This window comes from Globicephala melas, chromosome 17 (genome assembly GCF_963455315.2).
Source record: "Globicephala melas chromosome 17, mGloMel1.2, whole genome shotgun sequence".
NCBI lineage: Eukaryota > Metazoa > Chordata > Mammalia > Artiodactyla > Delphinidae > Globicephala > Globicephala melas.
Window position 1 is genome coordinate 60,702,924 of NC_083330.1, and position 72,089 is coordinate 60,775,012.

General features: G+C 41.6%; 1 protein-coding gene across 1 annotated transcript; it reads left to right on the forward strand.

The window, feature by feature from the left end:
- Positions 1-9,673: 9,673 nt before the first annotated feature.
- Positions 9,674-39,341, forward strand: MAL2 (mal, T cell differentiation protein 2). Its single transcript, XM_030875665.2, has 4 exons — positions 9,674-9,900; positions 23,794-23,964; positions 31,983-32,138; positions 34,768-39,341. Exons 1-4 carry the CDS (start codon positions 9,769-9,771, stop codon positions 34,837-34,839), a joined length of 531 nt encoding a protein of 176 aa, XP_030731525.1. The 5' UTR covers positions 9,674-9,768; the 3' UTR covers positions 34,840-39,341.
- The last annotated feature ends 32,748 nt before the right edge of the window (positions 39,342-72,089 follow it).

Here is a 72,089-nt window from a genome sequence, read left to right on the forward strand (position 1 = left end):
CAGCTTATATATAGAATTTAGCTCCAAAACTTCATAGAAACTGATTTTTCAACTCTTTTCACTGGTGGATATCAAAATGCCACCTGCGTGCAATTGAAAACATTGAACCACGCACTTCTCTTGCCTCTTCCTGAATGGTGGGATAGAAGCAGTATTGTTCTGGAATCAGTGGTGTGCTGGGGCCAGCCTCTACCTGCTCATGAGAGCTGACTGCCAATTTTTTAAGAAACTTGCAGGCTGCTTATTACATATAGCCATAATTAAAATTTAACTTACATAAACTTACAGGTAGATAAATTATGCTAGAAATACAGGTAACAAATACTCAACAATTCCTAACTATTTTGCTATTTTTTATTATCTATGCTCTTGAGATTACCTCCACCTATCATACCTGTACAGGGAATATACAATGTGCTGCTGCACACCTCTTTATAACTCCACTTTCAGTGATTTCACATTGGTAATTTGAAGTTGACCCCGGCAGAAATATTTGCACCGTGGAAATCAGCATGGGCTACAAATCAGAGCTCCCCTCTGCCCTGGATGGTTGTTAAACACTTACCAGCACACTGGCTAGAGGCCATTCTGGGAACTAAGTCATGCTGAAAAAAGCCTGCGTTTGGAGCGTGGCACTCCGGTTGCTGTGTGGAGAGGAAGAAAGTGATAACAGGTGAGTCTGCAGAAGAAACCAGATGTGATCTAAATAGGCTGTCATTCTGCGGAAGCTAGGCAGAGAGAAATCGGAATCCTGGCTGGGAGCTGTTGAGATGAGAACTTAGAAAAGCAAAAAAAGCAAGAAGCTCTAAAGAACTGGGTGGGTGGTGAAACCACAGAGAAATGATTGAACTAAGTAGATTAGCAGGTTTTATAAGGTGGATCCTAGGCACAGACAGGGAAGAAGCATTAAAGGGCAGGGAACAGTGATCTCCACATTTACCCTACATCATTTGGAACAAAACCCTACTTTTCTGAAATTCTCTCTTCTTTCTCTATTCAAAGCTCTTAAACCTTTGGTGTTTGACCTCACATTAAAAAAGAAAGAAGCCGGATTAAAACAATTTACATGAAGGTGCAATTAACATTCTTTAATACTAGAGCAGATGTTACACACATACACTCATGCATACACACCTCTGTACTCACACACACCCCACATACAGGTCAGCTAGAAATCATTCACTGGGAAAAACTATTGGATATAGAATTAGTGGCCTATATGTAGGTTCTCAGTTGTTTATTCATTCCAACAAGCCCAGATATGACTCAGACGACCCTAAACCTTGAGCCGTGAACTTGTAAGCTGCATGAATAGCACTGGCTTTTATACATTTTTAACTTTTAAGCACTGATTCTTCCCTGGTATGTTTCCCCGCTGCAGTGGTGCAGAAACTTAGCTTCAACTGTATCCTGCCTGTTTAGTATTTATGGGGGGTGGGAAACAGTCTCTGCTCTGGGTGCTGGGGTCCAGACCTTACAGTTCCAGGTATATGATACACCAAACTAGCAGCAGGAGTTTCAACATCAGGTTTATGCCTGGGAAAACATCAGTCAGTCCTTCAACCAAAGATTGAAGCCCAAGCCTTGCATTTGACTAGGATTGCTCACCCTAAGAACCGAGGTGTCACCAGCTACTATGGAGTTTGCAGGGGGCCAGCTCCTTTCCTGGGAGGCTAGTCTGCAGAGTACTGTTCTTAGACTCATTTATCCTTATTTCTCGTTGCCATATAGCCTGGAATGTAAGAGATTCTGGGAATGTAAAAGATGAGTTCATCAACACATTAATGAGTCTCTATTATATGGAAATTCAAGGATTTTTTTTTTTTAAAGAAGAAAGGTCTTCTGCTGCCTATTACCTAGTCATTTTAGAATATCTCATCCTCCTACCAGAACGATTCTTAGCAAATTAATACCCTTTTATGAACACCTAGAACAAGAATAAAAGATTTTTTTCCCCAAGTGCCAACTTCTGATTTATCACTGATGTCTGTCATGGGTACCAGGTAGTAGGTAGTATAACACATGCCAAATATTTGTCATGTTACCTAACTTTTCTGTCAATTGTTTTTCCTCACTTCAAAAAAATGTATTTTTTAGGCATCTGTTTGTCTCCTTAAAAACCACAAGCTACAGATTTATACTATAATCTTTCAAAGGGCTATGCCTTCATACGTGCAATAATTAGAGGAAAATTAGCTTAATAGGCTATATCTATCCTTGGATAATTTTTTAGTAAGGTCAGATCTGATTATGTCTAAGATTTGAAGAACATTGATGGTACAAATTCCCTGGGGAAAGATTTCTTTCCCACTTCCGGTGTGCTGAGGTGCTCAATGCAAAACTGGCCGTTCAAAATGGTTTCATTGGGGTTTTTTTCTCTAAAATATTGGCAACCCTGCTCTCTCTTGTCTTTGTAAACATTAACCCATTTCTCTACTTTATGGACTGTAAAGTCATTTTCTATTGGAGAAATTTAAACAATTACCAAAATGAAGAACCAACATTTATATATATATATATATATATATATATATATTTCGGGAATAATTTCTATGATGCATATATTATTACTAACAATGTTTAGTACTTAATAGTGGCTTACTATATGTCCAGTACTACAATAAATGCTGTACGTATATCAGTCAATCTGCAGAATAATACTGCCTCCCTATAGAAGTGTAGTTAAAAACATAGAGACCAGGGACTAATGATAATAAATGACATTCTGTAAAATGTAAAATTAGAATATTTTCCCATAAGTTTAATAAATTTGTATACCCTCCACCATGCTTAGCAAAATAATTGAGCGCTCACTAAATATTTATTAGAACTTCATATTTGTAAGCATTCTACAGTTAGAAATCATATCTTCTATTTCATTTTACCTCACAATAACCTCAAAGGTAGATAAATACAGGAAAATCACCCACATTTTATGGATGAGGAATAAGCCTCAGGAAAGTTAATTGATTTGTCCAAGATAAGCAAGTCTTTTCACTCCAAAGTTTTCTAATTTTACTCCCTCACCCCACTGCTTGCCCATTTATTGTTGGATGGTTTCAACATTTGAGTGTCAATTTATTCTTCACTTAGAACCCTGAGTTACCTCTTTAAAGCTGTACTTCATAAGTTTAGTCCTGTGCTCTAACCTTGCACTGTCCTTATAGAGTTATTAGGATAAAGTTCATAGACTTAAGCACGGCCTAGAAGGGCCTGGAAAGAAACCAGACCTTTCCCTAACTCCCTGGCTTCATCTCAAAGTCCGTGGATTTCACTCAGTTTCTGAACCCCAACCCCTTCTTCAAGGAGGGTCTTCACATATGCTCTTCCCTTTGTTTCTAACAACATTTTTCTCCTCCACCCATAGGTCAAGCCAGCTTTTATTCAGCTTTCAGGTTTATGATTATGCCACTTACTCATCAAAGATTTCCCCAACTTCCCACATTAGAAGACTCTGTAATTTACTTGCATACACTCAATACATAAAGAAAACATTTGTCAAGGTCTTTTGGGCTGTGCTGTAGATGAACCAATTTCCCATTTGGTCAATTTCCTGAAGTATGAGTTATAGTGAGAGAGAGAGCCCACCTCCCACTATGGAACCCTCACGTTCTTAGATTTCCTTTCAGCTAGAGTGCAGATGAATGGACTAGGTTTAGCAAATTATATACACCTGCTTCCAGGTTCAAATGAGAAGCTAGTAACCCAAAGAAGCATAAACAAAAGAGGATTTATTCCAAAATGGTGAGAGTGGCTATGCTGACATCCAGTTTTGAGGGATCACAGAGGCATCAAGAGCATTGGTGCTGATGGTAGAATCCTTGATCCAGTTCTGCCAATGTAAGGCGTGCCAAGTCATGGATTCCAGCGATTAATGGATTCGCAAGTAGTGCCCTCACTGGACTAGGTCTGCAGCTTAATTCGGGGCATGTCTTTGGCTATGCACCCACCTTTATTCCAATCCACTTTCTGAGAGTGGTTACCCAAACTTCCTGCCAGATCTATAAACTATCACATCTTTTCGATAAATTCTATTTCTGTGTAAGTCAGCCAGGTTCGTTTTCTGTTGCTTGCAACTTAGGACCCTGAAAAAACATTCTTGTTCTTTATAGCCTTATGATTTAAAATAAATACTTATTTCAGTGATGTCTGCCTCCTCCACTGAACTCTAAGTTTGAAGAAGACTTGTATTCCATCTATTGTATGTGCCACTGTATCTCTAGTGCCTAGCATGGGTTGGTCACATAGTAAATAGAAAATAAATTTGCTGAATGAAAGAGTGAATTCACATGTGCAAAGCACTGTGCCTAAATGATAGAGAGGGTAGGAGACAGTAGGGCATACAAAGGAAAATCACAAACATGATCCTCAATAGGAAAGATTATATTTATAATGAATTAACGTGTGTGCATACACAGACATCTATCTATGAATGTGCGTGTGTGCATATGTATATGTATATGAACTAATGAATGATGATTACATAAGATAGAACATGAAAGATGTTGGAAAGATAGGTCAAAAGGAGAACTGAAGGCATTGTGAAAGAGCTGACTTTCAGGAAGAAGCTTGAAGCATAGATTCAAAGGTTGTAGGAGGGATTATTCAAGGGACTGGACAATCAGAGGTGTGAACAAAGGCACAGAGGTTGGAATATACAGAGTTATAAGCAATTTGCCATTTACCTAGAATTTGCATCACTTATTTTTAAAACTTTGTTATACGGTGCACAAATATTTAGGAGTTTTAAGTCCTCAAGATAAATTGACCCTTCTATCATTGTGAAATAACCCTCTTTAGTTCTGATAACTTTTTTGGCATTGAAACCTATTTAATCTGATATTAATATAGCCCCTCAGGTTTTCTTCTGATTACTCTTACTGTGGTGTGCTTATTATACAATATTATTGAAAAGCATTTTTACTGCAAATAGAATTTTAGGTTGACAGTGTTTTTTTTCCCTCTTTTTTTTTCTTTTAGTAGCTTACGGGTGGTGTTCTACTCTCTTCTTGCTTGCATTGCTTCCAATGAGAAGTCTGTTTCCATTCTTTGTTTCTCTGTATGTCATGTGTCTTTTATGCTGGTTACTTTGAAGACTTTCTCTTTTTTAAAAAAAATTTGTTTATTTTTATTTTATTTATTTTTGGCTGCGTTGGGTCTTCATTGTTGTGCTTGGGCTTTCTCTAGGTGCGGTGAACAGGGATACTGTTCTTTGCAGTGCGCAGGCTTCTCACTGCGGTGGCTTCTCTTGTTGCGGAGCATGGGCTGTAGGCACGCAAACTTCAGTAGTTGCGGCACGCGTGCTCAGTAGCTGTGGCTCTCGGGCTCTAGAGTGCAGGCTCAGTGGTTGTGGTGCATGGGCTTAGTTGTTCTGCGGCATGTGGGATCTTCCCGGACCAGGGCTCGAACCTGTGTCCCCTGCATTGGTAGGTGGATTCTTAACCACTGTGCCACTAGGGAAGCCCTGAAGATTTTCTCTTTATTATTGTTTTTAAGAAATTTGATTTTTTTTTGTAGATTTTTTCATGTTTCTAATTCCTGGGGTTCACTGAATTTATTAGATCTGAAACTAATTACAAATATATTAAAACATTTGAGAGTATCCCACTGCTCACTACGCTGTCCATTTTTTAGTCTTTTTTTACTCAGTGTGTTTCATTTTATGTTCTATTTCTATGTCTTCATATAAACTGATATTCCCTTCTGTGCCTAAACTGCTGCTAATCCTCTGCAAAGTATTTTTCATTGCAGACACTGTCGTTACCATATCTAGAAGTTCAGTTTGGGTCCTTTTTACATGACATGCTCAATCTCACTCTATTTTTTTAAATATGGAATACATTTATAATAACTGTCGTAATGTTCTTTCTACTAATATAATCATGTGTATCATTTCTTGGTCTGTTTATCATGGTTGATTCTTATCCTAGAATCTAGCTAAGGGGTATGAGACAAGTGAAAATATAATATCAATTTAGTGAAGCAAGTGTTCTACGTGGAGTGAGCACATCAGGTTAGGGAAACACGTTGGGTGGGAGGGAACCCTACATAATCTTCAGTAGCCAGAGAAATGCTGCCATAATGAGTTTGCCTTTAGGACCCAAAGGAATTATCCAGAAAATAGATATGGGGTAGGGTGGTAAGAAGAAAGCATGTTCCATTAGAGGGAAGACAATGTGTAACGGTCTGGAGGCAGGAGAGTTATTGGAACTGTAGGTGGATTAATAGGTCTGGTGGAGGTAAGAGAGTGCATCAGAAGCTATACCCCAGAAATACCTTGAATGCATTCCAGGGTGTTTGAAATAGATCCTGAGACAGTAGGGAATCCTAGAGGAGTTTTAAGTAGAGGTGTGACTGCAATCAACTTTGTGTTTAGAAATCATTCTGATAGCAGTGTAGAAAATACAAGAGAGGGAAACAAGACTGCTAAAGTATTCATCGTGAGAAGGAATAGCATCCTGAGATAGAGTGAGAACATGGGAATGGAGAGATCCCAATGGATATATCCTGGAGAATAAGATGGTAGGACTGCCAGACCTTATAACTGGTTAAATATGTGACTATCAAGGGAAACACCCAGATGTTTGTGTTAGATAACTGGATTGATGGTCCTGTTTTCAATGAAACAGGATCACTGTTAGATATCCTAAAACTCCTTGTAAAGTAAGTAGGGAAGGTTGGAATGGCTTAGATTTGCTTTCATACATTGAACTTCTTGTCTACTTGTGCCAAGCACAAAGACAGGCACAGTGAAAGAAGGTATGGGTTAATAAGTGAGAAAAAGAGTGGGGAGAGGTGGTGGAGGAAATTGATACCTCAGAATCCCTAAGTCAAGATTAGATAACATGAATTAATAATGGAAACAAAAGTCTTAATTATGACATATTTTCAGGCAGTGTGAGAGTAGAATCAAAGAGCAGATGCAGATGATGGATTGAATCCATGCTGCAGAACATGGGGCAGTGTGGATAAATTTATAGTAAAGTATAAAATGGGAGGCAATATCTGGGACTATTACAAGTATCTCTAAAATGCATTCTCATAAGCACGGGATGGATAGAAACCAGAAAAGCCAGAATGGGGCCAATGAGAGAATTAGGAGGGAATGAAAGGCTGGAGGCCAATGGACTGAGAAAGGAAGAAGAGTTAGATGGACAGAAGACGTCAGCATTCAAGGGAATAGTGCTGGTGAAGCTCCAGGCAATATGGTGGGTCCAGATGTGATTTCAGCTCATTGAAGGTAGCAAGTGGTTGTAAGGCAAAATTGTTGAAAGTGTCATGAATAGGAATGATGACATTCCAAAAAATGGGGTCCAAAGGAAGTCTGTGAGCAAGGTAAATGTCATGTTGAAAGTCAGTAAACCATGGAAACAGGATGGGGAAAGAGCAGAAAAGTGAAGCTGTGAAGAGCTCACAGTCGACTGTGTGGAGGAGGAGAGAGATATGGGATGAGTGCTTTTCTTTCTTTGATTCCAGAGCTGTTGCCCTCCATTAGAAGGAAATTGGTATCATCAAGAGTAAACAGGTTTTGGGGGCTTCCCTGGTGGCGCAGTGGTTGAGAATCTGCCTGCCAATGCAGGGGACACGGGTTCGAGCCCTGGTCTGGGAAGATCCCACATGCCACGGAGCCACTGGGCCCATGAGCCACAACTACTGAGCCTGAGCGTCTGGAGCTTGTGCTCCACAACAAGAGAGGCCGTGATAGTGAGAGGCCCATGCACCGCAATGAACAGTGGCCCCTGCTCGCCGCAACTAGAGAAAGCCCTCGCACAGAAATGAAGACCCAACACAGCTAAAAATAAGTTAAAAAAAAAAAAAAAAAGAGTAAACAGGTTTTGGTACTGGTCATGAGAGTGGAAAATCATTCTAGAGAGGAATGCATTTTTATTATTGTAACGTTTTAAAATAGTATGTTACAATAATAGGAGAGGCTTCAACGATATTTTTTTTATTCCACTGGTCATTGTGGAAGCAGGTAGAAAGCAGGTAGAGTCGGGGATGGTGGGGGATGCATGGTGCAGCAAGGAGGGTGCTGGAAGGGACACAGTGAAGTTTTCCCCTTGGTGGTAATTTTTAAGACAAGCACAGTTGAGGCTTTTCTGAGTCACTGAGCACTTCTGGGAACTTCAAAGTCATTGTAGGCTTATTCATTGAAATTCTGGGGGTCCATCACTATAGCTGCACATTTTCAGGGTAAAGAACTTGAAGATGTCTTCCTTTTGGATGTACTTTGTTTATTGAGAGCTGTTGGGCAGAAAATAAAATAAAACAATCACGAAAGATCATTCCCTGACAATCTGGATCTAAACACAGAGAGGGTTCATTGATCAACAAACGAAATTTCCTATTAAATAAATACCACACATTGAATGTCAAGACGTGATGATTTTTAGAGGTGGGGAAGACCAGAGATTTACACAAAACGTTTCACTCACACCCTGTTTTGTGGTATCTACCCTGATGCTACCACCACACCTACGAGTTTCGCTTATTAAAATAATAAAGAGGTGGAATGACTAAAATCTGATGACCAGCGCATACAGCTGAACACAGTTCCTCAAAGGCTAAACCTGACAGACAAGATTATTATTCAACTTGGAGAATGTCTGGTGATGTTGCCTAATCTTTTTTCCAACCTGCTCTACATGTGTATGCTGCTGTGTGTAGTTTTGCTTATTTTCAGCTGATCTTTGAGAAAATTAATCTCATCTCCTTTATTTCACTTATTAAATGTTGACGTTAAAACCAAATATAAAATGGGGATGAACTGGGGCAGGGAATGCAAACCATACACAGAATCCTTAAAAAAAAAAAAAATCTGCCTTTTAAGCGTTTAAAAGACAACAGCAATTCATAAGTTTCAGACAGGTGAAATCAATAAGTTTTATGTGGAAAATATAACCTATGCAACATCATGTGTACACAACAGTGTGATGTGTGCATGTGTAAAAATCAGGAAAATAGTAGTCATCATATCAGCTACCATTTGAGGAGCACTTACTATGAGTTTCCTCTTTTTATGTTATATCATGTAATTCGGGTATCCATACGGAGTAGATAACCTCAGCCCCATTTCATAGATGAGCACACCACTGGCGCGCACAGCGTTTGGTTACCTGCCCGGCATACACTGCCAATAGATGTTGGAGCTGACCCATCTGACTTCAGTAGGCGACACTGTTCTAGTGGTGTTTTTAAAATCCCACAAGAGTCCCATTTTAAGCTGATCCACTCCACTTTTTAGGTGTGACTGATGACCTTGATTTCACCTTCTGAGTCACAGCTCCAAGACCAGTCTTGCAGTTAAATTGAGGGAAGTGGGGTAGGGGAGCTGTGAGAGTTGGGGGGGAGGACAGGTGGAAGAGAATAGGTGGAAACCAGGGGAGGGAAAGAAGGAAAAAATAAAGAGCGGAGCGGTGAGCCGGGCGTCGAGACGCTCCAGGAGCGCTGGCCGCTGGCCGGCAAAGGGCACCAGAAGAACAGAGCAGGAAGGACCGGGCCAGGTGGCCGCCGCACCTGTGCACGTGACCCGCGCGGGCGCCGGGGCGGAGGCGCGCTCACCTGGGCCCACGTGACGGGGCGGGGCCCCGCCTGGCCGAAGACAGCGCTGCCACGCCCCCCTCCCGGGCGGCGCGCCCGGAGCCCGCGGACCCGAGCAGCGGCGGCGGCGGCGGCGGCGGCGGCGGGAGCCCGGGAGGCGGAGGCAGGCGGAGGCGGGCGGAGGGAGGTGGCGGCGGCGCGCGGAGACGCAGTAGCGACAGCGGCAGCATGTCGGCCGGCGGAGCGCCAGTCCCGCCGCCCGCGAACCCCGCCGTGTCCTTCCCGGCGCCACGGGTCACCCTGCCCGTCGGCCCCGACATCCTGCGGACCTACTCGGGCGCCTTCGTCTGCCTGGAGATTGTAAGTGGGGCAGCCTGGGCGAGGGTCGCGCCCCGGGTGGCGAGAACTGGCAGCTGCATCCTGCCCCCCGGGCTGCGTCCTTCTGCGCGGCCCCCAGCTCCCGTCCCCCCGGCGTGGGCTTCTCCTGCGCCCCTCCCGGGGTCCTCCCGATGCCCAGCGCAGCCCGCACCCGGGCGACGGCGCCACCGCCCTGGCCCTCTCGCCTGGCACCTGTTACGCTGGCACCTGCTCCTCCGCTGGCGAAAGAAATGGTCCCGGGAGAGCGAGCAGGAGGCCCCGCGGGCCGAGGATTGGGGACTCTGAGAGGAGAAGGCTCTTTGGAGTTGGGGTACTGTCAGAGACCCCCGGCGGTTTGGCCGGGGGCCACGCTGGGCTGGAGCGGGTGCCGGCGCTCTCGGCCTCGCCTGATGCTACCTGCCATTTTGTTGGGTGCTGCAAGGTGGAGCCAACGACCGGGTGACCAGGAGGCCGCTAGGATGTGGAAGGAGGGGCAGGAGGTACCAGGAAGCGGAGGAGGAGGGCTAGAAGACGTGGGCTTTTTTTTTTTTTTTCCTTTTACCATTATGAGCGCCCTTTGGATTGGGGAGAGCAGCGGGGCTCAGGAGGCAGGGCAGGGAAAAGGTGAAGCCCATACGGTGCCCTGGGCAGTGTCTAATCAAGTGGGCTGAGAATGGTAGGGTAAAAGTACAAACGTGGCTGTCAAGCTCCTAGCCGCCTGCGTTTGCGCCTTCTCCCTTCCGAGTCTACCTTTGCAACTCCAAACCCTCTCAGCGCACTTGGTTGGGCCTAGGTGACCGTCGGGTCACCCGGCCTGTCGTGCAGGCTTCTTGGGCTGCAGACGTGAACTTTTAAAAAGGCACTTTAATGGAGTTGGGAGGTTTTGAAGCTCGCTGGGGAAAATGTGCAAATATAAATTGGGCAACCTGAGGTTACATCATGTCCTGAGAATGGCAAATACAGAGTGAAACGTTTGCCAGTCAGTGCCTTTCCTGCCGGCTGGCTTTGTTTGCTCGGTTTGGAGTTTGCATATCGTCCCCCTCACCCACACCCACACCTTTGAGTTTGCATAACCTGGATTTGGGTCGCTTCGGTTTCACTTTTGTGCTTGTGGGGCTGGAACGCCTTGTAAGCATTGGTTTTCCGCCCTATTTTGCTAAGGCACCCTAAGTTAAGTTTAGCTCAGATTTGAATCTGAAAAAGGAGACAAGTGAGTTACCGGCTATGACATCAGTAATCGGATGGTGACTGCGAGGCTAGGAGAAACTGGTTTGAGTCTGAGCCCAGTTCGGAAGCATCTGAATGCTTGGGACGAGGTGCGGGCATCCAGGTGAGAAGAGCGGGGAGAGGGTGGCCTTGGGTGGGCAGCCCCACTGTGGGGAGGGGGACAGCCTGAGAGCAGTGAAGCCTGGGAAGAAGGATTTTATAGGCTCTGGGCTACTTTAGTTCCGTGTTCCTCAGACTCCAGTTGTTTGCCTGCCTCTGTTAGAAGTTTTTGCCTGCCACATTCACCTGTTCTAGAATTTACAGATTGTGCACTTCAAATGCATTCACTTTCTGAGCTTCAGTACCTTACCTTAGCCTCATCCTAAGCAATAAAAACATGAATTCTCAAATTTGCTATGCTGTCATATTTTTCTAATATTTATTCAAATAGATGCTTATATGTTTACATATATATGTATATATGTAAAAACTGTGACATACATATATGTATATATATGCAAAGAAGGCCTAGCCATGTGCTATCAAATCAAATTCCATCTCAAGAGCCACTGGTGATCATGTGACACTTTTGGAAACTCCACCTAATTCTGGGAAAAAAAGTGGAAAATGGTTTATTCTATTTCCTCCCCCCCACCCCCATATCTCTGTATTTATCTAGCCCATTGGTTAGTTCTCAACTCCTGCTATACTTAATTGCTTGGGCAGATTTTTAAAATACTGTCGCTAGGCCAGACTAATTAAATCGGACTCTCTGGGGGAGCTACCGAGTCCATTAGGTTTTTAAAAAGCTGCCGGGAGGTTCTAATGTACGGTCATGTCTGGGAACCACCAAGGGAGGCCTTTTCGGGGCTCTGTGGACAAGACAGCTCTCTCTTGCAAATGTGAATCCTCTCCTTCTGCTAGAACTTCTGCCACGCCCCATCCCAGGGGAAATCCCAGGCTCACAGAAGTATCCAATCCCTTCCTCTCGTCCCTTCATTTCCTCTGGCTTCTTAGCCCCAAAACGCTTCCAGGATCCTTATCTAGATAGAACAGCATCACTTCTGAAAGCCATTTCCGTTTAATTTTCACTTTTTTTGGCCAAATATCTCGATAGGTTTAAATCATAGGCCTCCATTACCTTTTACTTGATATCAACCTCCTTCCTCCCCAGCCCAACCTGCAAAAAATAAAAGGCCCAGAATATTCCGGTGAAACTGGTGACCTCAGAGAAACAAGAGACCACATTAGAGCCAAACTATAGCTCCTTCTTGGCCCTCATCCTGCTGTGCCACTTAGAGCTATTGGATCATGTGCTTTAAGAGAGCAGAGGTGGAGGCCACCTTGGTCCCCTCTCTCTACCTAGAACATCCACACCGGAGGAGATGCACAGATATAAGCAAAGTAGACACTTTCGAAGCGCTTTGGTCCCGGATTTCTGATCCCTTGAAATTGTTCAGTCTCCCATGGCTCCTCTTCAGAAATTTCTCTCTGTAAATTAAACGTGAGAATTCACCAGAAGCAGTTCTAAGCTCTGGGTGATGTCCTTTCTGGGGACCCCTTTGTTTTAGCCTCTGCCAGTGTTTCTGAATATGCCCAAACTCCTTAATTTTGACTTTCTATCGAATCCATTTGTCTTTGCAATTTCTTTATGTCCCGTTGCTGTCTAAAACTGAACACCTGAAAACTGCATCTGACAAAGATGCTGGGCTATCTGTAGTTGACTAAGCTAATGAAACCATGATCTTGGAATTCACTTCTCGCACTAACCAGTAACTTTGCTCAATGATTTAATTTCAATTTGCCTTGTTGTACCACATTCACAATCTCTCAAGTGTCAGGCATTTGTTGGGGAGATAATTCAAAAGATACAGATATTGCCAGCCTCCAAACACCAGGCAAAGTAGTTTATAGCACTGGCTTTATAGGTGGAGGTATTGCAACTTCACATGCATGGTGTGGTTTTCTTGAGATAGGTATGTTGTACTGCTAGGCACCTAAGTTGTCTACCTCTGGGTTTTTGCACTCAGCTATACCTACCAATGTGTGCTTGCTATGAAGAGTTTAATACTAAGTTAGTTTTGCAAAGTGAAACCTTTTAGTTTAAGATGGAAAACGTTGCCGTCCAAAGTTATCATTTTCAAAATCAAATGTTTTGATTCAGTGTTTCCTGAATTAATGTTTTGTAAATCATTCATCAGGTGTTTATTGAATACCTGTTGTGCGGCAGACACTATTCTGGGAACAAAGATATTTAAACTCTGCCTCACTTGAAAGAGCTTATAACCTAGTTGAGAGGATATGCCCCCCAAATAACTACCATTCAGGGAATAAAGACACAACAATGGAAAGTGAACTATAGCTAACGCACTTTCCAGGCAGGTGTATTATAAGAAAATGACATTGGAACATCTGTACTATTGGGCTAAACAAGCTATTTCTGGTCCTTTGTCCTCAGTGAGTATTATGCACAAGAAGATTGGAAGTAACAGTATTAAACATGGAAAAGAATAAAGGTCATTATTGAATTCAGTGTGTTTCACAGTTTCAGTATTTAGGAAACTGTTTACATTCCCCATGATATTCCTGAACATTTCTCTTTATGGGAGATGGTCTAGGACTCTTATTCACAGGCTTCTAACTGCAGTGTTTTGGATGCGATAATAATTTTCATTTTTTCAACAAGTAATTAATAACCTGCTATGCATCAGGCCTTATCTTATGCCCTGGAAATAGGATAATTAACATAACTCCTGCCCTTAAAAGAAAGTCCTATACAGTAAAGTATAAATCCAAGAAAGCATTACAGTGCTGCATTTGAAGTGATAAAATTGGTTTATGGGCTTCCCTGGTGGCGCAGTGGTTGAGAGTCCGCCTGCCGATGCAGGGGACACGGGTTCGTGCCCCGGTCCGGGAAGATCCCACATGCCGCGGAGCGGCTGGGCCCGTGAGCCATGGCCGCTGAGCCTGCACGTCCGGAGCCTGTGCTCCGCAGTGGGAGAGGCCACAACAGTGAGAGGCCTGTGTATCGCAAAAAAAAAAAAAAATTGGTTTATGAAAAGTACTATTGAAAAACAGGGTGGAGTACATCTGGCCACTGGGAAGGCCAGGACAGGCAGCTTTAATGGGATGGTGACATTTGAATTTAGCCTGAAATGATGAGTAGAGGTTCAGTAGACAAAAGTGGGAAAGAGAATTCCAGGTAGAAACAAGGGCATGTGCAAACCCCAGAGACAAGAAAGACCATGGCATGAAGTTCTGGCAATGGTTGGTGTTTTTCTGTGTGTGTTTTTCTACATGACTTATGGGGAGGTGGCAGGAGGAGGAAAAAGAGCAGGTAGGGTTCAAGGTGTGGTTTGCTGAGGAATGATAGGCCAAGGCATAGCATTTGTTTTTGTCTGTGATGGGGAGCTGCTGAAGGACAGGGCTAACTTGATCAGACTTGCAGAAATCTTTGAGTAATGAAGTTTGGTTATAAAGCAGAGAGATTGAAGGCAGGAAGGTCAGCTAAAGGGCTTATTGCAGTGGTTTGGATGAGGGGTGATGAGAACTAGAAGTAGGACAAAGAAAAGCAGAGAAGAGGCACAGATTTGATATTTACAAGGTCAACCACATAGGTAAAGTTTGTTTTGTTTTTTCTTGCGGTATGCGGGCCTCTCACTGTTGTGGCCTCTCCCGTTGTGGAGCACAGGCTCCGGACGTGCAGGCTCAGTGGCCATGGCTCACGGGACCAGCCACTCCATGGCATGTGGGATCTTCCCGGACCGGGGCACGAACCCGTGTCCCCTGCATCGGCAGGTGGACTCTCAACCACTGCGCCACCGGGGAAGCCCCATGTAAAGTTTTGACATGGCCTGAAATGATCGTAGACCAAACTTAAGTATAAGATGTAACACAGAGGACTTATGCCAGAAAAATGAAATGTTAATGAAAGGATGATGGGGAAGGAGGGGCTGTGCAGCAGGCATGTGCAGTCATGCAGATAATTCTATGGAAGGGATTTCAGGTTATTTTCAACCTGCAGCTTTGACTGTAGATGGACTAACACATAAATGTTCAGCTGTATAGACTTCTCTCTTCTCACCCAGAAAATAGATTTCGGTTGCAAAGGGACATTGTGTGTCTGCAGTGGTGAAGGAGGGGCTACCTGTGGGCGTGTTTTCCCTGCTTTAAAGGGGTTTTAATTCTATAGGTAAAATTTTTACCTTGCGTCTGGGTTAAAAATCTCCATCCATGTGAAAAAAAGTCTTTAAAACTTCATAAGAAAAAAAAGTGCCCCTGCCAGAGATTATTTTCAGCAATCGTTTTCCCTGGCTGGCAGTTCTGTAAGAATTAGAACTGAAACATGGAAAACTTCAAACCAAGTTGCTGAAAACCTTGACCTTGAGCTCCAAAGGAAAAGGTTAAGGAGAGGAGATTTGTCTTGTGGTGCCTGATAGAAATGTCGTACCGGGTGGTAGGAGCCATGGGTGTGGCATATCTGCATAGATATAGCTGAATAGGAAAGACTGTGTAATGACATGGTACAGGAACCAGGCAGGTGTAGCCAATACCACGCACGTTCAGTACTTGACAAATGCTGTGTGATTGTTCTGTAGGACAAACTGAACAGTGTGAAAATATTCTAGAGAAACTGACTGGAGCGGGGAAGAGCAGCTTTGGAGTACGCCCTCTTATGTCTTGCCCGACGTTTTTTTTTTTTTTTTTGCGGTACGCGGGCCTCTTACTGTTGTGGCGTCTCCCGTTGCGGAGCACAGGCTCCGGATGCGCAGGCACAGCGGCCATGGCTCATGGGCCCAGCCGTCCCGCGGCACGTGGGATCCTCCCGGACCGGGGCACGAACCCGTGTCCCCTGCATCGGCAGGCGGACTCTCAACCACTGCGCCACCAGGGAAGCCCTCAACTTTTTTTTTTCTTCTAGCATTTTATTTTATTTTTTAACTTGTTATTGAAATATAGTTGATTTGCAATGTTGTGTTAGTTTCACATGTACAGCACAGTTCATTCATTTACAGCAGATTCAATTATTCATATATATGTATATATATGTATTCTTTTTTTTACACTCTCTTCCATTATACGTTATTACATGATACTGAGTATAGTTCCCTCTGCTATACAGTAGGTCCTTGCTGGTTCTCTATTTTATATATAGTAGTGTATATATTTTAATCGCAAACTCCTAATTGATCCCTCTGCCCTTTCCCCTTTGGTAACCATAAGTTTATATTCTATGTCTGTGAGTCTATTTCTGTTTTGTAAATAAGTTCATTTGTATCATTTTTAGATGAGACGTATAAGCTGTATCATATAATATTTGTCTTTGTCTGGCTTAACCTCACTTAGTATGATAATCTCTGGGTCCATCCATGTTGCTGCAGATGGCATTATTTCATTCTTTTTTATGGCTGAGTAATATTCCATGTGTGTGTATACTACATCTTCTTTATCCATTCATCTGTCAGTGGACACAGGTGGCTTCCATGTCTTAGCTATTGTAAATAGTGTTGGTATGAACACTGGGGTGCATATATCTTTTCGAATTATGCATTATGTATTATGTATCTTTTCTCTGGATATATGCCCAGGAATGGGATTGCTGGATTATATTGTAGCTCTATTTATTTTTTTAAGGAACCTCCATACTGTTCTCCATAGTGGTTATACCAATTTACATTCCCACCAACAGTGTAGGAGGGTTCCTTTTTCTCCACACCCTCTCCAGCATTTATTATTGCCCAACTTTTAAAATGTCATGACTCCTCTCCAGGAGTTTAAAGTTTGACCTGAATTTCCTCTGTCCTGTTTTATATGAAAAGGGCCATGCCCTTTCGTAGTCTCCATAGATGACATCCCTAACTTTCGTATAATAGCTTTCAGAAGAAGGAAGGTAAAAAGAAAGAAAAGAGGCAATGACTTGTACAGTCCTTGTTGATACTGAAGCATGGGCATGCGTGAACATTTTTAACCTAGGTGATAACTAGTTACCTATAAACATGAAAAGACGATTTTAAAAATCAAGGGAAATTATAAATAAGAATAAAAGAGGGCCAGAGCATACTTCTCCCCTATAATATGGGCTTTCCATTTTAAGATTACTATCAGCTTGGTAGCCATGGAAGCACCAAGCGATGGCATCCAGCCAGAGAAGTCTTTCTGGAAGACATAGTACTGGAGTTTAGTTATCCAGCGAAAATTCTGATGGCAGCACGCTAAGCAGAAGCATGGACCAGTGTAATAGACGCTTTGTGTGCAGGGGATGAGGGACAGAGGCTGCAGTGCAGAGACAGGGTGGCAGGGAAAGGAGCATCGCAGGGGAGAGGGTGAGCTTGGAGAGGCAGGCAGGAGTATTCACCAGTGCTAAAACCACTGGACTGCAGTCACATCATGAGTGACTTTACACTTTTATGGGCTGCCTTGTAAACACAGCTATCAGGTATTGTATCTGTTGACTGAAGTATGTTCCCACTTAAAAACATTCTTTGGAATACAAGTTGTGTGTAAAATGGAGTTATAGGTAATCTATTCACTAGAAGATAAATAGTCTGAGCATGTTTAACATCCTTTAATCCTCTTGTTTCATTTGTAGCGCCCATTGAAATTGGAGGGGTTATCAAGAAGATAAGGTATTCTGAACTTTTGGAGGGCCACAAACCACTTTGTGATTCTGATGAACATTGTAGACGGTGCCCTCAGAAAAATGTATGTGCACTTATCTACCCAATTTGATATGATTTTGGAGAATCAACCCTGCCCCTGCCCCAAACCAATCCATGGCAAAGGTATAGAAACCCTGCTCTAGAATAAACACGAAACTTTGATGGGGGAGAACTAACATAATGTTAAGAGCATAAGCTCTGGTAGCCAGTTGCCAGGTTCAAATCCCAGGTCTAACATTTATTAACTGCATAACTTAGAACAATTTATTAATGACTCTCTACCTTGATTAACTTCTCTATAAAATGGTAATAATAATAGTACTTAGCTCTCAGTGTTTAATCTCTCAGTGTTAATCTCAGAGGATTAAACTGGTACAAATAAAACCCTTAGAATAGTGCTTGAACACAAGACCTAGATAAATGCTAGCTCGTATTTCTGTTACCCTCACCAGCTTCGACCTCTTACTCAGATTAACTCCGTAAGCCAGGTTGGGAGACATGTTTTCCTCTAGTCTTTCTGATTTGTTCGTCCTCACTGATTTAAAGTGATGAAAAGCCCAGTATGTAAGCAGTAGGAGAACTGGAAAGAGAGGGTCATATGTTATACACAGAAAGTTCTAAGTATTGAAATGTTTCTCCTTAGGGCAGTCTAACCAGTCCTTTATACCTTCAGCTTCACTTACCTTTCCCTGGTTTCATTCCAAACACTGACTGAAAATAGGTCAGAGTAGGAATTGGCCTGTTTACTTAGTGAATAATAAGAGTATACTAAGATGAAGGTGTCCAAGTGGTTTGAAAATTATTAGCCAAGATGTCGGAGGGCATGGTTTAAAAGCACGCTATTAGGAAATAAGTGACATTCGAAAAGAAAAAGGGTGTTTGCAAAAGGAATCCTTTGGGGACATAGGAAGACCGTCCAAATAGGACTCAATCTGGGAAGTCTGTAATCCACGCAGCCAGAATCGCCGCTTGCTCAAGACCATGGTTTCCCGCGGGGTTATATATTCTTGCCAGTGCACAGTTCCTAGTGAAAACATGTTTTAGCTCCAGCTCTGAGGGTTCAGTTCGGTGTGGCGTGTGGATGAATAATACTTCCATGGCTTTCTTATGGGAAGGCTTCAGCCAAGGTACACCCTTCTGCCCTGCAGGAGCTAAACTGAAGGGATAAGCATACACTACAGCCGGCCACAAAGGAGAGCCGTGGGTCTTGGAATGGGTAGCAACTTAATCACGGCAACTCGGGGTATATTTGAGCACTTGAAGTGTGTGCCAGATTCGCCTAAATTTGAGCTCAGGAGGTGAGGGGTCGCAGGGGAAGACCGATATCTACGTGAAGACGTGTTTGCCTGTGCATTACCTGGAAGTCGGGTTGTCTTTTTGTCAGAGCTTGAGATTCAGAGTCATGAGCCCTGACTTGGTTCCTTACAGAAATTTCAAAAGGTGGTGCATTTGGGAGTTTTGTGTATAATTCTCAGACGTTTTAGGACACCAGAGAGTGGTGGAAGGCCGTGATAGACAAGGGGTCAGAATGTGGATTCAGTTCACCGTGGGTGAACAGGAATTCCAGCCTTCTTCAGCGTGTGTGCACTCTGCAGTTGCTACGAAACATTATCAACTATTCTCCCTCAGATTTTAACCATTCCTGTGCTCTGCATTTCACTTCTAAAAACGGGCTACCTCCAGAGCCACCTCTACTGAACAGGAATGCTGATAATTAACAGGAGTGGTAAATAGTCTGAGCTTCGTAATGTGCAGAATTAGGTGAAGGGAATATACTAAGCATTGGTAATGTTATTAAAAGCCCAGTTTTTAAAGTTTGAGCTAGATTGGGAAGCTCAGGAGAAAAGGTAGCTTTTGGCCAAAAGAAAAGGTAGCTTATCGTGAAGTAAGGAGAAATAACTGTGTCAAGGCCCTAGGGACCCATTCACCAATGTGACAGTCTTACAACGAGGAAGGTGGATCTCCAGTGTGGGACTATTTCTCTTCTCTGGGCCATCCTCTATGTTCCAGAGCTCCTGTGGTAAGGATGACTTAAATCTGTATTTCACGGAATCTCTGATCTAGGGATGCAGTGTGTGTGTGTATATTTGGGACGGGGGAGGCATCCCTACACCTTCCTGCCTCCCCTGCCCCCTTTCCAGCCACACACACACCACAAATGGGGAGGCAAGTCTGTTCTCTTTTCATATACACACTGAGTTCCCTTTCCAAGCCTTTGAAGTTTGGGAAGGGCTGTAGTTTTGAGTCCGACAAGAAGAGTTCATCTCTACTGTTTCACATTAGCATCCGCTGTCACAGCCCTCGTCCGCCTTGAGAGCCCGCTTCAAAAAAAAAAAAAAAGGTCATGAAGAACCTAGGGGTAAGACGGAAATAAAGACACAGACCTACTAGAGAATGGACTTGAGGACACGGGGAGGGGGAAGGGTAAGCTGCGACAAAGTGAGAGAGAGGCATGGACATATATATACTACCAAACGTAAAATAGATAGCTAGTGGGAAGTAGCCGCATAGCACAGGGAGATAAGCTTGGTGCTTTGTGACCACCTAGAAGGGTGGGATAGGGAGGGTGGGAGGGAGGGAGATGCAAGAGGGAAGAGATATGGGAACATATGTATATGTATAACTGATTCACTTCGTTATAAAGCAGAAACTAACACACCATTGTAAAGCAATTATACTCCAATAAAGATGTTAAAAAAAAAAAAAAACCTGCCTCCCCTGCCTATTGTCTAGATTCCTCCCATTCTGTTTCTTCTTCCCTCTGGCAATCTCTGGGAGCAGGCAGTGTTGAGCCCTTTTTATAGCACTGGCCACAATCTGCTCCTGAATCAGATTTGGTGGTGTCTATTTCTCCCTTATTAGAGCTCCTGGAGATTGAACCTTGCCTTTTTTTTTTTTTCCCTCAGTGTCCTTCTACAGTGCCTGGCAGCAGATTTGAGGCTGACCAGTTTGAGGTCCAGTCCAGGTTTATTACATGTTATGTTTAATTCCAAGGGATCGGATAGCCTCTTCTTCAGAGGTGTGAAATTATCATAATCTCGATATCATATAATTATGCTTATCTATCTGAGTCTGCCTGTCCCTAATAAACAGTGGCCAATTGTTCTTTATTATTCTTTATACCGGCACCTAGAGTTTCAATAAATGATTCTTGAATTAATAGATATGTAATAATGATGTATATTTCTTAAACAGTATTTAATGTAGCTTATTTGTGATGGGAGAGTAAGAAAAGTCTACCAAGAAGAGGTTGAGAAAAAAAGAAAAAATGGAAGATCTTATCACCTTCAAATATTTAGTAAACAGTATGAAAGAGTATAGAATCTTTTACCAGGGACACTGTTTCTTTCATAGCTACTAATAAGGTTGTGGTTACATTTTTTTAATATGCATGATTACCCATGACCTAGATTTACTTCCTGAAACTTTCTGGGTTGATTGTTCATATTTGATTTGGAATAAGGACTTGAGATATACCACCACTATTATCAATTTATTAGATTGGGGCTTCTGTTATCATTGCTCAAGTGATAATTTATTAGGCTTTCCAAAATGTTTTTCAAAGTACTGATGAATTGTATGGGCCTTTTTTAAAGAAGCAATACTTGTATTTTTAACTTTTAGTGACTTACACAGTTTGGATATTATCTAGCAAGAGTCACATGATTATTGGTTTTTAATATTTGCTGCTCCAACTGTTCTCATATGGGAACTAGGAGTTTGTTCGCTCAGCAAATAGCTGAGAGCCTTCCGTATGCCAGGCGTACCTGCTTCTACGATATCGCCTATATTGTGTGGGGGGATGGGGGCCGGGGGGAATTGATTCCCATTTGCCTGTCGGTGTCTCCAGGCAGGTGTACCGTAGCCTAGGTTTTTGTGTTGCCAAATGTAGCACAGTGCCTGACTGAGAGTTAGGAAAGAATTATTATGTCGATTAATAAATGATATGGGATGCAAGCCATTATAAGGCAGCATGCCGCCAAGAAGATCTAACAGTACAGTTGGACTGAGAGCCAGGGGCATCAGTTACAATGTTTCCCATCAACGTAACAAATCCATAGTAGGGAGCTTGCCCAGAGGGCAGAGGGGGGCCTGAGCATGGGGTGGAACTCAGGAACGACCTTTAGGCTGATGTGCTCTTCAGGATGAGCTGTGCATGGGAGTTTCTCAGATACACATGGGGAGGGAATGACGTTCTGGGCCAGCATATGTCAGGCCACTCAGATGTGAAAGAGCTTTGTCTCTGGACTGTTCATTTCTTTTTCTGTAATGTGAGATGTGCGGGGTTTAGTGGCAAGAGACAAGTATGCAAAAGGCAGGTTTGCTCATAAAGGTCCTGGAATGCCATGCAGAGGGTGTGCAGCCTCTATCTCTAGTGGTAGTATGCACGAGGCTGTTGCTGTCAGGATCGTAAAACTGCCTGTCTTCACCCCTAACCACTTCTCCTCCTGTGTCTTCTCACTCCCTCCCAGCTGTCCCAGCCAGAAATCTGGGTATTTTCCTTATCTGTTCTTCTGCCGTCATGTCCCACATCTGATCAGCCACCAGCCACCCTCACATCTACTTCAGTTTCTCTCTGAGCCACTCACCTCTGTCTGTCCTCCGCTCCTTGAGTCTACTTTACACTCTGTTACCGTAACGGTCTCCGCTGTGGTCCCCCAGTCCTCCGCCTGTTGTCACACTCCAGCCGGAGAGAAACTCCTAAATACAAACCTGAGCACGCTCATTCCTGCTCAAGGTGATCTGGGGCTTCCCGTTGCCCTTGGGTGAAGTTCCTCTCCTTGACCTGACCTTCAGAACCCCCCACAGCTGCGTGTCCAGCTCACACCTCTGGCCATTCTGCACATGGTGCCCGCTGCTCCTGTCACCCTGAGCTCTGCCCTTCAGCTCTGCCAAGTGTTCCTCAGCTTCCCCAAACCATCTTAAGACTCAACTCACCCCCCTGCCCCGGAACAGCCTTCTCTGCCCTCTGCTACTCCCCCTGGCCCTGTCCTTTGGGTTGTTGCTTCTAGGGAGTGTTTCCTGACTTTTCAAATCTGGATTTAGAACCCTCATTGTGTGGACTTTGCCCAGTGTTTGCCCAGCATCTTAGTGACTTGCTTAATTTTCTCTTTTCTGTAAGAGACTGTGAATTACATGATGGTCGAGACCACTGTTTACCGTTTTATTCCTAGCACCTGGCACAATGCCCGACAGTAGGTATTCATTGAATATTAGATCTGTGAATATCTCAAGTATCTATTCTCATGCCCAGCACCTAGAAGAGTGTCAGTAAATGATGGGAGATTTTATTGTTTACTGTCATGTACAATAGCTGCTATGCTATATATAGGCAATGATCTCACCTGTACAAATCGGTCACGATAAGGACTGAAACGTGGCCATTAGAAGTGACAAGTTAGGAAGTCATGGCCGATCGTTGTTAATAGCCTCTCTGAGAAATGGTGAGAGCAGAAGCCAGTGGACAGTGGTTTGAAGAGTAACAGCGAGGAGAGAAGGTGGAGACCTAGCAAAGATGAATTTGTAACAATCGTGTACTGAAAAGGGAAATCCTCAGAGAGGGCAGTCGTTCGAGAGGCAGCAGGGTCAATGGAAAATACTTTCATTTATTTATTTTTTTAAATGTATATTTTATATTAGAGCATAGTTGATTAACAATGTTGTGTTAGTTTCAGGTGTACAGCAAAGTGATTCAGTTATACATATACGTGTATCTCTTCTTTTTCAAGTTCTTTTGAAGGAAAATACTTTTAGATGGTGAGAGAATGCTGAGCCTGGTCATGGGCTGAGGATGAGGCCAACAGGAAGGCAGGTGCAGAAGTAGGTGTGGAGTCAGGTCGGGTCCCAGAGTAGAAGTGCTCGCCTACACCTGAGAGAAGAAAGCTCTCCGGTAATGATAGAGACGAGTCGCTGGCGGGGTTGCAGGGACACGTGCAGGAGTCTGGGGGGGAGCAAAGGCAGTGGTGAGCCTGACGCAGGCACGTTCAGTTCTATGGCCCAAACCTATTACCGTGTTTCGTTTTCCCTTTAGGTGCTTGGGGCACTCGTGTGGATCCTGGTCGCCTCCTCCAATGTTCCTCTACCTCTGCTGCAAGGATGGGTCATGTTCGTGTCCGTGACGGCTTTCATCTGTTCCCTCCTCTTCCTGGGCGTGTTCCTCTCTGGCGTGGTGACTCAGATTAATGCCAACTGGAACTTCCTGGTAAGGGATATTTAAGTCTCTTTCAGGAAAACGTGAGAAACTTATAAATATCTCATCCTGTCCTGAAATGCTGGTTGCCCTGTTCTATCTGTTGCCTCTAGCGGGAGAGAAAAGGTCAGAGCACAGAGGCTGCTATGCTGCCGTGTGGCCGGCCTTGCTGGACAGCAGGGTCCCAGCTTGCTCAGGTCCTGTGGTGACAGAGCTGAGCCATCTCTCTGTGATTCCCTTATGAGTTAGATGACCTTTCCGCAAAGACTGTTTTGTTTCATACAACAAATGAATCACGTTACAGTTATTGAACTATTGGAGAGACGGATGCTGTGCCATGTATCTTAAAATTTTCCATTGATTCCTGCTTCAGATATTAAATACGTATATTCTGTTCAGAAAACAAGTAGCTCTATATGTTACTCTCCAAATACTTAGAAAAGGAAAGGGGATATTTTATATTTATTTTCAACGCCTGTCCTAGACTGGCAAGAATTGATACGTTTTAAGAAATGCATTTCCCATCGACACCATTTTAAAAATTATGACGCCATTAAATTGGGTCAACTTACTTTCCCTTTTTCTCATATAATATAGGGAGCCTCTTTCATGTTTGTGGTTATTCATTCTCTGGGACTGTCTCAAAATGGGCCCCAGTGGAGCATGAATTCCAACGCATGGTGGACAGTGCTTTAATGAAGTTCATGAAGAACCGCCATTAGGTTTCCTTCACGCTTTGGTGCTTAGGAACTTCAATCAGACCTTTAGTCGGGCTTTATATATGTTCCTTTCCGGTGTGGTAGTATTTTATTCAGCAGCAAGGAAAATATTTGTTCTTGTCTTATTTATAGACCATAAAGAGAACCATCATCCCAGTTGTCATCAGCAGTGAAGTCTAAGCAAATGCGGCTGTCCATTCAGTCAGCCCGGGGCAGATGGCACGGGTTAGGGTAAAGCTAAGGAGGAAGAGTGTAGTGTGGTGGTTATAGTAATGCACAGGCTTTGAGCTTAGTCTGGTTTGCTCACTAACCATGTAGCCTTGGGCAAAATATTGAACCTCATTTCTTCCTCTGTAAAAACACTGATAATAATACCGACCTCACCAGATGCTGTCAACGAATAATGGAACTCATGTAGTATACAGTGCTCAGCTTTGTGTCTGATTTATAGTAAGTGATCAGTAATCACCATAAGTCCTTAAACACGCTGAGGCGTGCACTTTGAAACTTTGAAAGTCCTATTTCTTAGGTTCCTGATACAACGTATCTCTGCATTTTTGCCTTGATTTCTCATTAACGATGAGAAAATATTTCTAATCATTACTCAAGTGATGAAGATCAAAAATCCCTATTTAAGTTACAAATAGATGCTTAATCTCCTTTTTCTAAATGCCTGGCTTTCCTAAAATAATTCATGAATGAATCAGTCAATCCCTAATGTTGGTGAGTGCCACCAGGCTCTTTTAATATCAGGCTTGAAGATGGTATTTGGCCAGTATGTACCAGTAGTATAGCCCTACTGGTACTTTGGTACTGGTTAATACATAGCCATTTCCCCAATCTACTGCCTCTTCCTAAGTGCTGTGCTCCCTTTCACCTGGCCCTTTCCTGGACCTCCTAGTAGCCCAGCAACTAAAGAGTTAATATCTGGAAAAGTAGTGAGTCTCCAGGATCCTGCAGTGCTCAACGTTCTGTCTAACTGGTTGATGCGGGCGCCTTACCAATGTTTACATATTTTTCCAATATCACTCCTGGTTTTATTAGACATAACGTCCATACCCTTTTCTTTCCTTTCTTTTATATTGAGTCTTATCTTTGGTATTGAGTATAAGCATTAATATTAGGTTTCCTAAATTTGTTAGGTTTAATTAGGTTTTCTAAATTTGTATTTCTTTCCAATTTGTAGCATTGTATCTGATGTTCAGATACAATAAAACGTTGGTTTTTTTTTTTTTTTAATTAAACCACTTTATGGAAGGGACAATTGAAACTGCCAATCTGTTCCATAGGTCACCTGCAAAGTTTATCTTACGGCTTTCTAGCTGGAGTAGGCCACTCTTACTGAGGGGAAAATGGGGACAGCCACGCACAGGACACAGTGCAGCGGTTGTTAGTACACAGTCTTGTCATATGGTGGACATACTTTGTGATTTTCTACATACTTAGTCATTTTTGACCGCATGGCTACCTTTGATAGATTTTTAAATTTATCTTGTATACTCTCAGCCAGGTAAATTTTTGAGCCATGCATATCATGGAGTTGTCACCAGATGGTAACAGTTTTTAATTGCTGCATTCTGGAATTGTTAGACATTAATGGCTCAGAAAGGTATGGCTTCCCACCCACCCTGTGATAACAGTTTAATGTCGCCTGTATGCCATGCATGAAGGAAGAAGGCGTGTTGATAAAGAATTTATTTTCTAGAAGTATTCATTGTGAGATATAACCTACAGTATGTATAGCTTCTAGTTTTTATTGCTCATGAGATTAAATTAATATTCATGGCTGATGTCCTCAGTATTTTTTCCCAAGCTTTCTAGTGTGGGTGTAAATGGTGAAATAAAAATATGATATGTAATAACATATATTAAGTGCTAAAAACTTGCCCCCTTCGAATTTGAGGAAAGCAGCAGATTTTAATTTTGAGATGCTTTTTCTTCATTGTTTTTATATGGACTGGCAGTAATACCATTTCACCTAACTTTAAACAGATGTCATATTTATTTTTCCCTTTTTGGAAGATGGAGTGTTAAGGAAAGATATACGTTAGAGAAATAAAAGATACCAAAAAAAAAAAGGCCTTGTACAATCCAACACGTTTCTTCCCTTTCTTCCCCCGAAATGTAGCTGGCACGCGTGACCATCTGCCCAGTGTGGAAATCACTTAATATTTTTAAAATGTCCTGAGCTATGTTTTCTGTCCCCACATTCATTCCCCTATTTGACCTTACAGAAAATGATGGTTGTCCTTTTTTTTAAAGAAGATGTTGGGGGTAGGAGTTTAGTAATTAATTAATTTATTTTTGCCGTGTTGGGTCTTCGTTTCTGTGCGAGGGCTTTCTCTAGTTGCGGCAAGCGGGGGCCACTCTTCATCGCGGTGTGCGGGCCTCTCACTGTCGTGGCCTCTCTTGTTGCAGAGCACGGGCTCCAGACGCGCAGGGTCAGTAGTTGTGGCTCACGGGCCCAGTTGCTCCGCGGCATGTGGGATCCTCCCAGACCAGGGTTCGAACCCGTGTCCCCTGCATCGGCAGGCGGACTCTCAACCACTGCGCCACCAGGGAAGCCCTGTCCTCATTTTTACAAATGAGAAAACTACAGCTCAGATGGACTATTATCCCTTTTTCATGCTGCCATTGTGTAAAACAGGATCCCCCTATATACAGCGTGGCTTTTTTTTTTTTTTTTTTTTAATAGTTAGTAAGTTTGACCTTGAGCTGAGAAGCAGAACATGGGCTGGAGATAAGAATGTGGGAAAGAGTTACCTGCTGCTGAAAATATTCAAGGCATGCTTGAGGCTGAGTTTACTTGAGGTGATGACAGGTGAGCTGCGCTCTGGGGTGCGTGAGTGTTGGGAAGATTGGCAGAAAAGCAAGAGCATGTGACGGAGACACAGAAACGGGATGGGGTCCTCTGCTAACGGGGGAGGGCCAAGGGCTTCGGACAGGTGGTCCATAAAGGGTGGTTCCCTGCCCTGCAGCCCCAGCATCGCCTGGGAACTTGTTAAGAATACAGATTCTCAGATTCCACCCAGACACACAGAGTCAAAAACTCTGGGGCTGGTGCCCAGTAGTCTGTGTTTTAACAAGCTCTTCAGGTGCTTCTGATACACGCTAACCTTTGAGAACCTCTGGCTTAGAGCAAATAATCTGTATTGTCCAAAACCATGAGTGAAATTGTGAGTGAGGAAGACCTTTGTGCACACATCCCACGCATAGCAGGAATTCGAATAAGATGTCCAGGGTGGCCAGATATAAATGTGGGTGTAGCTCTCCAGTGGTGGGGGATATTTAATGAGCACCTAGTATATGCTTGATCCTATGTTAAGACCTAGAAATACAATGGTGTACAAGATAGGCCTGGTAGTGGCTCTCAAAGAGTTTGTTGGAGTAGACAGTGGCAGTGAGGAAACGATTACACAACTGACAGAACAATTACAATTATGTTAATGGCCAAGAAGGGAATAAGAAGAGTGTACGTATCCTCTCTGGGCCACTGGGAGGCAGACTCTAAGATGGATTAGAAGTATAAGAGATTTTTTTTTTTTTTTTTTTTTTTTGAGGGAAAGGGGAGGGGATAACACCTTCAAAAGAGGGAGGATGTAGGATAAAGCAGAAAGGTCTTAGAGAGTGATAAAGTCTTGGCCAAATTAGTGAGAAGCTCCAGAGCACAGCCTTCCCTTTACGACTGTTGTGTTGGGGGAAGGTGGCCAGGCACCAGTATCTGCTCTGGGCCATCATTGGCTGAGGGTGGCCCAGGAAGAATGTGACCTTAGTTCACACACAGCAGCAGATCTCAAATCCACTGAAGCCCAAGCTGTCCGCTAACTGTGCTCCTCACAGCAGAACGTCAGGTTCTTTCTGGAAGGGACACGTGTTCAGCGCGTGCCGTGGGTGATCCAGACCTTTTCTTGCACCATGTGGTTCCACTTCTCCATGCGTGTTTGGGGCCCCGCTCCTCCGGGGTTCCAGTGTGCCTCTCTTCCTGAAGCAGAACTTAAAAGAGAGAGGGTAGAGGGCCAAACTGCAGCCCCTCTGACTGGAGTTGGTCTCAGAGCCACAGCTGGTCTTGGTCACCTCCCCGCTCCACTGACCATTTTAAACTCCCCTTGTTCAGCACTCATGTCTGCTGCTCTCCGAGGTTTACCTGGTGGTGGGATGCAAACCCTCCCTGGTAACTTTATCCTTTCAGGCCAGTATTGCTGCAGTTCTCCATTTTAGTCACAGTTGGGCAAGAGAGTTCTAACAGGGCCCCAAGTAGATCACCCGAGTTCCACATAGACTCCTTCCTGCCCTCCTGTGTGTCAGCAACCCTACCTTCTCTTGTCAGGATGGTGATTCCTCCTCTTGCCTTTTGATCCCTGAGCACAAAGAATCCAAAGTACACAGGCAGCAGCCGTAGCTCATAGTGCAATGGGATGCTTGCTGTATCCTCTAGCGAGAGTACATGCCCTGGGGACCAGGACCTCTGATCATGCAGAGCCCAGAGTTGTGGGGACAGCAGTCTCAGTCTTTGATCAGGTAAGTGGGAGCGACGATGGTAAGAGGAGAAACTCCTTCCCTGCTTGGTTCTCACTCTTCCAATGAGGACACAACACCGTATTGAAAACTCTTTTTCACCGTGTCTATCGCGTCCCGAAAGATGGCCACACATCCTCACAGGGTAGTGCCTCCAGGTGTGCCTTCAGCCAGCCATCCTGTCGTGCTCTCAGGCCAGCAAGTTCTAGATGGTGCAGCGTACAAGACAACTCACGGTCGTGGGCCCATTCCCACTCCTCTGCTGAGAAGTTGGTCCCTTGGTCAGATGCTGTGTTGAGTAGACGCCTATAAATCAGGCATTCTCTAAGTCCCTGGATAGTCTTGGAGGCTGAGGTTCTGCAGGGAAGAAAAGCAAATCCATACTCAGAATGAGTGTCTGTTTTGTGAGAATGAACCATGTGTCTCCCAGGGAGGTAGGAACTGAGTTTCGTCAATTTGGTACCAGGTGCGAATAGCGCCATATCAGGGTCTCAGAGTCAGTCTCTGTTGCTGGCAGGTTCCGCCTTAAGAAAAGGCGGTAGCTGGGTCAGCTTTGGCAATTGGGAGTCCATGCTCTTGGGCCTTGACATAGCCTCCTCCTCCCAGCCGTGGCGACTCTGTTCTTGTACCCACAATGCCTCTACCCGGGTAACTGGTGACAAAGGCTGGTTGCATCAGCTGGCCGGATCATTTTCTATACGCGCCATCCCATGGTGGGTGCTTCTGGTGGGCGTGACCACGTAACAGAAAGGTCACACTTCACACTGTATGCTTCATCCCATATGTCCGTCTTCCTGCTCCACACTTTCTTGTCTCTAAACCTGTAGCCTTTTTATTCTCCACGGCCCCGACTACCCTGCCAGACCCTTCACCACTGACCACAAGTCTCTGTATGTTCTTACCTTGGGTCGCTTTGCTTTCTTAACAGAGTGTGTGACATGCTGCACCACTCATCGTTGCAGCCGTTCGGAAAATATCCCCTAACCTCTGTCTTTCCAAGCCAGCCCCGAGTGTGGCTATAATGCACGTGCAATGCAGCTGCTGTCCCTTTTCACCTTGCAACAGCGTAGCGTGCCATTAGAAACAAGCACAGGTGTTTTCTTTCTCCTTCTTCTGGACCCAAGGGCTCCCCTCCCCCACGTGGCCATAGGTGTGGGCTGAGGAAGGAGGGCAGTCCCGTCCTGGTGGGTGACATGGGGGCCTGCGCTACCTGCTCACGCAGCAGACTTGTGCCCTGTAGCCCAGCTCAGCTTGATCGCTGATGTGCCCTTCCCATCTGAAGAAGCAGTGCTATGACTTTATGAGTTGGTGGCTTTGATAGAACTCCATTCTTAATGAGCAGTTCCAGATACGTAGTCACTTGGTGTCTCAGGATCAAGTGTTTCTTCTCTCCGATGGCCCAGGATGACACCGGGAGCTGCTTTTCCAAGACGTGTAATTCCCCAGTACAACTTACATGCCTGACTTTAGAACCCTAGGAGCCTATGTCGTGAGTTTGTCACCACCATTGCCATGAGTTCCGTACTACGTCTTTTCCTCCATCACTCTAGAGTGCATAGGACCCTAAGGCCAGTACGGATAGCTGGATAGTATGACCCAAGCCATACAGAGTTGGGCGTGTAAGAAGTTTATCGGATGGTAACACCTATGAAAGCTGAAGGGGGAGGAAACGGGACTGGACAGGGAAAGCCTTCAGCACAACTCAGTTCTGATACTCCTGTATGATACTCCTGTAGAGGAGGAAGGAGGCAAAATTAAGCAGGAGTAGAAAGGTGGTATTATTGGGGGGAACGGTGTGGAGGGCTGGGGGACAGGCGCAAGTAATTGGTTGTGGGAAGACTCTTTCCGGTCAGAGACGCTACCACGCGTAAAGAGCATCAACCCTGAGGTATAGAGTGATTCCTAGGGACCAAGATGAGACCAGAGTGGCTGATGTTCAAAGAGGAAAGAGGGTGGCATCAGAGGAGGCTGGTGAAGGAAGCATATCGTACCAAGAGCCGCAGGCCATGTCACCAAACGTTTCCCGTTCCTTTTAAGATGAAAACTTCAAATGGAAATAACAAATGGTGATTGTCAGGTGTATAATAATAAATGGTAAGTACCTGCTGTAGGAACTGTTAACAAAAATACACAGCGATGTGTTGATGGCATATTAACTCACCTAAGACGACGTGAATTTTAAGAGTTGTGTGTCACATCAATGCAGCGAGAGATAAATAACTTAATCACAGCTGAGTTTTGTATGAAAATTTCCTCTGCTTTTTTGTAGAAGTATATGTTTGTTTTGTTTTTTAGAATATCGGGAGATAGGGTATTGAATTCAGTGATTTCATAGGCCCATAGTGTATGAGATGACAATCTAATGGATAAAAATAATAATTGCTCAAAAATAAAATGATTATAGAATGTGTATATAATTATATAACTATATAATATACACTAATAAAATAGATTTATATAATAACCCTAACAAGATATAATTTAAATGCTGTTTTACTTGAATTTTAAGGATAGGAATGCTACGGAACCTTAATCGAAACTGAAATTATATATTTTATTCTAAAATTCAGTGGATCTGAAGGTTTGCCACTGGGCCAATTGCAACGGGTCAGTTGATTTTCACTGGGATTCTAACAGCTTGACATTGCTGAGGGAGCCAAAAGAAATGGCAAATGCAGTTAAAGACTGTCTCAGTGTTCTAATTTTCCTGCACGTAAACTTCATTTGAAATAAGGAACGGAAGAAAAAATCTCTTCTTTTTCATTGTAGCTGTCTCCCTTTTCCACCCTCTTTCAGGATCTCGCTTACCATTTTACAGTGTTCGTCTTCTACTTTGGAGCCTTTTTGCTGGAAGCAGCTGCCACATCGCTGCACGATCTACGTTGCAATCGAACCATGGCTGTGCAGCCGCTCTTGAACGATAACCAGTATAACATCAACGTGGCAGCCACAGTAAGTGTTTGATGAATACAGTTTACCAGCGCTTCCCCTCCCCTGTCAAGGTCTCCAAGAAAGTCCTTCGGCAACAATAGTTTTCTTTACTAATAACCCTCAGCATTAGACATATAATAGCTGTTTATCTGTACAGTAGCCTTATGAGCCAAGTTGTTACCCCAGTGCTGTGGATGATGAAACTGAAGCACCGGGAGGCTGACTTCATGTAAGATCATACCTGTCAGCGGTAGTAGCTGACCTTGCACCACAAAGTCTACTTTGTGAAAAGAACTAATTGTGCTTTCTACCTGGTGTAACTTCAGACATGGTTAGGGAGGTTTGTCCTTCGCTTTCTCTCTCTAAGTGAAGCTGCCCTAGTAAACCTCTACATGCTTCAAGTTCTATATTAATCTCCATTTCATCCATACCCTCCAGTAGACGTAAATCTTTAGTTTCTGAGTTTTAATGACAGAAGCTAAATGCATGAGCCATTCGTTTGTGACATTCCACTGAGTCCCTCACTTTTGTTTTTATTTCAATATACCTTAGAGAGAGGAAAACTCCTTTTCCCTAGTAAGAGGTATCAAAAGTGGTCATTCATGCAGGGGCCAGGTAGCCCAGTGTGAGTGAGTGAAATCAGCTGAGCTGACTCACAACAGGGGAACAACCTCGCTGATCAGATCATTGGATGAACAAAAGCATAAGCGAATTCCTAGTCAAAACAGAAACTCTCTCCTTTCAGGTGTATCCTCAACATAATTAAAAATGCACCAGGCTTTCTTTTTCTTTTTTTGATGGGAGTCATTAGAGGTAGAATTTATCAGAATTCCTGTGCTTATAAGGCACAAACAAGAGCAGTACTATAAACAGAACTGGGGGGAGCCACGTGTATGCAGCCCCACAGGATTCTGAGATCAATGAGGATAACATAAATTCATAACCTGCCACTGCAAAGAGGACATGGAGGACAATTGTAACTACATGTGAGCAACTCAGAGTGTAGTTAAGATTTACACTTTGAGATTTATCATTTAAGAGTATCATTGCTGGGCTTCCCTGGTGGTGCAGTGGTTGAGAGTCCGCCTGCCGATGCAGGGGACACGGGTTCGAGCCCTGGTCCGGGAAGATCCCACATGCCGCGGAGCAAGTAGGCCCGTGAGCCACAACTACTGAGCCTGCGCGTCTGGAGCCTGTGCTCCGCAACAAGAGAGGCCATGATAGTGAGAGGCCCGCACGCCGCTATGAAGAGTGGCCCCCGCTTGCCACAACTAGAGAAAGCCCTCGCACAGAAACAAAGATGCAACACAGCCAAAAATAAATAAATTTTTAAAAAAAAAGTAACAAATGCTCAAGTACAATTGGTGTCTTTAAAAAAAACAAAAAGAGTATCATTGCTCAAGAAATTTTGAAATGTCCTGAAATTTTATAAATCGTTTATGAAATGTGATAGAGGGTTTCCCAAATTTGACAAACCTACACTGTTTGCATGTCATTACAAATACGGTATAAAACTGAAATAAACTTTTCTAAGTTATTGAAATCAAACAAATTTTGATCAACCATGGAAGAGGAAATACTAGATTTTCTCCAAGATTACAAAATCTCTCTAATGCTGTTGTCTTATGAAGAGCACACTGTCTTGTGAAAAGGATATCAAAGAAAGTGTGTTTCCAAAAATAAGATGTATCAGGCAGGTAATAAAACAAGAATATTGTTGTTTTAGATTTGGGAATATTTGTGACATTTGTCAGCTTTTCAGAATCCATGGTGGTTGTGATTTCTTGTTCTAATTAAACTTTCACATTTGTACTTTAAAATAAAGTGGTCATTCTCATTCAACAGAAAATGCCTAGATCAGAGATGTATCAGAGAGACAACCAGCAGAAGAAGGGTGGGGATAATAGCAGAATGGTAATTATGCTGTAAAAATGTTCTGTAGGTGGATCTGATATTCCTTCTCAGAGCTCTGGTTTCCTTGTAAAGGATTCCTGTACTACATATAATGTTTTAACATATTTAACTGCTTTGGTAGTTTTCTATGAATCATAAACCCCAAAAGGGTGAGGACAGTACCTATTATCTGTTTATATGTACCAAATGTACTGATGTATACATAGCTGGTGCTAAAGAAATCCTTGCTGAATGCAAAGAACAGTGATTCAGAGCTAAGTACAGACTTGAGGACTATCTCCCACACCAATCTGATGATTCATTTCTGTGGGTTTTCTCTCTTCAGCTCTAAGGTCACTTTCCATTGTCACAGAAATGATTTGCTGCATCCTCAAGTCCTGATAGCTGCACTTTGCTTGGCTGTGAGATCACTGTGCAAATAGACATCTCCTCGTGAAGTTTTGAATATGTACCATGTTAGGGGTTTCACCACTGCTTAACAAGTGAGTCCAGTACGTGAAAAAAGGCTCACCCTAAGGCTGTCCACAAATGAGAAAATTATTAGGGGCCAGAACGTTGAAAAGAAAGGTTAATGGTCTTCTTCATCAAGAAAAGAGAGGAATATAAACGATTCTCATTAGCGTTGAAGTATCTTTAAGTAGGCTGGTCAGTCTTCAGACAGTTGCTCCTTTGGACAAATGTTTTCTTAAAGTCAGGGTTATGAATCTGATGTGAATTGTTGTTTCTTTTTTCTTAGATTTTTGCCTTTGTGACGACAGCTTGTTACGGTTGCAGTTTGGGTCTGGCCTTACGACGATGGCGACCGTAACACCCCTTACAAACTCGCTGCCTGTGTGTTAGTTTCATTTGTGTACTTTTTATGTCTCATCAATTTGGGTACCATTTTGTCCAGATATAACAACATCCCCAAAGTAATTTGTTTAGTATATGGAGAGAATCTTAAGTATGAGTTCTGGTTCATTTCGTGGATGGAATTTTAATTTCAGTATGATGTTAAACCGAGAAATAGCCTTTCGTTTTACATCTGTCTCTTTCTCTTTTTCTTATTTTAAAGAAAATTTCCCTTTACATCCATAAAATACACAGATATTGTTCATGAGAAAAAGGGGTATCTCTTGTGTTTAGTTACTGAGTCACCTGAACCTTAATTTTAATAGGTAACTAAAACTCCTGAAGAAAAACACATTTCAAATAAACTTCCCACTGAACTCTGTGTGTTAGTGTAAAACAGAGATCGACACTCTTTAAAGGTCCAGATGGTAAATGTTTTAGGCTTTGTGGGCCATTCAGTCTCTGTCACAACTACTCACCTCTATGGGTGCATGAAAGCAGCCATAGACAGTAAGTAAATGAGTGAGTGTAGCTGTGTTCCAATAAATTTTTATTTACAAAACCGGCAGCGGGCTGGATTTGGCCTGCGGGCTGCAGGCTGTCGTTTGCGGACCTCTGGTGTAAAACCTTGGTTATGGGTTCTGTATTTTATTGAACTGATCCTCAAAGGTATAAAGCGAATTAGAGAAGCCACATAGTATTCAGTCTCATGCAGTAATTACATTGCCTTTAGGTTAATGGTCAAATACTTACCCTTGAAGGGGCTATAGTTTCTCAAGCTAATTCAAGCAGAGTCTTGGGTACAGGAAAAATGAAATGAACCCTAGTTGCTTAATCCACCTAAGTGTTTCCTAACAACTGAGCAAACTGCTCATCTGGCGTCCTTAAAATGAGAGCCCCAGAGACCACTAACCACTCCTGGAACTGGTATCTAGCTCCTGATGTCTTACTGTGGGTTTATTTATGCTTCAAATGCAGCTGTTTGCCCTGTGCATGAATATACAGATATTTATGTGTGGATATGTGAGGCTTTACCCAGTAGAGCTCTCCAAAGGGTGAACTTTTTACTTCTAATTCTTTTACATGACTCTGAGTTAAATGTGAACAGAGTACGAAATATAACTTCAAGTTGTAGATCCTCACGTGTTTAGAGAACAGTCCTGACATCTATCGAATATGAATAGCACAGAAAAGTATTTTAACCCTCCTCAGAGACCCTGGTCGTGGTAACATGCCAAAAATGGCTTGAAGGGGAGAACAAGTCAGAGTTAGGCTCCCAGCTCACACCACCCGTCCAGACAAGATACTTATCTCTTGCCTCAAGAGGGCTATACCTCTGGGAAAAGAGGGCTTTTGAATATTTTATACTTTCAACCCTTTGCTTTTTGGCTAAATCATCCACTACAAGTGCCATGTATAAGCTGGGCTGTTAGATTTCATGGAACGTAGAACAATCCTGAATGAGTAGCATAATCAGTGCTCAATGATCAAATCCTGTTTATGTGATAATCCCTTAGAAAGAAGAATCTGATTAGGGTTTGGTTTGTGAGGTAACTACAGAGATAAAAGGTATATTTACTATGCGGCAAGAGGATATCAGTCTTGTGACTTTATACTGATGTCATAGCTTTTCTATAATATCCAACTTCCCTGGTTTTTCTAGCTCCATGCCACACTCTTAACCCTGAATTATGAATTGTATATTACAGAGTCATATATGTGCCATAAGGATATATTGTCCATTCCGACTAGAATTGTTAAAAGTTAGTCTGCTAGATTTAGTTGTGAGATTGTATTTTTGTTTCCAAGGTATAACAGGTCCATGCTTGGTGGCATTAAATTAAATGATCTCATGAAACTGCTTTGGTGACACTTTTGTAAATGGATTGCTTCTAGAACATTAAGAACCAAGCCTAAAACTCATCTAACTGTGAATACTTAGAATTGTAAATTAATCACGATCTAGATTTGTGAGTTGACTGACAAAGCACTTGAACAAAAATTACGGCATTTGAGAATTTCTTTATATATCTTAGCTGTAAAAATGAGGAAGCGTTGGTTGGTTTTAAAATCTGGTAACTCCATGATGAAAAGAAATTTATTTTATAAGTGTTATGACTCTAATAAAGTATTCATTTGATAATCTTTTGGGGTCATCTTTTTTTATACAATTTACTTTGAAATTCAGTTAAAGGTTTGATATAAACTTGACATGTGGAGCTTCTAGACTCATAATATATAAGAGTTCTGCTTTAAACATTTCTATGTAAAAGACAGTCTCTCAGGAAATGCCAGTAAATCTTTTTTCTTTGGTGAAGGTTCAGGAGGTGAGTCTTTGGAGGTAATATTATAAAGGAAGTTTAAATTTACTCTATTTTATTTAAAAAGCATTTGTGTAGGTATAATATATGCCAGGCAGTGTTCTAAGCGTTTTTTCAAATATTAACTCATTTAATCGTCATCGTGACAACTCTATGGAATAGATATTATTGTTGCATTTTAAAGACGAGGGAACCAAAACAGAGACCTTAAGAACACCCAGGGTCATGTACCTAGCAAGTAGGAAAGCTGGGATTTAGACCTCAGCAGTCTGGCTACAAAGTCCAGGCTCTTCATGGTCGTGTATCACTCAGTTCTCCCGGATTTTACATATTTTATATATCCAAAAATATGACCCTTTTCTCCCAAAGAAGTTTTTAGAAGAATGTTGACTACACAAAACTGTTTCTGACAGATGTCATCTTTTAGAACTTCTTTTTTGTCACGACCAAGGGCTCATGAGTATAGCTGTAAGAACTTAGGCGAAACCTGCATGATAGGGAAAAACTTAGGCCGCTTTGGTCTGCAAAGTTCTCCAGAGCGCTTAGCTGCCTGAATGACTTCTCTGGTCCGTTAATTCTGGTTATGGACTATGTGGCTTCCGTCTGCTCCATTGCCTTGCGTCCAGTCAGTCCTTTCCTGAATGAGCTTGGCTTTCTGCTCACCCCCCGGAACTGACATCAGAAGGTTCTCTAGTCTGAGATATACCATTAGACCTTTACACATAGAGTGTGAATTTACACCTCTTCATGTGTCAGAATCTGGAATTCTGGGTCATAGTCACAAAGGTTCTATCCTCAACATCATGTTTCAAGTTTGTGACTAAGTGAACCAGTGTCTTAGGTGGCAACTTAATGTATTCATGGGGGAGGGGTCCAGGGTTTTGGAGAGAGGTGATCATCTTTAGAACATACGTGTGTGTGTGTGTGTGTGTGTGCGTGTGTGTGTGTGTGTATTTTAATGTTTTGAAAGCTCAGCTTTTTAGAGTGAGCATGTATTAAGCTGTGCCCCGAGCAATAGGTCAATACAAGTTCCTCTCTCCAGAGCCCTGTTTTCTCGAGCTTTTCATGGCTTGCTTCCCCACCCTGTTTGGGTCTCAAGTCAGTTGTCACCGTTGTAGGGAGGCCCTCCCTGAGAACTGAGTTTAAACTTGAATCTCACACCAGCACTCCCTGTTCTTATTTTCTGCACTTTCTCCATGGCACTTATATATTTTCAATATAGCATATATAGCATATATATTTTGTTTATTTTGTTTGTCCTCTTCTCCACTGGAGTGTAAGACTTATAGAAAGGAATTATTTGTTTCGTTTACAGCTTTATCCTCAGTGCCTAGAACACAGCATGGCAAATAGCAGGTACTCAGTAATTATATAGTGAATCAGAGAATGAATGAATATTAATGACAATACCTTACTCTTGTGTTCCAATCAATATATTCTATAAAAATTGATCTTATCAGCACTTGAAAAGTTCTGGTATAAAATGGCTAGGTGTTTTTCACCTAGCTCTGAATCTATTTCAAGTGAATCTTAACCTCATAGGTTGTCTACTAATTAAATATATGTATCAATATATTACAAAAATGTTATATAATCAGTCTTCTATAGCAGAGAAAATAATAACATAAAAATTAAACATTCCATATAAACTTACTAGGTCTTTATTCAAACATTTTCAAAGATGTCACTGTGCACTCAACTGACTTAGATAATCCTGAAAGCATCATCAGAACTAAGAACGAATTGTCAAAGACTGTCATTTTTCTATAATTATGATGGGAGTGGAGGGCTGTGGCTAGTAGTTGTGGCCAGAAATTATGATAGTTACTGTTGTAAACCTAACAAGGGGTGGAGGTATCTGTATAATGTGGCATTTTGATTTTTCATGTCTCCCAACCCCAAGCTTTATCCTTGGATATGTATGTATGAGAGATATTCTAGATGAAGGCCATTGCTGGATTCCCTGTATATAGTTCAATGTGCCGTTCTAAGTAGCCCTGATGTCCTGGGTCAATGTACAGTTTAGCTGAAGCAATGACATCCTGATGCATCAGTGTACTGGGCCGCACTGCTTTTTCATGAAATTACGCATGTTATTGATCGTTAAATATGCCATCTTGCTGAATACATTAAAACTTCTGTGTGGAAATGTTTTGAAGTGTGAGTAACTTCATTTATTTATATACATAAGCATATAAAATATTTAACAGTGGATGAATAAAGATTTGTTACTTTTAGGCAATTTATTTTAACAGTTGTCTCAATTTTTGAACATAATACCCTATTTATGTGTATGAAATGTATGAACTAGTGTCAACCTATATTAAATATTAGTAAAGCATTTTAATTAAAAAAAATATTTTCTTCCATCATTCTGTGTAAGATGTTATCTTCAATATTTCTTAAGGCGCATATGCTCATTTTAGAGGCCACAGAAATGGATCATTGATTTGGAGGTCAGGAAAGTGGATTTATCTCCTTTCCTAGTTTGACAGACGTGTTAAATAAATGTCTTATTTAGACACTTATTTAGATAAGAGAGAGAAGGTATGTATTTTAGGGTCTGGCAGTCATAGGCATTGACTTTTATCAATACCTTTGCTTTGGTTTCCTGGTGAGATGATAGCTACTCCATTTCTTCTGAGCGGAAAAGTTGCCTAAATATATTTTATGTCTAAAAATAAAGTTTTATGGGGCAAATAAATTCTCGGCACATGGATGTGCTACGTTCTCTCCCAATGCTAGTTGAGTATGAGTTGCCACAGACAGTTTTTTTTTATAGTTATGCTTTCAGTGTTCATTAGGAAAGTATAATTGGCACATCAAAGGCATAGTTTCATGGATATTATTCAGCATGAAACTAAATAAACATTCAAATAGGAAAAAATATTCCATTAAGAGCTGTATGGTTTGAGGTGAGTCCATTTATCCAAGCCTACATTCTCATCGATCAATGGGGAGCATATTTACAGACCTGTGGCGGTGGGTCCTTTGGGAAGAAGAACCCAGGACAGAGTCAAAAGTACAAGCAATTCGTTGGAAGTAATGCCTATGAAAGATAAAGAGGAAAGGGACAAGGAAGTAATAGTAGGCAGGAGGAGTTCCAGACTGGGTTCCAGCTCTGAGAAAGTCTCAACCAAACGCACTACAGAGCTCCAGCACAAGGTTGCCCATAGAGGAATCCCACACTAGCTAGAAGAGATGAGCCCTTGTACCTACTCCAGGCATGGGCTGTGGATTGCCCAGAAAGAGCAGGACCTCAGATCACTGCCTTAAAAGCTAAAGGAAGATTGAAGGCACCTGCAACTGGAGGCTGTCAGATACCTGCACTCCCTGTGGATGGCTCTTTGTTGGAATTCTGAACAGCACCCTTGGTGACTGCCACTTTCCATTCCTTGTGCCAAATAAATCCACCTCTCCATGCATGTCACAGGAGCCACTTCTCCAGGGTTCCTGTGGGCCTCTTGTCCTAAGGGAAGAATTAGAACAAGGAAGTCAGACAAACTACTAACCCCAGCACTGCAGGTGGTCTTAGGACCATAACCGATGCTCGTAATCTCTCTGTGATTATCCACCTTGAATTCCCCCAGCAGCTATCACCTTCCTCTCCAGGTCTTGGTCATTTCTCCAGTATTGGGACCCAAATCCTCATCCCTGAGGGGTCTGCACCATCCCCTGGGGTTAAGGGATTCTTTCTTATCCAGTCTTATGTTCTTTTCTTGATCAAGCATCCTTCACATCCAGTGCCATTGGTACACTGGCTCCTGCTAACACACGCTAGTTAAGTTTTGCAACTGCTTTGGGGTAAAATCTCTTTATTCTTTATCAAACCCAACATGAATTCAGCTGGGCTACCCTGAGGGAGATGTCCAGGAGAAAGGTGGGGACACATCCTCGGCCAGAGGTCTCTGCAGGGGAAAGTACTAACTCTAAATAAGGAGGGATGAGTCACCTCTGCAGCTCCAAGTATTTCAGGGAATTCCAGAGGACCACAGTCTTTGACAGTACCTGTTCAAACATGCCCATCCCATGTTTCCGTGTCCCAGGCTTTCCTCACCAGGATGCTGTCCTTAGTGTTACAGATTTGCCCTAGTGGAGCCTCCTTTGAAGTTCAGTAAACCTGTCAGATCTTGAGTGTGTGCTTTTAGCTGCGTTTTTCTCCCATTGTTTCATTCCATGTGTTATTTCCTCTGTGTTTTCAAAGGCCTGAATTATCATATCGCCCAGAGTATTCCTCTCCATTGGGACATTCTCCTATGTTAGGGAGATTGTATTTACCCAATAAGATATTTGTGATTTTTATTTTATCAGCACCACTGACTGTTCTTACAGAATTGAATATAAATGTATAATTGTGCTTGCTACTAATCCAAAAAAGCACTATTTCACTCGGGTATCATTGCTAAATTTGCTAAGATTCCAATAACTAAACATGTTTTTAGTCCAGAGATTTGAGTAGATTTGGTTTCCAAACATAGAAAAGAAATCCAGATGACTTGCTAAAACAGAGTTGAGGAAAGATGTAAGGGCTTCCCCAAATTAGCATCAACCTCCTTCAGGCAATTCTGTGTCACCTGAAACCATTCACTTTTAAATCTACTTATGGTATTTGTTCATTTTGTTTTGATAGTGAACACTCTCATCTTGATAAATTATAAAAGGTCTCCTCCTGCCTCTTTCTTCTCTCGTTTCTTTCTCCTCTTCCACTTTTGAATCTATTGGTTTTTTCAGGTAAGTCTGACAAGGGTATTTAAATTGTTTAAATATTTTATGGTGGTTAATTCAGCAGAATGCTAATAAATTGTTAGCATATTGGATGCATTCAGTAGCTTTTTAAAAGCTAACCTAGTTTGGTCATTTACGTCATTGACACTGGATTTCTTTTTTGTCATGTGTGTCAATGGGAAAAGTAGCAGACTGATTTAAGAGACTATTCATTCAGCCACTTATTCAACACATGTTTATTGAATTCCTTTACGTGTCAGCTGTGGTTCTAGATGCTACAGAGACAGGGGAGAAAGCAATGTCCCTGTCCTCATAGGGTTTACATTTTATTTATTTATTTATTTTCTTTAAAAAAAATTTTTTAATGTAATTTTATTTATTTTTTTATACAGCACATTTTAATGTGAGGAGAGAGACAATAAACAAATGCAAAGCACATATATGAAATATTAAGATATTCATGAGTGCTACGGAGATAAACAAAACAAGGTAAAGAGTATAGGAGGGTCAGAGGAAGCAGAGTTATCATTTTAATAAATAAGTTGGGTAGGGAAAGCCTAGCTTAGAGGCGATGAGGAGAATCCTGAAGCTAGGGGAGGGATACAAGCAGGTGTCTAAGGGAAAAGGCCTTAGAGATTTGAACAGTCCTTCCAAAGGACTGAGTTCAGGGCATGTCTGGTGTGATCCAGACTCAGCGAGGAGGGTAGTGGGTCCAGAGAGAAGTGAACAGGAGGAGTGGGGTGAGATGAGGCAGGAAGCAGTGCTGGAGGATGCAGCTTATATAGGGTCTTGTATTCAAATGAAAGGACTCTACCTTTTTCTGTGTTGGTCGCGAAGCCATTGAAAGGTCATGAGCAGAAGGGTGGCACGATCTGACTGAAGTTTTAACAGGATCACTCTGGCTGCTGGGCTGAGAATGGGCTCTACAGGAACAAGGGTGGAAGCAGGGACACTCCTGAAGGGACTATTGCAATAAACCAGGTGAGAGAGATGCTGACGGTCAGACCAGAGTGGCAGCAGTGGAGATGGTGATAAGTGGTTGAACTCTAGGCACGCTGTGAAGGGAAAGGCAGCAGAGTGTGTTGATGGACTGGGTTTGGAGTGTGAGCAAGAGAGGAAACAAAACTGAGATCAAGGATGAAGTTGCCATCTTCTGCTTTACAAGAGACTATGGGAGCAAGTGGTTTGGAAGAGAATGAAATGTTAGGTTTGGGCCACTGTATTAGTTTTCTAAGACTGCTGTATTAGAGTGCCACAGACTGGTGGCTTAAGACAGCAGAAATGTATTCACTCACATTCTGGAGGCTAGAAGCTTGAAATCAAGGCGTTGGCAGGACCCTACCCTCTCTCAGACTCTGACAGAGTTCTTTCTTGCCTCTTCCTAGCTTCTGGTGGTGACTGGCAATCTTGAGGTTCCTCGGCTTGCAATTGCATCGCTCCAATCTCTACCTCTGTCATCTCAAGGCATTCTCTCTGTATGTTTGTCTCTTCTTCTTAAAAAGACACAGTCACATACATACACGACCAAATGTAAAACAGATAGCTAGTGGGAAACAGCCGCATAGCACAGGGAGATCAGCTCTGTGCTTTGTGACCACCTAGAGGGGTGGGATAGGGAGGGTGGGAGGGAGACGCAAGAGGGAGGGGATATGGGGATATATGTATACGTATAGCTGATTCAGTTTGTTATACAGCAGAAACTAACACAACATTGTAAAGCAATTATACTCAAATAAAGATGTCAAAAAAATAGACACAGTCACATTGGATTAGGACCCACTTTAATGGCCTCGCTTCACTTGACTGCATCTGCAAAGACTCTGTTTCCAAATAAGGTCACATTCACAGGTATACTGGAGGTTACAACTTCAGCATAATTTTTTTCAGCGGGGAGGGACACAATTTAACCCACACAGACATGTCAAGTTTGTTTTTAAGTTTGAGATTCCTTAGGTATCCATGTTGAGAAGTGGTTGGATATACACATCTGGAGTTCAGATGCAAGATCCAAGTTAGAAATGGTAAAGGGTTGTCACTCTGGCACCCACTCGTTTACAGAATAAGTCTGGGAAAACTATAAAGCAATCATAATTTCCTCCTCTATAAGATTGGAAAATACAATCCCTGCCTGTAAAGGGCTATTGTGAGAGTCTAATAGGACAGTGAATGTGAAGCCCTCTAAGACGTTTCAAGTACCACCGAGCAAATGAATCAAATATTTTGTGGATAGCTCTGTATGCAGCTCTCATCAGTTGGAACGAGTATTTTCAGAGTATAACGTGCTTTAGTATATCACTGGTTGTATTGAAAGCTAAAATGTCAGCTTGCTTCAGGGCAGCTGTTGTATACAAATAATGATAAATTATACATTGGTGGAGATTCTTAAAAATAGAAGAAGAATTCTAGAGCAGTTGTTGACGTCAGGGCTTTTAAAGTGTTGACATTTCCTTAAGCAATGCCCAAAGGGTGACCTCACCACTAAGGTAAAATCAACCACAAAGTGAACCTCTCAAGTAGAAATTCTGGATTATTCCTAAGGAAAGTAAGAGAGTCTTTTCAACCATTCAAGATATACATTGAGAACCTATTTTAGGACAGGCATTGTACAAGAGATGAAACTATGATGATGAATAAGATCCAGCAACTGTCCATAAGGAGGAGAGTCTATAAATAAATGTGCAATAGAGATAGAAAAAGCTAGTTTTAGAGATAAACACGGGATGCTATGGAAGCACGAGAGAAGGCTAACTAACCTGGTTATAGAGGGGAGAGGTGTTAGAATGCTTCTTGGTGGAAGTGATATGCAAGGTGTCTGAAAAATGAATTGAGGTAGTCGAGAAAGTATCGAGAGAATAAGGAGAGGGGCATTCCAGGCAGAAGGACCTGAAGCCAAATATAGCTTCTGTACCCTGAAACCGAATTAAATCTTGGAGACAAGAGTTTTGGGTGAAGTAGAAAAGAATAGCTTTAATTGCTTTGCCAGGCAAAGGGAGCCCCAGCAGGCTAATGTCCTCAAAAACTGTCTGTCCCAACCTGGAGGGCGTAGTGAGTTTTATAGTAAGCGTTCAAAGAGGGTGTGATCAGCTTGTGGACAGTCTTCTGATTGGTTGATGGTGAGGTAAGTGGAAGTCAGCATCATCAACCTTCTGGTTCCACCAGGTCTGGGGTCTACACACTGGTGAGCACCATACCCTTAATTTCTCCCGCCTGGTGGAGGTTTCAGTACCTGCAAAACAGCTCAAAGATATCGCTCTGTATATCCCTTGAGGGGGAACCAGGACCCTGACCCAAGGCTGCACTATTGTTTCTTTTGACTGTTCCTCCCCTTTTCTCTGCGTCTTCTCCCTTCCCTAGTTAGTGTCTGTTTGAACCTGCCCTTGGAACTCATGGAAGGTCATGGAGGCTGAATGAAGCCTATTTCCTGTAATCGAGAAATGGGGGATGGAGAAAGGCTTTTGTGCCCTGGAGGCCCACAGGGTCCTGCTTGGTATCAGACTCACTTGCGTAGAGGTCCAACAGAAAAAGAGATGCTGTGTTCCGGAAGCAAAGTGGTTCGGTGTGGAGGCAGCTTGGAATGTGAGATAGTGACGGATGCAGGGATGATGCTGGAGCTGTTAGCAGGCTCCCATTATGAAGGTCCTGCCGTGTCATGCTAAGGAGTTTGGGCTTTGCCCCAAGAGGCTTAAGCCCACTCTAAACCAAATTGCACCTGCCCAGCTGACTTGTCGTAAAATTCTCTTTCTTCACACATAGAACTTTCTTCTGCCTCAAGCGAGTGTTGAGATTTTCCCGGTTGCCCTGGACGTTTGTCCAAAAGTCTTGGCTGTACCACGTTAGTCTGAGAATTTTAGTGCTTCCTTTCGGGAACATACAGCAGTGCATCCTCTGGCAATCAGAGATAGCAGGTCCTATTTTTGAAGTCCATCTTCCTTTCTCTTTCTACTAACTCACTCTCCTAATCCCCTGGTCAGCTGCCAGCTGTCCGGTGTCCCGGTATTCTAACATGGCAACCTCACCTAGCACACAGCTATCCTTTTTTTTGTTTCTGAAATGAAGAATGGCCAGAAATCCCTCTCCCTTTTCAATGTTTGCTAACAGATTCGAGAGCAAACGTGCACATCTGATATGTGGTATAGTCACGTGCCAAGTCTTCTTTAGTTTAAACGACTGGAATGATGCTAAGATGAAAGGCAAGCACATATGGGGCCAACTTCCTGTCCATGTGTATAAGTGAAGCCCTCGAGGGGTACTTATCATTGCCTGGCCATTTTTTTTAACGTTTTATTTTATATTGGCATATGGCCAATGAACAATGTTGTGATAGTTTCAGGTGCACAGGAAAGGGACTCAGCCGTACGCATACATGTGTCCATTCTCCCCCAAACTCTGCTCCCATCCAGGCTGCCACATAACATTGAACAGAGTTCCCTGTGCTATACAGTAGGTCCTTGTTGGTTATCCATTTTTAATATAGCAGTGTGTACATGTCGATTCCTAACTCCCTAACTATCCCTTCCCCCCATCCTTCCCCTCTGGTAACCATAAGTTCGTTCTCTAAGTCTGTGAGCCTGTTTCTGTTTTGTAAATAAGTTCATTTGTATCATTTCTTTTTAGATTCTGCATATAAGGGGTATCATACAATATTTCTCTTTGTCTGACTTACTTCACTCAGTATGACAATCTCTAGGTCCATCCATGTTGCTGCAAATGGCATTATTTCATTCTTTTTAATGGCTGAGTAATATTCCATTGTGTGTGTGTGTGTGTGTGTGTGTGTATTTATATATATATATATACATACCACATCTTCTTTATCCATTCCTCTGTTGATGAACACTTAGATTGTTTCCATGTCTTGGCTATTGTAAAGAGTGCTGCAATGAACATTGGGGTGCATGTAACATTTCGGACCATGTTTTTCTCCGGATATATGCCCAGGAGTGGTATTGCTGGGTCATATGGTAATTCTATTTTTAGTTTTTTAAGGAACCTCCATACTGTTCTTCATAGTGGCTGTACCAATTTGAATGTGAATTTTTCTTTTTTTTGCTCTCTGAATATTAGACACGTCAATGTCAGGGAATGATTTTATGGCTCCTCTGTGAATGAAGCTTTTAGCAGAAATTCCCTCTCTTTTGACTGTAGAATAATATTAGCAGCTAACATTTATTGAACATTTAGTATGTGCTTGTCACTGATCCAAGAATATTGGATGTATCATACTTAACCCTCCAAATAACCCAAGACATACCCTTATGATCACCATTTTCCAGATGTGGAAACTGAGTTCGCTGAAACTTGGGGACTTGTGTAAAGGCATGCAGGTAGGAGCACAGCCACACCTCCAACCCAAACGATATGGTCCAAGAAGCCAGGAAGTACTGGTACCTAAGACAGATTACAATTCTGAATCTAGTGCAATGAGTTGAGTAAATTTATACTTTTTAGATTTTATCATGGCCATGAATTTGGTAGATAAACACTGGAGAAATGCGAGAGCATTTTACAGTGAAACACATAACATTTTCCATGGATCTTCAGCTACCTCTGTTTTTGCCCTCTAGCCTGATACCAATCTTTTCATCTGCCACCAGGGTTCAATAAAGGGCACCAGGCTATGAAGTGAACAAATGAATGAAAACAAATGCAACATTGTTGTCCCGAGGCTCCATTGCATCCTGTCCTACAGTTCAGGGGACCTGAGACAAATCTACTCAGAACTCAAATGAGCTCTGGTCACTCACAGTCGATAGCTGTGGGACAACATTACTGATCAAATGACCCTAAAGCAAGACTTCAGTCCAACATTGGGATCCTTTTTCATGCAATTTGTTGAGTCTGGGTTTATATTTACACTGCAAAGTGACAAGTGAGAATTCTTTTTCTGTCCCATTGTTTTTCTCTCTTGACCACTTGGTAGTTTCCATTTCTATTAAATTCAGATTAATCGAAGAGCATTCAATGCTGAAACCAATGTTCATCACTTTTCTTTTCGCTGTGCTCCCATCCAACCAGCAGAGGGCAGTCCGAGTACATTTTAGAGACGATAGGCAGCTGTTTAAGGGTGGGAAACTTCAGACAGATTTTCCATTTTAATATGACATACTCTTGAGTCCCTTGCCTCAAGGTAACGTGTAAACCCACAGTTTCAGGCCATATGTAACATGCAGTTCTAAGTAAGGGCTGAGAGTTAACGGCTCCTTTTAAGTCATTAAGCCAAAACTTAATCATTAAAAACATAGATAGCAATAAATGTCATCATAATGCCCGTTTCCACTTGGTGGGGGTAGGGGTGTGAGGGGAGACGCTAAAAACATCAGTACCTTTCATGTCCTTGAGACACGCACTACATTACAATTACAAATCATCTTTTTCAACACCTTTCAATATTTTTCGCGGTTAATCAAAATACGATTTGGGAACATAGTCACAGGGCTCCCCGTTTGCAAATCTTGGTCATTCCTCCTACTGAGGATGGGCATTGCTCTGTCAGCCTTCACTTACAGCCTTAGCGGTGGTTGAATTATTAATAACACATTTGAGGCCAGCACGCATGTTATGTAATAAGCAAAGTAAAACGAAAAAGTGCTGCATCTCGTAGTAACCCTCTACTTTTGTCTTTGTCCTCTGGATTGAAGTCACAGTTATTTTCACAACCAGCTTGGTTGGGTGGTACCATGGAAGGAACCCAGAGCTGGGAGCCAGGTAGAACTTGTTTCATATTTTGGCTCAGTCGTGAGATATGGGGCCAGTCTCGTCATTTCTGGGTCAGGTTTGTCTGCAGTCTGGAAGATGAGCAGTGCTCTGATTTTATTGAGCAGTAAGAATTGAAGCAGGGGCTGCTGTTTTTGCCACTGTTATTCGACCAGACTAGCTGGGTAAAGACCTGCGACGTCCCTCCAGGGGGTAGTGCAGCCTTTGCATTGTTCTAGTAGCACAGACATTAGCCCAAATAAATCTGGTTTTTATCAAACAAGTCAGTTTTCAATATAAAGGAGAAAAATTCAAATTTGTTTTCATGCACCCCAAAATAGTCATATTTCTCAAATTACCTCTTCTCTATAAAATCCCTTTCTTCCGTGTGCCTTCCTTCCCTTCAGGAATACCAACAGCAAAAGCAACAAGGAATAATAATGAAAAACCTTCTCCATACTTACTTGCAGTTGACTCTGAGTGTAATGGTTACTTACATCTTAGAAAGGAACCTAATTTGGTCTTGAAGAAACAATGTTTTCAGCAAATACCACAAATATAAAGAAAATCTTTCTAACATGCTTTGCATATTACACTATGTTTTGTTTTGGTTTGGTTTTTTTGCAGTACGCGGGCCTCTCACTGTTGTGGCCTCTCCCGTTGCGGAGCACAGGCTCCGGACACGCAGGCTCAGTGGCCATGGCTCACGGGCCCAGCCGCTCCGCAGCATGTGGGATCTTCCCGGACCGGGGCACGAACCCGTGTCCCCTGCATCGGCAGGTGGACTCTCAACCACTGCGCCACCAGGGAAGCCCGACACTATGTTTTATATGTGCAAATTGCAGACAGAAATCAAATTATCAATTTAGACAAGACATTTTCACAAGTGTAATTTATTTACAATAGTCTTCTAAGAAGACAGGTATTATTCACATTCTACCAAGAAATAAACGGATGCTAATGGATCACACCATTAGCTCTTAAATAGGTCTCAGAAGACAGATTTTCAGATTCCTAGTCCAGTAGTCTTGCTTCAGTACAGCATTGTTTTTATGGCCTGATTTCAGGCAATTTAAATAAAGGTACATTTATAAGCAATGAACAAGCATCCCACCCCTGTTCTCAGCAAGTGCACCAGTGTGACATCCTTGATCACCTTAATACTACACAGCATATCCAGCAATCCCACTCCTGGGCATATATCTGGAAAAGACAAAAACTCTAACTTGCAAAGATACATGTTCATAGCAGCAATATTTACAATAGCCAAGACATGGAAGCAACCTAAATGTGTATCGACAGATGAATGCATAAAGAAGATGTGGTATAACTTCCCTGGCGGTCCAGTGGTTAAGACTCCGAGCTTCCACTACAGGGAGCACGGGTTTGATCCCTGCTCAGGAAACTAAGATCTGCACGCTGAGAGGCAAGAAAAAAAAATTATGATGTCGCTTATATGTGGAATCTAGAAAAAGGGTACAAATGAACTTACCTACAAAAAGAAATAGAGTTACAGATGTAGAAAACAAACTTATGGTTACCAAGGGGTAAGGGGGGGATAAATTGGGAGATTGGGATTCACATATACATACTACTATATATAAAATAGATAACTAATAAGGACCTACTGTATACCACGGGGAAGTCTACTCAACACTCTGTAATGGTGTATATAGGAAAAGAATCTAAAAAAGAGTGGATATATGTATATGTATACGTATATGTATAACTGATTCACTTTGCCATACACCTGAAACTAACATAACATTGTAAATCAACTATACTCCAATAAAAATTTTTAAAAATGTGCAGCTGCAGGTATGAAATAAATGTTAGCCATCCACCAAAAATAAGAATATGTGGTTTTATATATATATATATATATATATATATATATATATATACGCAATGGAATATTACTCAGCCATAAAAAAGAATGAAATAATGCTATTTGCAGCAACATGGATGGACCTAGAGATGGTCATCCTAAGTGAAGTAAGTCAGACAAAGATAAATATCATATGATATCACTTATATGTGGAGTCTAATAAAATGATACAAATGAACTAATTTACAAAACAGAAATAGACTTACAGACATAGCAAACAAACTTATGGCTACTAAAGTGGGAAGGGGGGTAGGGATAAATTAGGAGTTTTGTATTAACAGGTAAATACCCTATATATAAAATAGATAAACAACAAGGTCCTACTGTATAGCACAGGGGGTGACTATGTTCAATATCTTGTAATAACCTATAATGGATAAGAATCTAAAAAAGCATATATGTGTGTATATATACATATATGTATGTATAACTCAATCACTTTTCTGTACACCTGAAACATTGTAAATCAGCTATACTTCTATTAAAGAAAAATACTAGGGGCTTCCCTGGTGGCGTGGTGGTTGGGAGTCCGCCTGCCGATGCAGGGGACACGGGTTCATGCCCTGGTCCGGGAAGATCCCACATGCCGCAGAGCGGCTGGGCCCGTGAGCCATGGCCGCTGAGCCTGCGCGTCCGGAGCCTGTGCTCCGCAACGGGAGAGGCCACAACAGTGAGAGGCCCGCGTACCAAAAAAAAAAAAAAAGAAAATACTACACAGCATAGTGGATTTATAACACTCCATCCCTGGTACCTAAAAAAGGCAAATTCTTTGATCTTCAAAATAATAGTAACTTTGAGGGGCTGCTTAACTTTTGGCGGTCACAGCGAAGCTCCACAAGACTGAGGACTATATCGTGCACGCCCTCATTTGAAAGATGAGACCTAGAATGATTACCACAAAGAACCAAGTTAGAACGATTTAGTTTTTCAGTATGACTGATGGGCACGTGTGTGTTTGTTACAATGTTCTTTATGCTCAGGGTATCCTAATGAGTGAGGGATGCCACTGGCACACTACACAGGCACTGATCATTAAAAAGAGATTGCTAATGAGAGTGTCATAAAGGTGTCATATGTATTTTTAACCACGTGCTACAATAACATCAGGAGCCCAACCGTATGTCAGGGCAGTGTGCTAGGGGCTTTTCATATATTGTTTCATTCAATCTTAATGACAACCCTAAGAGATAAGGACTATCATTATTAAGCCAGGACAGATAAGACACAGAAGACTCAAGGAGGACCCCTGGGCATGAGCCAAAGGCTTTCACAGGGAGATAATGAGAAAATGAGGTCACAGTGGAGGTCAGGGACAAATGATAACAGGTCTTGGATACTAAGCTACAGCTTTAATATTTTATTCTGTAAACTCTGGAGAAACACTGACACGCAGGATTATTCTAGCTGTAACGTGTAGAGATGGATTGAGGGAGGAGACACGGGATAGCCAGCAAGCTAGTGCTGTAATCCAGACCCGCAGAGGTGATGGTTAGGGTGATGGGAGCAGGGAGAGGGAGGAAGGAAGGATTCAGATGATGGGGTGTGTGGTGGTCCCGGAAGGGATAGATTGGGAGTTTGGGATCGACATGTACACACTGCTATATATAAAATAGGTAACCGACAGGGACCTACTGTATAGCACAGGGAACTCTGCTCAATATTCTGTAATAACCTAAATGCGAAAAGAATTTGAAAAAGAAGAGATATATGTATAACTGAATCACTTTGCTGTATACCCGAAACTAACACAACATTGTTAATCAACTCTACTCCAATATAAAATAAAAATTAAGATACAAAAACAAAACAAAACAAAAAGATGTAAAAGCTGAGAGAATCAGGGCTTCTGATGCTGATGTAGAAGAAGTTGAATAAAATAAATTTATATTGATCTGGAAGTTGCTTTTTTAAAAAAAATCAACATGTGATATTAAACTGTGTGCTTTTCCTCATAAATCTGAAGTTCTAAGTGTGGAAAAAACAAACTAAATGTCTTCATATCTAAAATTCTGCTGGTCCTCACGTACTCGAGATGTTTCACGATTTGGGCACATGGTGGGCTTGTGCTGCTTAAGACCCAGGTGGCCTCAAAGATTCCAGACTTCTTTTTTTTTTTATGATTTCACTGATTATATTTAATTTGAAAACAAGTAAATCTAGTGATATGATGACAGATCAGAACAGGAGATGCCTCCCGGGGGTAAGAAACTGTCTTGAAAGAGACATGAGAGAAATTTTTGGGGTAATGTAGGTAATGGAAATGTTCTATTTCTTGTTTTGTGTAGTGGGCTAATGCAATTATACAACTTGCAAAATGGGGTATACAACTGTCATTGACCTGTAATTTTTGTAAGTAAATTATATTCCATTTTTTAAAGCCCTATGCAAAAGTGTTACGAATCAAAGCAAAACTTATTCAGAGGTACAGCAGTCTGTATGCTTAACTGTAACTTCTGAAATGTTAGACAAAAACTAGAAACCCTTCTCAGACAATACACAGAAGAATGCTGAGTCATAAAAACTCAAGTGTTAACATTAAGTGAAAAAGTAAAATTGAAAATTACATGTATACTGTGATTATAATTATATTAAGTATAACTGATTCACAAGCAGTGTAGTAGTTTGGGTTTTCAAAATTTCTTGATATCTATGGATTTCTGTACTCTTATTTGCTTTTTACTGCAGAATAACGCACCTACCCTGAATGATATACTAGTCATTTGAGTCATGAAAAATCAAAAAAATTTCCTAGATTTAATGGGCCAATATTTTACATTTTAGGAAAGTAAAAGGACATATTGAATGCCTTATAGGAGCCTTAATATGTGGGGTGTGAGTGTGTGTATGTATATGTGTGTGTATGTGTTCATTCATTCCTTCATTCAACAAAAATTTATTGAGGGATATCATGGGTCAGGCATTTTTCTACGTAATAGAATATGAACTTCTTAGCCGCTGCTCACAAAAAGCTAACAATCCCGTGAAAAACTATAGACATTATAAAGTATGTTGTAATAAGGTCATAAACAGAACGTTATAGGTGTGCAGAGGAGGACCCTGATCCCAGCTGGGCATGATCAGAACAGCTTCCTGGAGAAGCAGCTGTCTGAACTGAGTCTGAATCACAAATGTAAGTTAATCAGGCATTTGAGAGGATGAGCCACTTAGAAAGTGAGGATATCCTGGACAAAGGAAAAAGGTAAGATGGCTTGAGCATGTTGGAAGAACTATAAACAGTTCCTAGGATTGGGGCAAAATGTAGGAAACAGAAGTGAGTCTAGATATTAGAGGCTAGTTCATTTGGAGTATTTTCCATATAAAGAAGTTTGGGCTTGATCTTGAGGGTGAGGAAAGCCACATGATTTGAAACAGGAGTCGTGGCTTGATAAGATTTTTGCTTGAGAAGGATTTCTCTCATACTGATGGAAGTGGTAACTGGAAACAGGGAAGTGAGTTAAGAGACCCCTGAGTCATCTAGGCAGGAGATGATGAAGTTCAGAATTAAGACAGTGGCAGAGTAAATGACGGAGAAAAAGAAATATATAGGGAAGATATGAACTAGGTACACTTGATAACTTAATAGCTCTCAGGATTCTGTCTCACGTACCTGAATGGATGGTGGTACCTTCACTAAAGCAAGTTGCGTGCATGGAGGATAAGGGGAGGCAAGGTTCCTGCTGAAATTCATCTGCACATTTGAATTTGGAAATGCCTTCTCAACTACTGGTTCTGATCTCAGAAGAACCACAAGAACTAGAGACATAGCTTTGGAGATGTGAGCATCCAAGTGGTGGGCGATGCCTTGGGTAGGTGATCTATTAGCGCACCGTTGAGAAATTCACGAAGAAAAAGAAAGAGAAACACCAGTATGTAAGGGTGGGTGGAAGAAAAATAGCCCAAGAAAGAAATCAAGGAGGATGAACCAGAATTTAGATACAGTGTGGCTTGACACAAGTCAGTGAAAGACAGAGCCAGGAAAAGTGATCAGCTTGTCAAATGCTGTAAGGGCATGAATCTGATGTGGTCCATTCAGCGGAGAAGTTGACGTAATGGTAAGAACACAGCCAGTGAATGGAAAGTATCCATTTCACAAAGAGTTACTGAACACCTACAAGAGACTAGGCACAGATGAAAAAGACAAGGATGTAAATTCTATGTCCCTTGATTTTAATAAGGGAAAACAATTCAATTTACTCACTAATACTCCAGATCCCATCTCTTTTCTTTATCTTTTCCAAAATGATCTCAATCAACTCCAGTACTTACAGGTCCATAGTTAACCATAACTCCAAAATCCAAAAAACTCTGAAAACAGGTTTTGTTTCTTTTTTCAGAAATCTGACCTGACCTACTAAGAGACTATTTTTAGTCTTTATTTATCTCTCAATGTGAACATTGATGTGTTTTACTGCAGAAATAGTGATATAGATGATTACAGATGATTACAGAGATGATTACAGATGATTACAGATACACTGTATCCTTCTTTTGGTAATATATGGTACATGTTCTGTAATTGTTTTTCAAAAAAAAAATTGGATTCCAAAACACATATGACTTCAAGGATTTTATATGAGAAATTGTGAACATCTAGAATCATAGCACTTTATTAAAACACTTCCAAAAATATACATTTTTTTTCCTTTCCGGATTAGGAACTGCTGATGGGAGCCATATATAATATTTATTCTGAGTGTGAAACTTTCTGGCGGAAACCGAGTTATTGCACCAAACAACAGTCTATTTATCCCTTTCTATGGCAACTATCACCACTGCTCCAGTGCACTCACCCCCAGAGTACTCAGCAGAGACTGGAGGGTGCCCCTCAGCTTGCAGAGAGATGTCCTGTCCCACAGTTGACCCTGCTCCCCCGGGCATTCTCTTTGCTTCATTCATTCTATGGCCCAGGGTTTGCTGGCTTTTTTCTGCCCTGCACCTGGGCCTGCTTCCGTTTTCTTTTCCATGAAATCGTAGGCCAGAAGAATCTTCCCATTCTCATTTGGCAAGCTTGGGATCATTACCATTTCAGAGTTGGAAGAAAACTCAGAGAGAACATAAAGTTCAATCCCTTCCTTTTAGAAACGAGGATACCGAGGTGCAGAGAAGTGAAGGGACTTGGCACCATCAGCAAGTAATTTATGGCAAAGCCAGGACTTCGATCCAGGCTGCTATTCCACTTTCCCCGTTCAAGGGATTCAAACATCAGATGAATGGGTGCAGAAGGTTCTAGGGTGGACATTTTTGTTTGGCTTTGTTTGTTGGAGTATTTGTTTTACTATCCAATTTTCCTCTGGAATAGCACCTCCCCATCTCTATCTCTGTGGTTCAAGCAAAATTCACTCAAATCCCTAGTTGCACATAACCGGAGCCAGGCCAATCAGAGAATCACACCCTTCAAGCACAGTGACTGGCTCAGAAATGAACTCCTGACCCAATCAGAGATCTGGGGGGTCTGGAAACTATTGCCAAAAAGTTTGTTAGGGTTTTTCCATAAGGTGTTACTGAAAAACCCAAACGAATTTTTTTTTTTTTTTCGCCGTACTAGGGCCTCTCACTGTTGTGGCCTCTCCCATTGCGGAGCACAGGCTCCGGAAGCGCAGGCTCAGCGGCCATGGCTCACGGGCCCAGCTGCTCCGCGGCATGTGGGATCTTCCCGGACGGGGGCATGAACCCGTGTCCCCTGCATCGGCAGGAGGACTCTCAATCACTGCGCCACCACGGAAGCCCCCAAAAGAATTTTTTGGCCAACCCAATATAACTGAGAAAGGGGCATGTGTGTGTCTCTTTAATCCCCCATTGGACATCAGTGGAACCTAGGAAAACGTGGCTTCAAGCTACTTAAAGCCAGCTCGCTATCACAAGAAGCCAAGAGAGGAAGCCGAAGCTTAGAGGTGGAAGGACACAGAGTTCTGATGACATTGCTTGTCTCTAAATTCTCCCCTGCCTGAAACCCCCTTTACCGCTGACTTTTTCAGTTATAAGCTAATTAATTTCTTCTTCTGTTTAAGCCCAGTCTGGGTAGATTATCTGTCACTTGCAACGTAGAATGCCTTAACCAATAAAATGACCTTTTACAAAGTCTCTCCAAACACTGTCAGTTTATGATTTGATAATTTTTTTCTAAAGGTCTGGTATTTCTGGAATCTCTGAAATTCAATAACTCACTGAACTGAGGTAAAGTGAGAAAATATGCAGAGTGAAACTCTTGCATCTCGATAACATGTTATAGTTTTCTACTCTACGTAAAAGACACCATTGCTCATTTTACCAAAGTCTGATTTTCTCATTAAACCATGAATGTGTGAATCTATTTGCCTAATTTGAAACTTACACAAGCACCATCACTTTTTATGTTGCAAACTGAACTCTAGCAACAGGCTTTTCTCTTTGTTTATAAAAATCGTAATTTCCTGTTCTTAAGAACAAAGAGAGCTAAAAGGGCTTTTAAAAGTTAAATAGTTGTTTTTCAAAATACATGTCTCAAGAGGTTTCTTAAACTTCAAACCACTGTAAAAGAATGCTATGCTAAATGTAAATGAATCAGAACCTTCCAGATTAAATTTGCCTTCAACTCCATATGAGTTTATAAACCAAAGAGAAACATTTTGATTTCTAAGAAGCCCCATGGGAAGATGGATAAAATGTAACTTGTTTGTCTACACTACATTAGGACATTTTTATTGAATAATTATCTTAATTGCATATGGAAAATGTCTCCCCGTGGCCTCCCAAACAGGAGTTTTCCTGAGTAAAATCAACAGAGGAAGGTCTGAATTAGAGAAGACAACTCATATACCACTGCTCAGATGGGGTGAGCCAAAGGTTATAAGGCAGTTTCAGGTTTAGGAGAAAAGGACATGGGTTACTTAAAGACATCAATAGTAACTGAAGAAAAGGGACTTCACCCCTCTCATGCAGTTGCCTGCTCATTTCTATTGTCACTCCTGGTTTTGGCCACTTGCTTCTCCAACTTTACTCCATGCCACTCTCTGATTTTTAGTCCTATTTAGCTATATATTATCCCCCTTTCTGTATCTTGAACTTGTCAAGCTCTTTCATACCTCAGAGCTTTGCATTAGCCATTCCTGCTGCCCAAAAGACTCTTTCCATGTCTCTTTGCAAACTTGTCCATATGCTATTCTCAGAATGACCTCTGCTCATCCCATCTCACATAGCTCATACCCCGTCATTCTCTCTCATATCATCCTGTTAACATTCTACGTAGCTGTTATAATGATTATACGTACCTTATTTATTTGTTTGTTTTACTGTCTCTACTTTTAGAGTATAAACACCTAAAATGCAGACATAATTTTCTTTTTGTTCACTTCTGTATCTCCAAAGCCTTGAATAGTGCCTGCCACATAATGTACAAACAGTAAATATTTGTGGAGCAAGTAACAGGGTAAAGGAATGAAGGATGAAACTGAACAAATATGCCTCTTTTCCATCTTTCTCCAACAACATTTCCCATTCACCTAAAGAATTGTTTGTAGATGGGAAGGGTTACTGTACTTAAACATTAGCTAACATAGATAGGTTAGAAGGAAGAAGACTTTTCTTTACCTGTTTAGCTTCCATTAAGTTCCATTAAGAAACGCAGCATGTACCATGATCTCTTGTCTCACAGCCTAATCTAAAAAGATTAAAACATCATAGTGAATTCTTCCACCAATGACCACGTACTGTCCAATTACCTCTACAAATTAGGAAAAAATCAAATATCTAGAGTTCTAGTCTACTAGAACGAGTTCTGTGATTTTCCCCCTGGACTTTCACTTAGGGATGAACCAGTTGTAAGTTTACGCCTACGTTTGAGGACAAATAACAGTGGCCCAGAGGAACAGTGACTCAGTAGCAATGGAAAACAGGAAAGGTATCATGCTGGATATTGTCCATGATAAGGTCAATCATTTTTAAAACATATTAACTGACTTTTCCTTCTATGTGCCCTCACAAAATAAATTCAGCATAAACCACAATACATTGTTTCATTTGACTTTGTGATAACTCGAAGGACAAATGTAATAGTATTTCATATGCCCATTTTCCATAGGAGAAACTAACCTCTCCTAGGGTCCCAAGCCGGGAATCCTGATGACTTACAACAAGGTTCCTACTAAGAGACCAGAACACTAATGATATCTGGAAGCCAAATGAAAAGAAAAGCCTAAAAGAAAGAGATAATAAGGAGCTATTCTTTCTATTTCTCATATATTAATTAAAAATCTAGGGCTTCCCTGGTGGCACAGTGGTTGAGAATCCGCCTGCTGATGCAGGGGACGCGGGTTCGTGCCCCGGTCCAGGAAGATCCCACATGCCGCGGAACGGCTGGGCCCGTGGGCCATGGCCGCTGAGCCTGCGCGTCTGGAAACCTGTGCTCCGCAACGGGAGAAGCCGCAACAGTGAGAGGCCCGCATACCGCAAAAAAAACACAAATCTATAACTTACTGTGTGTAAAGTTTATGCCAGCTTTGGTGGGTGATATAAGAGCATGTAAGACAAAAATTTCCTGACCATGAGCTGTCAGCCTAGTTGGTAAGATCAGGCAGACAGGCATGCATAAAAAATTTGAACACTACACAGCATAATTGTATACTGTAGAAAGAGTCAGATCATCGGTGTTAAAGGAATTGGGAGGAGGTGAGAAAGAAGGGTGCCAACTCCAGACTAGAGTAGAAAATGAACGCACTTCATGGAGAAGGAGGATATTCGCTCAGTAGAATCAACACAGACACAAAACTTTGATGGGTAAAGTCTCAGCATAAAACACAGTGACAAGGGCAAATTGTGCCATGCTTCAGGAGAGGAACTGACTTGGACAAAAGTCCACCTTGGTGGAGAGGAACTGGGTTATAAAGGACATTGAAGCCAAACGACAGAGGTCAAGGTTCCCGAGGGGTGAGCTTAGAGGAAAACGTGTATACAGCAGAGGAAGGGGAAAGTGAGAAAAAGGAAAAGCCATTGACAAGAAATGAAGGAAGGAGAGAAGGGGTGGAAAAAAGGAGAAGGGAAAAGGAAGGCAGGTTTATGATGGAGGGTGAAGCTGATTTTTAGAAACCGCCATCTTTCTTCCAAGACACCATGGACAGGTGACTGAACTGTTCTAAACCAAAACCAAAAACACGGGGACAGGTGACAACTGTTTTAGGAAACCCTGAGTACACAGCTACCATGTTCATAGGTCACATTTCTTAAGTGTGTAGGCTTCAAGGTATATGATTTTAGGTTAGAGCCTGGTGGAGTTTTTGTTGTTGTCATTGTTCTAATCGATACATGCATTCTTCAAGCAACTATAAATCTTAAACATATTTTCCAGTAAATCAGGCTGGAGACATCTACTTGTATGTATCTCGGCATTAAAGGAATGCAAAGTGGGGGTAGAGGCACCAGCAAACTGGGAATAGGATTAGAACCACCTAATTTGGAAAGATGCAGAGCTAAACATGGGAGGTGGACCTGGGCAGTGTGCTCTGGAGATGAAGGGATTGGTTACCAGGGAAAGGGAAATCAGTTATTGAGGGCCTCACAGGATGAGTGCTGGGTGAACTTGTTCAAGATCACATGTGAAGTGGTAAGTCCAGTCTAAGTCTTAGTATTTGAGGAATCCATTCCTTCCTGCTCACTCCCACCGCCATCATCTTGGTCAACTCACGATCAGCTCTTGCCAGGATTTCTACAACTTTTCACCAAACAGTATTCCTGACTCCAGTCCTGTCGCTCTTCAATCTGTGCTCTATTCTGCAGCCAGAGTGAAATTGTCAAACCAGAAATCAGATCACTTCACTGTTCTTCTGAAACCCTTTAAGGACAACGTGTCTTTCACTGACCAAAAGGGCAGACTTCTTGGCATTAGCTAGAAGTGGGCCAATCATACAATGTATTACCCAACCATAACATATATCATTTTTGAGAGTGAAAGGAGAGTCTATTAAAATTCATCTGGGGCAACAGGCGTGAGCCAGGTTTGCCCCAGGTGAATTGTCACATGAAGTCACTCCACTATAGAGCTTTTCATGACATATTCTTTTTTTTTTTTTTTGCGGTACGCGGGCCTCTCACTGTTGCGGCTTCTCCCGTTGCGGAGCAGAGGCTCCGGACGCGCAGGCTCAGCGGCCATGGCTCACGGACCCAGCCGCTCCACGGCATGTGGGATCCTCCCAGACCGGGGCACGAACCCGCGTCCCCTGCATCGGCAGGCGGACTCTCAACCACTGCGCCACCAGGGAAGCCCCATGACATATTTTTAACTCTCCAGTCTTACCCTTCACCAATTTCCTCATGGCCTTGTATTCCTGCTGTATTAAGCTATTGGAAATCTCTCCATCATGTTCTTTTTACTTCTGGGGTCTTGGCATACACTTTTTCATCATCTCATACCTCTTTACCAATTTTTCTTCACCCATTTAATTGCTACTGTCCTTTAAAACCCAAGTCAGAATTTACTTCCTCTGAGCAATTTTCCCCAACTCCTCAAGGCTGGATTCAGTACTGGTTTTTATGGGTTCCATTTCACCATGTGCATGCCCCTAACATTACGTTTAATAGACTACAGCAAAATCGCCTATTTTCTTGTACATCTTCTCTAATTGGATGCCCTTTTAGACCGTGATTATATATTACTGTAATTATACACCTGTCACATAGTTCTATTGCTAACATACAGTAGATGTTTATAGAGGGAGATTTAATCAACGTACATTGAATGGACAGATGGGTGGATAGATAAATGAAAAGATGAATAAATAAAAGATATTTTCCAAACTTATAAACCTCTAGTATGATTCGGTCTTTGTATCCTTCAAGGCAATGCTCTCCTAGCCTGGCCATGCATCACTGAATTGGGGTATCAAATATTGGGGCTAAAGGATCTGGATTTTTAGCAAGATTGCTGGGTGATTCTTATGCAACCTTAGTCCAGTTGGTCTGGATTTAAGAAACTACATCTCTGCAATGAGCATCTCATAGATTTTATTCATTCCTAAGCCCTTTGTTTGGATGGAAGGAAATTTTAACCTTTAATTTGAAAATTAGAAGGAATTTGCCTTAAAGTTATTAGGTTGCAACATCTGTAGTCTCAGAGTCCTTGGTACACTAATGTAGTTTTCTTAGAAGAGTTTGGTGTACCCAATTGACATAAAATGAACAAAGGTAGGTCTGTTCAGATACATATCCTAGGGTTCCCACTCTGAATATTCATCTCTTCAATCTGGAGCTAGGTCCTACTGGCTTACTCCTAAGGTCAACATTTTTTAAGATAAGAAAGAGTCCTTAGAATAAGTCAGCAGCTAAGAGTGGGAAGAAGGTAAGGGTTCTCCTTGGGGAATACACTAGCTGAATTTTTTAAAATCACCATATTTCCTATCTATAGCATTTGAAAAATATTGATTGTACTAAAAAGTTTTAAATTTATGGCAGGTTACTAGGGATTTCTCAGTGTAGCCTGATCCAACTATTCCCTTTGAAATAGTGCCTATAATACAGTGCACTTCACCAAAGAAAAGAAAAATAGCCTGTCTCCTTGAGAACAAGAACAAGCAGCTTCAAACATGAATGGAAAGCCTACTTTTGAGTAGAGGTACTGAGCTGTACAGAGCAAGTGACCAGCAAATCCATAACCTATCTCCGTCCCTCATTCAACGGCAGCTGGGAGACAAGGTGGGCCAAGACGTCTCTGCTGACTACTCAGAATCATGAGTCTCTGGTTTATCAACCTACAGATAAGAAATCTCAAAAAAGGGAGAGTGGGTGGAACTCTTAATGACGGCAGGAAAATGAAGGTCAGAGGACAGACTACACCTCTCCGGCTGCCAGTTTGTTGTAAGTTCGGATGAAACACTCGAGTTCTGGGCTCAGTATTTTATCCCTTCATAAAAATAAGCCTTACAATACTTGCCCAACACGCCAGGCCTAATTACCAGAATTCAATGCCATAAAATGCTTTGCATTCCTTGGTGAAAGTGCTATATCAAAGCTCAAGATACCAGCCTGGGTTTGTTTTGTTCTTGGGATTCAAATTTTGAGATTAAGAATCTGACATGATTATTTTTAAAAAACCTCTCATACAAGGCTAAAGATAGAGAAATAACCATCTGAGGCTTTGGTGATTTCACCCATAAGCACTTGGGTGTATCATGAGCAAGGATAATGACAGGCTTTGTGTCTCCATGTAGCAGGAAATTTGTTGTGTATAAATCAAAAGGGTCTCTCTGTAGAGTATAAATTAGAGGGCAACTGAAACATGAGAAGCTGTACGTCAGAGGAAGAAGCATGGGTGGAAGTTAGAAAAAGCAGATGAGTGCATTTAAGTGGAAATTCTAGGCTAGAAAAGGGGAAAATGCTGATGTAGAGAATCTGAAAGAGATTATAGGTATTTAAAGATGTTAAGCAAAAGACCTTATTCATCGGTCTAATTAAAAAGACTTACTAAGCAGGTATCTTTTTCTTTCTCTTTTGAAACAATTTTAGACGTACAGAATAGTTACAAAAATAGTAGAGCAAATTCTCATATACCTGTCACCCAGCTTCTTCTAATGCTAATATCTTTCATAACTATAGTACAATTATTGAAACCAGGAAATTAACACTGCTACCATACTATTAACTAACCTACAGACTTTATTTAAATGTCTTTGGTTTTCCCAGTGTCCTTTTTCTGCTGTAGGATCCAATTTAGGATCTCATATTGAAATTCACTGTCAATCTCCTTCTCTAATCTATGACAGTCTTTCTTTCCTTTCATTACCTTGTCACCTTCAAAGAGTGCTGGTCATTTATTTTGTAGAATACTCTTCAATTTGAGTTTGTCTAATATTTCCCCATGTTAGACATGAAAGATAGAGAGTATTCATTTTGGGCAAGGATGTCACAGACGTGATGCTGTGTCCTTCTCAATGCGTCAGATGGGGTACATTATATTGATATGTCTGACTACTGATGATATATAAACTCTGATGAATTGGTTACCATGGTGTCTTTCAGGTCTGTAAAGTTACTCTTTTCCCCACTGTAATTAATGAATCGATTATGAAGAAAGACTGTGAGATAACGCAAATATCCTTTTCTTTTTTAAAAAAACAACAACTTTGCGTTTTGAGAGCTGCTTTAGGCTCACAGCAAAACAGAGATTTCCCATCTACCCCCCCCACACACACACACATGCATAGTCTCTCCCACTGTCAACATCTCCATTAGAGTGAGATTTTTGTTACAGTCAATGAACCTACATTGACACATCTTAATCACCCCAAATCCATTAGGGTTCACTCTTGGTGTTGTACATTCAATGGGTTATGATGAACATATAATGACATGTATCTAACTTTGTAGTATTACACAGACTATTTTCACTGCCCTAAACTTCCAGCATGCTCCACCGATTTATCCTTCCTCCACCTACCCCCTGACAACCACCAATCTTTTTACTGTCTCCGTAGTCTTGCCTTCTGCAGAATATAGTTGGAATCATATAGTGTGTAACCTTTTCAGACTGGCTTCTTTCACTTATTAATATGCAGTTAATGTTCCTCCTTGTCTTTTCATGGCTCGATAGCTTATTTCTTCTTAGTACTGAATAATATTACATTGTCTTGATCTACCACAGATTATTTATCTAGTCACCTACTGAAGGATATCTTGGTTGTTTCCAAGTTTTGGCAATTGTGAATAAAGCTGCTATAAACATTAGCATGTAGGGTTTTGTGTGGACATGAGTTTTCAACTTCTTTGGGTAAATACCAAGGAAGGTGGTTACTGGATCATACGGTAATAATATGGTTAGTTTCGTAAGAAACTTCAGGACTGTCTTCCAAAATGGCTCTACCATTCTGCATTCCTACCAGCAGTGAATGAGAGTTTCTGTTTCTCAACATCATCACCATCATTTGGTGTTGTTAGTGTTCCAGATTTGGGGCATTTTAATAGATATGCAGAGATATCTCACTGTTGTTTTAATATACACGTTCCTGATTACATATGTTGTGCAGTATCTTTTCATAGAAATATCTTTTTCATTATATACGTTTGCCTACTAATTTTAGCATTTATCAAGGGTTCCTATCTGCAAAATTATTGCTATTATTGTCTAAAGATAATTTTTCTATTTCCCTCATTTCTTCTACTTTAATAACTGGTGTCATACTCTGAGGAAGAGTATACTATTATTTCAGTGAAGCTTAATGAAAGGACTTTCTGAGACAAAGACTTTGTACTGTACAGCAAGAGCCTTATTCTGCCCCATGGTAAGAAGCTCCACATTCTTATTTGAGTTCTTTTCACCAAAAACAGAATTTTCAAACTCTCTTAATACTTGGAATAAATAGGATTCACTATGCCCATTGAGAAGTTAAGTGGAATTTTCATTTAAATGGGCACATGGGACACTGCCTGAAAATAACAACTTGAGGATAAAATTTTAATTCTCATAATTTAGGTCCTTCTTTATTTAAAAATTCAGCGGTTAATCTTGAATTCCATAGTCAGTGCTAGGTACTATACAGAGCACTGGAGATACAGTAAAGACCAAGACAGACATGCTCTGAAACTTCATGGAGTGTCCAGTCTAGCAGAAAAGGCAATTAATATAATTAATTGAAATTACAATCAGTTCATAAATAGAGAATAGAGGAACACTCTTAAGATCAATCAAAACTACCTAACCTAGTCTGAATTGGGTAACTGGTCTGATCTATAATGGTGTCTCAGGCAAGAAAGAGTTGAAATGATGGTAGTATATAAAGATAAATCAGGGTGTCAGGAACTGAGAAATCATGAGGGGGAAAATCTTACAGGTCACTTGGGACATATTAGAACTGTCCAGAGAAGCAACGCAAAGTCACTTCAGGGCTTTTAACAGGGTGTAACACATTCATATTTGTAATTTCTAGAGACTACAATGGCAGGTTGTGCACAGACTGGGTTACAACTGGAGCAATAGAGAATATGAAAGACTATTTGGGAAATTATTGAAGCAGGTCAGGCAAAAGATGAAAGTATTTTTGATTTGAATAATTGTAGTAAAACTGGAGAAAAGAGAAGCTTGGGAGATACTACAAGGTAGAATCAATCTGGACTTGGTCATTGATTGGATGAGAAAGGTGAGAGAAATGGATGTGTAAAAGATTCTTCCCAGGATTCTCACTTGGACAACTGAGTACAGGATAGGGCATTCACTGAGATAGAGCAAGTAGAGAAGGAATTTTGTGAAGGAAGCTCGTGACTTTCATTTTATTCATAAACAATTTGGGAAAAAGCAAGCGTAAGGGTTAAATGGGGACTTGCATATACTGTCTGCAGATAAGGAAAAAGTTGATGCTGAAGTTGTGAATTATTATAAACATATAGGTTCTGTTTCAAAGTCTGGAAGAGGTGGGGCTGCCTATCATGAGTGTAGGCCAAAAAGAAGAGACAGTGATCTGTGCCCCGTGGAGTGTCTCCCGGCAATGTTAGGGGAAGATGGGAGGAAAGGACAATGACACAGAGTGTTGGAAGTAGGGACAGAAACAAGAGAAGGTGATTCATAGGGAAGACAGTGTTTCTTTCTTCTCTCCCACCAGTGTAGTTCTTGTTCCCACTGTTCTTTCCCCGCTTGTCTACATCTGTTTCTCCATTTCTTTATATTATGTAGTAAAATTGAATGAGCACTTCTTGTCAGTCTCCATCTAAAGTGGATTTTCAGCAGCCTTCTATAAAATTAGCATCTCCCTCATTTCCAGTTATTGATTGCTATGTAACAAAATACCCCAAAACATACTGACACAAGTTATTGTCAAAACTTATTGTCTCTCATCGTTCTGGGTTGACTGGGCTTAGCTAGATGTTTCTTGCTTACAGTCTCTTATGCAGATGCCATCAGAAGTCTGCTGGGGCTACAATCATCTGAAGGCTTAAATGGGATGAACAAACAACATGGATCGTTTCCATGGTTGGCAGTGTATGCTGTCTGTCAGCTGGGGCTATCTACTGGAGGGTCTACATGGGGTCTCTTGTGCCAGGTATCGATTTGTTGTCACTCAGCTCCAGATCTACCCTTCTCTGCCTGGTTTTGGTATACTACAACTGGAACCTGTGAACAACTCTCCATTGCCAGCTGGTGAAATGCTGGCCTTTTCATAGATGGCATTAGGGTGACATTCATACCACTGGGGTGAGAGCAGCCGGCATACATTTCCTTTCAGGGTTGGGATCGTCCATTGCTAACATTCATCATGGGAGGTCCACCTGGTGACCCTTGTGGACAAGTTCCAGCTGCACCCTCAGACCACATTCCACCCACTAGTGACTACTTGAGTACCTGCCACAGGCAGCACCTGCCATAGCTCTGGCTGTACCCCCAGACCACACACTCCCCACCAAGGCCTATTCTGAGCAGTCCCAGCACCCTTCCACCTCTCCTCCATCACCTGTTAGCTACTTGCAAGCTCTATTTTCTGGTAGTGGTTTCAACCTCTTCAAAAATGTCTAAATCTCAGCACTGGGAGAAGGGACCCTCTCCTAGCTCTAAATTCCTTCTCTTAGCCTACAGGTGGTAGTTTGCACCTGCTACTTCTGGAACTCTTAAAATCTTCTTTCCCCCCTTTTAGTGGCTAACCACCTCTACTACGTAACAATTATATATAATTATTATATATATACATATATATATCTAGAGAGAGTACATTTTCCCTGTTCAAATAACTGGTGTGGTTTCTGTCTCCTGGGTAGACTAGTTGATTTACCTCTGCACGTGGTGTGGCCCAGACTTCTCACAAGATGCGTTCCTAGAGAGAATGACTCAGGACTCATTCCTAGCTTAGTTTGTCTTCCCTGTATACGTCTATCCTTCAGTTATGTCAGCCAGGACTGTGGTTTAAAATACCATCCATATGCTCATTCCCAAATTGCACCCCGGACTCATGCCCTACTGATCTTCAACTCATCATCTCCACCTAATAGATTTTTCAAACAAAGCTCTTCATTTCCCACATCCAAAAATAAATTATTTAAAGAAGGCACCACTAGTTGTTGAAGCTGAAGGAAGAGAAGTCATTCCTCGTTGTTCTCTTTTCCTTCATTTGCCCTCCCCTGATTCCAACTCATAACCAAATTGGTTCCCTTTTCCCTCCAAAGTGCATTGCGAAGCCACCCACTTTCCTCCGTTTCAAGTGCCACCACCCTAATCTAAGTGATAATCATCTCTCATCTGACACCCCAGTATTCTTAATTACCTCTAATGTTTTCTTTATAGACCAGTCAGAATAAACATTTAAAAATCTAAATCAGATCATGGCGCATCCTGCTTAAAACCCCTCAACGATGTTCTATCGCAGCTAGAATAATTCCAAATCCTTTAGCCCAGGCTTCAAGAACCCAAACCACCTGATTCATAGCTACTCCTTTAAACTCATCTGATGCTTCTTCTCATCACTCTGCTCCAAGCACACCACCCCTCTTTTAAATTCCTAAAACACCTAAAGTCCTTTCTTTCCTCTGGATTTCCAGCGGTTGTTCCCTGCCTGTGATGCTCTTTCTCTGCCAGAGCACATGGTTCAGGTCTCCATCAGATGTCACTCCCTCCAATCTCCCTAAATACGTTTTCACTCTGCTCTGTGTTTCCTCCTTAGCAGGATTAATCACAGTTTTCAATTAACTCAGTTTTGAGAATCTACTTACTCGTTTATGGAACGTGAGCACCATTTATCAATTCCACAAATACTTCCTAAGTTCTTACTATGTTTCTGATATTTTTCTGGGCGCTAGAATACAATGATCAATGCCCTGCCTCCTTGGAGACTGCATTTGATGTAGATAGTCAACCAATATCAGAGTGTAACAAGGAAAATCCAATTTTATTTAATTCCAAGTAAAAACAAATAGCAGGGCCTAAATCTGAAAGGAAAGTGTCCATCTTGCTTAGATTGCTAAGGCTCTTTGATAAGTTTTAACTTTAAGCAATAACTGAAGGGGCTCTGGTAGACAGAGAATCATGCATGTGAAGAGACTGAACTTTTGTCTCTTATGCAGATGCCATCAGAAGTCTCCTTCTATTTGCCTAATAAGATTGTATTATAGGCTGTTTTTTGTATGCAAAAAAATATATCTTTTCTCACTTAGATTAACATTCTTTTCTTGGTTCCTAAGGTAATCCTCCTACATTCTTGGTGGGAATGTAAATTGGTACCACCACGAAGGAGAACAATATGGAGACTCCTCAAAAAACTAAGAATAGAACTACCATATGATCCAGCAATCCCATTCCTGGGCATATATACAGAGAAAACCATAATTCAAAAAGATACATGCACCCCAATTTTCACTGCAGCACTATTTGCAATAGCCAGGACATGGAAGTAACCTAAATGTCCATCGACAGAAGAATGGATAAAGAAGATGTGGTACATATAACAATGGAATATTACTCGGCCATAAAAAAGAATGAAATAATGCCATTTGTAGCAACATGGATGGACCTAGAGATTATCATACTAAGTGATATAAGTCAGACAAAGAAAAGCAAATATCATATGATATCACTTATTCATGGAATCTTAAAAAATGATGTAAATGTATTTGTTTACAAAACAGTAACAGACTCACAAACTTTAAAAACAATTTCATGGTTACCAAAGGGGAAACATAGGGGGGAGGAGTAAATTAGGAGTTTGGGATTAACATATACACACTACTATGTATAAAATAGATAATCAACAAGGACCTACTGCATAGCACAAGGAACTCTACTCAGTATTCTGTAATAACCTGTATGGGAAAAAAATCTGAAAAAGAATGGATATATGTATATGAATAACTGAATCACATTGCTATACACCTGAAACTAACACAACATTGCTATACACCTGAAACTAATACAACATTGTAAATCAACTATACTCCAAAATAAAATAAAAATTAAATTTAAAAGAAACAAACAAAAAAAAAACACAAAACAAAATAAAACAAACAAAAAATGTGACTTAGAGTAAAAAATAATCTCCTTATATGCTTTATATGTTGCAATTTTGTCCAGAAGGAAAGCTCAATGACTTGGGGATTATTTCACCATATGAAGCACTTACAATGGCAAAGCTCAAAAGAGAATAGCTTCCTCTTTCTTTGACCTGAATTGAAAGTGAGAATCTATTTAGTGTTGCAAAGGCTGAACGTATCGACCTTAGCTGCGAGGTCTAAGAAACTGCTGTCATGTACAATAAGTCAAACTTTTAAAATTTGACCACTGGTACTTTGAATGATAAAATTAAATTTGGAAATTTTAATATTTATTCTTGTGTCCTGGAAATTCAGTCCATTAGTCTTCAGCTTCAGTTCTGGCCAAACATGGATTTTAACCCTCGGTCACTTAGCATTCAGCCAAAATGTGTATTTGGGGACCCTATCCCATGTGTTTCATGGGCTTATCCAGGAGGGTCTGCCATGTAATATGGTTTGCACTGTGGTGAATAATCAGGAAAGAGCAAGATTCTTGACAAGAAAGTTCATGTATTTAATTAGCATAATAATCACTCTATGATATCTGAAATACGTCTAAGAAAACCATCTGGGGAAGAAAAAACACAGAGAAAGCCCCTGTGTCGAGCTGAGGTTCGAGTCGATTCTACTCACAGATAGATGGAAGGGGGCGCTGACTAATAGAGGGCCCTGGAGGAGGGTTTGGCCTTGGGTAAGAGACAGGTCACTTCCCTCCAGTTACTGAGAGAACAGAGTGATGGACTAGCTCTTGTTTTATCATGTTTTGTTCGGTTTCCATTTTGAGATTGAATACATTTGAAGCTGGGTTTCGTCTTTTGAGGACTGATCTGTTTCCAGTTGACCCTCACATCCAGGGTGTGGCCTTGTAAGGCTCCGAATTCCAATAATTGCCCTGCCAGCCCTATGTTTAGCCAAAATCTCTGCTCACCTCCTCAACCCCTCTCCCGCTTTCAAATTTACAAATGCCTTGGGAAAAAAAAGGGGGTGCCCAACGTTCCTCCCTTGCATCTTGGACCCACGAATCTTGGCAGTCTTAAAAACACTCAGATACCGTCAAATATTTTTTTTTCTTTTCCTTTATTCAACTATTCTCAGAGAAAGGTTTGATCTGATACAGCTAGTCAGTTAGTTTGTAGCAGTCTAACAGTGTATTTTGCCCATATTACATATAATTCGCTCCACGAACGCATTGGCAAAGATTCTGATCTGGGATCACGTATAACTTTTTAACAACCCATGGGAGATTCTGAATGGCATCACTCCCCATCTTCATCCTCCTCCACTGATGGTCTCGGGTTCAGAGACTCATTTCAAGAAGCAGCCTGGGACTCAGACATTGGCAGAGGCCTAATAGCCTTCACAGCAGCTAAACTTCCCCCAATCTCTATCACCTTCTCTTTAGACCCCAAAAGTCGGCGGATCCCACTGGACATCTGAGAGTAATTATTTCCAGGTAAAGCCAGGTTTTAAAAGAGCCCTTAAAATGCAGGAGAATTTTTTTTTACATTAAATAATTTAATTTTTCTTTCTGTTTCCCAAAAATCTCCAAGAGAAGTTTCACATTTCCCTGTGTCGTTTATACATTAAGTCATCTGCCTCAGAGTGTTTTGCCTAGAGGGCAAAATAGATATTCTTGGATTTGCAGAAACACATGCCTCCAGCATCACCAAGTCGAAAAACACCCTGCTCTCCCATGGCACCCGACAGGTGACTGGAATACGTGCATCAATTGTTCTGATACATTCAGAAAGGAAGGACATGGCCTCAGGAAGAGTTCAAATAGCCACTTATCCAATCAGAAAATAAACCTTTCATCTGAAAGATACAGATTACAACTTCTAGCTTCCCAGAATTTTTCTAAGTGACCACAAAATAAGAATTATTGGAAAATATGGTTTTTTAAAACATATGTTGAGAAAATCCCCTGAAACCTTATCAAAAATACATACTTGTATTATCCTGAACTCTATACCTGGAGATCTCCTGTCTTAATGCAAGAAGCTAAGGAAAAGGCAAAGCGAAGCACTCATTCCCCCAAAGAGCTGTGCTGCTTGCGGGCATGGGGTGAGGGGTTCCATTCAGCTCATGTTTTATGCTAGTGTGTCAAATACCACCCCCTGGAATAAAACCTCAGGTGGAAGGTGATCACCATAAACCCTTTCTCTGAGATTTAAATAAGCCAATCACTGAATCCAAGGACTTAAGTCTGCTTTTCTAAGACCAAAAAAAAAAGAAAAGTCATGTTGACTTAAATTTCACAGCGTGACACAGAAAGAAGGCTTTTCAACTGAAAGTCTGAAATACACAGCATCCATGAAAAATATCTGTAAAATTCTCTTTCAAAATAATCCATATTTTTTTCACGACACTGCACATATCAAAGGAAATCTAAACAAGGACATGATTGTAACTAAGACCATCTATTGCTGAAAAATGTCCTTACTTTTATAATATACATAGAAGATCTCTATTTCCCAATTTTCTGCAATAGCATTATTTCACATTTACGACAAGAAAAGTTATATTTAAAAACCTTTTAAAGCTTTGAGCTATTCATCTTGGCTCTGGGCTAACAGGTCCTATTGGGTCAGAGTGAGCTTGGCAAGCTTGACTGAGAAAAGCATTTATCATCGAGTT

Excerpts from the sequence above, each read along its gene's own strand:
- MAL2 (XM_030875665.2), top strand. The coding sequence starts at position 9,769 with ATGTCGGCCGGCGGAGCGCCAGTCCCGCCGCCCGCGAACCCCGCCGTG. Across the intron at positions 23,965-31,982 it reads ATGCCAACTGGAACTTCCTG|GATCTCGCTTACCATTTTAC; the intron begins GTAAGGGATATT and ends ACCCTCTTTCAG. Across the intron at positions 32,139-34,767 it reads ACATCAACGTGGCAGCCACA|ATTTTTGCCTTTGTGACGAC; the intron begins GTAAGTGTTTGA and ends CTTTTTTCTTAG.